The 72,089-nt window shown below is 42.0% G+C and overlaps 1 protein-coding gene across 2 annotated transcripts; it reads right to left on the minus strand.

The window, feature by feature from the left end:
- Positions 1-4,138: 4,138 nt before the first annotated feature.
- On the minus strand, positions 4,139-26,312 carry TNFSF15 (TNF superfamily member 15). Of its 2 annotated transcripts, XM_032478285.1 has the most exons (5): positions 25,785-26,312; positions 13,365-13,407; positions 12,358-12,405; positions 9,777-10,024; positions 4,139-4,600 (listed from the first exon to the last, which is right to left on the minus strand). In XM_032478285.1, the coding sequence occupies exons 1-5, from the start codon at positions 26,064-26,066 to the stop codon at positions 4,547-4,549; spliced, it is 675 nt and encodes a 224-aa protein (XP_032334176.1). In that variant the 5' UTR covers positions 26,067-26,312; the 3' UTR covers positions 4,139-4,546. The 2 variants fall into 2 exon arrangements, with proteins under 2 accessions (XP_032334176.1, XP_006186095.1); XM_006186033.2 differs by lacking the exon at positions 4,139-4,600 and having other exon boundaries at positions 8,236-10,024.
- Between the last annotated feature and the right edge of the window lie 45,777 nt (positions 26,313-72,089).

The following is a 72,089-nucleotide window of genomic DNA, read 5'->3' on the forward strand; positions in this document are numbered from 1 at the left end:
TATTGGTGGCATTATCAAGCTGACAGGGGGTGAGGATTTGCCCCAAGTTAGTTTCTTATTCTGAAACACACTTCATTGGAGGTGAAAGAGGCACAGAGTTGAACCCACCTTTTCCATAGAACGTCTATCAACGGACATGTGACAATATGCCAGGAACAAGTGGCAGCGAAGAGGTTTTCACAGTGCGATACAAAGCTCAGTTGCAAATATGCATCCTAGTATTTGGAAACCTCTCTTAATGAAGGAAGAAACTTTCAGCAAAAAAAGAAAAGTATGATGCTGAACAAGGAAACAAATCAACAAGTCGAAAAATGTATAATACTGTGAATGAAGACAGTGTGGAAGACAAGTGCCTGGGGACAATCCCCAAAATAAAATCAGTTCTTTGTGGAGTGTTGCCACAAATCTACACACATTGCCAGTGTATTCAAATATTTTGTATTCTACAATAAAGTCTTTAATTTTGTTATTCATTTTTCATGTTTCATCATGTCCCTCTTTTTTGTCGTTATTTTATATTTTATGGCAAAATTGCCTTACAACCAATGAGTTACTTGGCAAAGATGACTATGGCAATGATGCTTATTTGGTGAAAATACCAGACAGGGTGCCGGAGACATGAGAAGGTCCTAGTGCAGCGGGTCTTACGCCTCTGTTCCTGCTTGCATCGTATCCACAAGCACTTAGAGGGATTTAATTTTGCTGGGTAGACTCCCAGAGTAGGGCAGTTCTGACCCTTTTGCCCAGGGACTGCACCCTCTAGGGAGGGACTGTGGGGCTGGGAATGCTGTATTGAGGCTGACCAGACATGGCCCCCTTTATTCCTATGAAACCTTGGGTCTGATGGTTTCCTCTCTAGCCTCAGTTTATTTCTCTGTAAAATGGTTATTGTCATCCAGACCCTATTCTCCTCCCTATGGAACTCTTGGGAGAAGGAATGCATGTCAGTAATTTTTCTCATGATGTCAGATTGTGTTTCCTACTGTGAAGGCGATAACCAGAGAGAGTTCCCTAGCACAGGAAGCAAAGCCCAGTTGGATGTCATTCCTAAAAAATAGCAGAGAGTGCCAAGAAATGTTCTGGGTGCAGAAGAAATGTTTCCCATCCAAGAGCGTGGAGTGGAGTTCTAACGGTTGGTGGGGTGGTTGTTATCAGCCATGCCAGAAAAGTCCAAGGTGCAACTCACTTGCTTTTGGCTCAGGGACAGCTGGCAGCTGGCCAGTGCTCAGTCAACTTGTTCTTTGCCCCTGAAGGTCCTAGTAATTAGCAATGGGTGAGTCACACTTGCTATAAGTCAGTAATTGTGTTGTGAAGTCACTAGTCCAAATATTAACTATATCAAGAACACTGAATCATCTATGTGGGTCCCCCTTATTCTCTATTTTTGCACCCTGTTTGTTTCCTTTAGCTGGCTAATCAAAATGTGTTATATTTTTGATTCCTTTATTGTACCCTCCTCCCCCATTCACAATTTCTACTCAATAGCATTGGAATCTTGGTGAGCTCAGTTGCCATGTTGGCTTTGCTTACGCCCCCCAGTAGGAGCTGAACACATTGAGGGTGCTTTTTAAATATCAGTTGAGTGAATGAATAGCCAAATATCCAGTTCATCACTTACCCTACCCATTTCATTGTGATTTTATAATTGTCATGATTTGGTTTTGCTTCCTTAAATGTGGAAGCAAAGAAATACAGAGAACAGAATTTCCAACTCATTTTCTGATGAAGTGACAAGTGCCATCTATTGAGCCCGAAGCAGAGGCCATGCACCTTCATGGGCATTATCTTGTTTTGTCTTCACAAGGGCACCGTGAGGCACACACTGCCGTCATTCTTGTTTTGCTGATGAGGAAAGTCAGGCTCAGCTAGACTAACTCAGGACCTGTCTAAGGTCTCACAGCTGGAGCATGGTGGGGCTGAGAACGTAACAGATCTGTCCTGCTTTAGGGCCTTGCTCTTTGCTTCAAACGCCAGCGCTTCGAAAATTCTGGTTCTCGACGCTGGCTGCACATTGGAATTACCTGGGAGTTAAAAAAATTACGGTTGCCTGTCTTCTATTATTGGAGATTCTGCTTTAATTAGTCTGGGATACGGCCTGGTTTTTTTTTTTAAACTCTAACTATCCCCTACTCCTGCCAATGTATAGTCAAAATTGAGAACCATTGCTCTTGAAAAGCATGAGATAAATGTAGAGCCAGTCAGAACGCTTTGCTCAGGGGCAGCTCATTTTGGCTGTGTGGCTTTGAGAAAGTCACGGTGATTCTCTGAGCCTCAGATTCCTCATCTGCAAACTAGCCATAAAGATAATAGTACCTACTCTTCAGGATTCTGTGATGCTAAAAGAAAACTGTGTTTGCAACATGCTTAGCGGAGTGCTTGGCCCAGGGTAGGTACTAAGATCTTTTGGTGGCTGACAAAACAAAATGGAAAATCAAGACAAAGGCAAAATGGGCCTCCAGAGGTCACCCTAGATGGGTGGTGATATTGGTAAGGATCCTAGGGCCAGCGAAGAAAGAAATCAGGGATCCTGTGCTTGGGAGCTGGAGCTGGTGAGAGGTCTGAGTGTGGCCAGAGTTAGGGCATCCCAGCTGGGATACGGTTCGGCTAACAAGACAGTGGTGGTGCCAGTGTTCTTATTCTAGGTGCCAGGACAAGGGGGACGTGGCATTCAGGAAGGGACAATGTCCTTAGAGCCCTCCTCTGGTTCGAGTGGTTGTTCAATCAATGGTTATTGCATGGAATGGAAGATCTGGTCATCTTTGGAGGATTTGGAGATTCATTCCTGGGGATGCCAATCTCTGTGGAAGCAGATGTGTTTTACGGATCTGAGGCTTGGAACTCAGCCTCTGATTGAGGATTAAATGAGATGATGCAGGTGAAGTGCTCAGCACTCTTAAGTGCCCAGTAAACGTCAGCGATTGTTATTTACTGCTGATGATAAACTTTGAGAGTTGGCTACCTTTATCCTGCCCAGGAGTTCGAATCTTGGCTTAGCTGAATAATTTTGGGTGAGTAAACTTAATCTTTTATGCTGCATTTCCCTCATCTGTAAAATGGGGTAGTAGTGCAATGTCATCACATTGGAAAATAAGACGCACTGTTTGAAGAGTTGAAATCAATGCCTGACACAAGGTAAGAACACAGGAAATGTCTGCTCTGAGCACTGGTGTTGAACTCCAACATCAGCCTGTGAGGGGCCATCCCTGGTTATGTGGAATGGTGAATGGGCTGCCAAGCCCAGGGGGACGTCAGAGGCATAGGGGGAGTGGAGGGGCATGAAGAGTGCTGTCAGGATGGAGCAGCATCCACTGACCCTAGAGTTTGCTTCTCAGTTCCAGCGATCTTTCCATTTCCTGCGCCGAAGGGGTGAAAACTCCCCATGTGTGAGGTGGAGAGCTTCGTAGCATAAGGTACACGGGGAATTCTGCTTTCTCTTGGAGAAACTCTCTTCTCTCCCTATGCACACTGGAAAAAGGGAAGCTCATTTGAAAGTCAAGCAATACAAGCATAAAATTATTAAGACTTGTATCTAAGCTTCAGATGGAAGGGGCTTTGGCTCATTTTATCCACCTCTACTCATGGTCCTCACAGGAGGACTTTGAGATTCATAGAAACGAAGTGGTTGGCCCAAGGCCTCAGAATTTGCCAGCTGGCAGACCTGAGCCTGGAACAAAGGTCTGTTGACTCTGATCCACTGTGTTTTCTACAATCCCACCCTGAAGCATTATCATCATCATCATCATCATCATTATTATTATCATTATTATTTTGTTGTGGATGTGTGGATGAGTGGAAGTGATGTTAACAGGGATGGTAGTCAAAATATCTAATACTTGGTTAGTTTTATCTCCTTGCTCTGAAGTTCCTAGGGATGAAGAGTCCTTTTGAGAATTGATTGAAAAAGTTGTGCTTGGTGAACTGGATTAGGTGAACAGTATTTTTCATCTGAAGAACTGGCATTATGATTTTTGTAGACATTTGGCTGTGAATAAATTCTGGGCAAATAATTTATTTTTCTCCAGAAGTATAAAGCATGTTTCATTTTTACCACTCCTGGGAGTGGGTACAGGCTAAATGTGAGGACTGTATTTCAGAAGGACATCACGACATGCTTAGGTTTCCCACTGGGAGGGAAAGTTTTGAGACTGAGGCTTTGGAGGAGAGCCTTATCTTCTTCTCTCTTAATCCATGACTCATTTTACTTACAACTCTTGGCTGAAAACAAATGAAACTTCAATGTGGCCATTTTTGACCCACAGAAATGGCAATTTATTGTGGTCCCACCCTAATACTGGCTGAGCATCAATGGTGACTCCAGCTACTGCTCTAGAAAGTGGAAAGAGATGGATGAGTTGAACCCTTTTGATTCTTGCCAGTTGCTGTTTTCATGAGAGGCAGCATGTGCAGTGTCCGAGAGACCTGGGTTCAAATCTGGTTCCATCGAGTACTAACATGGCTCTCTCTGGCCTTTCTTTCTCTTTCTTAGGGTTGTTTGGTGTGAGTTCAAGCCATTTAACCACAGAATCTCCAACTTCATAAAAGGAACTCAGTTGACTCCCTCCTTTTCTTCTTTTCCCTTGTGTGACCAGAGTGGCACAACCTGTGGGGTTGCACAGTCAACTTGTTATAAGATTTATTATAACCTGTGAAAATCAGTCACCATTTTGCATTCGAACACATGGAGAACTAGATGCATTTTAAAATCCCAAGAAGTTATCCTTAGACCTTAATCTAGAAAGAAAGATAAATTAACAAAAGAATTGATCTATTTATTAAAATTCTGTGGCTTTCAATGCCAGTTTATTAAGTTACATCTGTTAAATACATTAACACATACAACATTTCATTCACAGTGATTAGAATTCATACAGTAGTGCTGGAAGACAGGGGATGCATATCAGTTAAGTACATATCCAACAACATACAATATGCAGCTTATCTTGAGTTTGTGATGTTTTAACATAAAACATAAAATCAGTAAAAGCACATGGGGCTTATCACTAAAATCACATAAAAGCTTACATTTTTTTAATCTGTTCACCCCTGAAACAAAAGAGGGGAAAGTTACATATTTGAATGACTTTACAAATAAGTCATCTGATTAAGCTCAGCTACTTTATTTACTCAACGTTGTGTGTCTCCTTCCTCCTGAATGCATGTTACGTAAGAGTGGGACTTACATCATATTCTCTCTTGCCTTGGCTCTCCAGCACCAGGTAAGTGCAGTCCTATGACAGGTGCTCAAAAAATCACTGAGTCATGGATGAAATGGAAAGATTTCCAGGCTGGGTGTCAGGAGATGTGAATTCTTGTCTCACACAGCTACTAGCTGCTGTCTGGGATTGGGCCATTTATGTCAGCTTTCTGAGCCGGGGTTCCTTCATCCTTAAAATGATGTAACTTGGAATAGACAAGCTCTGTAGGCCCATCAGCTCTAGAATTCCATGACAATCCCCCTTGGTCAAGGTCTCAGAGTCACTTGTGTTGGACACTCTTAACAAGTGGAAAACAGCAGCCACTTCTAGGCTAGAAGCCCTGAACGCTTGATGAGGCCTACCAGGTTCTTAACAATCAAATAGATCACGTGGAAGTCAGTTAAAAAATGGCCACATAATCATTCAGTCTTTCCTCTTACATCAATCTAGGAACGGCTTCTACAAAAGCCTTGAGATTAGCCCTTTGTCTGACTGTCTCCAGGGCCTGAGAAATCACTATCTGGGGAGTTATATTTTTGGATAGAAAGTTCTTTGGGACATCGAGCCAGAAATGGTGACTCTGTAACCGCAACTCATTAGCCCTAGCTCTTTCTCTAGGGAGACATAGAAGAAATCTCCTCCCCCTTTCTATATCACCCTATAGATAGTTGACATTTCTCACGTCTTCCTCCCATTTTTCCTCCAGTTATTAAAATAAATGCTATTTGCTAAGAGCAGATGGTAACTGAGTGAGCCTAGGACTCTGATTCAGGAAGCTAGTGTCCTAGCTCTAGATCTGCCATTAACTCAATGTGTGGTCCTGAACAAGTAACTTCTGTCTGGGCTGGTATGGTACTTTTTTCTTAAAATAAGGTGATGGGAGGGATGAGGGAGTGGTGCAAATGAGTCACAGAGCTTGGGAAGTTGTAAATATGGTTCTCACAGTGGTGCAGGTCATATATGTGACTACTCTGACCCTCACTCTATCACTGTTGGAGCAAAAAGATTGAGGGGTTCACAGTCTACTGAATTCTTCCCAGGCCCAGTTGCCAGTATGATGCAGTAGCTCTTAACATCCAGGATAGTGGTGCATCCTTTAAAAATTTTCTTCTACAAATGGTTGAACACTTCCAGGACTCTGGGCCTTAGGGGAGCAAGAAATCTTGAGGAAAGTGACTTCTCTATGTGTTTTGTTAGGTGCAGCCTATAAACAGATCTGTCCTGAAGATTTAATCCCCAGTGTCACAATCATGAAAACATGATTGGAAAAGGACTTGGGAAAACACCTTGCAAGAGAATTTTGGCAACAGGCGTGCCTTGTGAACAGTGAGCTAGTTGAACTTTTATAATCCAGAGGGTTGTTGACAAGCACAGAGGTGGAATTTCCTCTGGAGTGACGTAGCTTAGATTGAAATGGAGCCAAGGGCTCTGGCCTGCCTTGCTACTGAACTGAACTGGACACTTTTCAGGGTGTGAAAGTGTACCTTTTCACATCCTACTGTACCTTAGTCAAAAAATTTTAGGAATTTTGTTCTGCCAAATAGATCTAAACCATGCTAGGATCAAAATATTAGTGATTCCCTGCATTTTGATCATGGTTCCTGTATTTGCTGAGAAATAGGCTTTTCAGAGCATCTGGGTTATCCATAAAGTTCTAATATTTTCAAGGGTGTTGATGGCCAAACTTGAGTCCAAGAGATAATAAGCCTTTCTCTATATGTGGCTTAAAAATGTATTCTACCATAGAAAACAGTATCTTTATTTTGTCCCTTTTTATTTATGGAGAACTGTCCTTGAGTAGCTACTTAAAAAAATCACTTAAACACAAGTCATTTTGTTAATGATCATCCTTCATCAGATAGCACCCATTTTCGTAATGAGAAAATACCCATGTGCCTAAAGTCAGCTAATTAATTAGCTAATACAACCAAAATAAATTAAAGAATCTGCAGATAATGGAGGTGCTTAAGCAGTTGGAATGAGCACGTCTGAGACTAAAATAATTGATCTTTGTGTTTCCAGGGTGAGTGGGTACTCAGTAAATGTTTGTGGAATTGATTTGAATTCAGCCTTTTCAGGGATATTGAACCAGTAAAATATTTTCCCCCTAAATTAGCATTGTAAGCATGCTCCTTCTTTCCTTCCAAATCTTTGAATGCACCCCATCTACTCCTTTTAAGGGATCATCACATGCTCTGAAAAAACATTCTCCCACCTCATTTTTACAACTACTGCACTAAACTTTGCCACGGAGATAGATAATGCCTAAGAAACAGAGGTTCTGACTTGGGTCCTACTAGGAATGTTTGGCAGGTCCTATCTGGGCAGTAAAAAGAATATTAGAGAGAGTTTAACACTTTCAGCAATGAAAACTTGAGTATAATATGTTCTTCAATAAACAAGCTTATAACAGGAGCAAAATAAATACGTGGCAGGGGTTTTTCCAAAGCCTCAAGTATTTTAGGATAGTAGGAAACCCCTGTTTCTTGGATAAACTTCCAAATCCACCAGATTCCCTATGGGACAGAGGAAAGGTTTGAAGCCCTTGGTAAAGGGTTCCTTTCCGTGGAAGGGAAGGTGAGCAGACCACTCCAGACTCCTCTGTACAAATCCTTTCCCATATCCCAGGTTGCCTGGGGCTCTTATGCACTTGCACAGAGAGTGTTTTATTTTCTTAAGAGGGTGTTGTCTCTAATCATGGAGCCAGATTGGCAACATTGATAAGACATTCCTGATTTACTAACAAATATTATTCTAAGAGATGGCTGGGGAAACATTCTCTTATCAAGCTGGTTTTGTACTTACTGAGAAACCTTTCCTTTCTCCTTTAAGCAAAGGGTAATTCCTCTGTCCAAGATGCCCTTTCCCAGAGGCCATCTGCTGCCCTCCCACCTTCTTTCAGGACTCATTCAGGCTTCACTTCCCTTGTGAAGACACTTCTGAACCAGGTGGAGGTGACCACACCCTTGTGTGTGCTCACGCTGAGCCCTGTGCCGACTGGTTTGAGAAGCTGAAGGCTTTAGGACCTTAACCTCCCAACTGAGAAATTAGAAATTAGTTTTTATTTAATTATAACTCAACAAACATTGATCAAGTGTTGCTACACCAATCACCATGTTCAGGAACCACAACATGCACCTCTCTGCCCCTGTAGTCTCCTGGCAACAAGAGTAAGAGCGATTTCATTGCCAAATTTGCCTTCAGACCCATCTGTGAAGTCTCTCATAATAGGGAGCATTTATAATAGCGGCCAAGGTGCTGGAAGTCACTCCCCATGTCACACCGACATGCTCTTAGACTTTACAGAAATGCTCGAAGTTAACATGTTCCATACCCATGGGAAACAAATTGATAGATTCCTGCTTTACAGACAAGTCAACAGAGGCTAAGAGAGCAGTAATGCCCCTCCCACCCTTGACATATTAGTGCAGGAAAATCATACAGATTAGAGGATGTGAACTCATTGAAGCGCAGGAGGGTTCTCAATGTCCAGCCTCATCTCAAGCAAAGATGCCTTGGCTGGGCCAATTAGCCAAATCCTTATTTAAATCTCTTTGAATATTTTAGAGAAAAATATCCATTTAGCAATCTGCATGTACTGTTTGATCAGAGTTATCGAGTGGTATTCATATAAATTTGGGTAGAGTGCAGAGTCTGTCTTGTTCTTCATCGTGTCTTCTGGGTTAAGGTAGCAGACATAAAAGGTTCTCAAGAACACCGTGCTGAGTTGATGCTAGTGTTGAATTTTTTATTTGCATGTGGAACTCATACCTGCTTGTTTTGATGCATGTGTACATAATAAAGAGAAAGGTAGTTCTTCTCACTTGACATAGGTGGCGTGAAAACCAATTTCTTTTCTTGAGAATGTTCATAAGAAACATCAGCTCTCTTTTCATTTTTCTAGGCAAAGCACTGAAATATGTGTTCGGGGAAACTGATGAAGGATTTCGCCTCTGAAGGATTTACAGTTTTCTAGGGCTTGGGATTTTGTTTAAGGGTCCTGAACTGAAGCAAATGCTTCATAATACAATTGTACAGTACCTGGGCCCTCTGGTGACAAACGCATACTAGGAAGGCATGGAAAGGTCCCAAGTGGATCATCCATTCATTTGGTGATCAGTGTTTTAATGTTTAGACACTCACCACTCTTTTAAGCAGCCATGATAATATGTCTGCCTTCTTCTGCCTTTTTTTCCAATTAGTATTCTCATCAGTAAGGCACATAAAGTGTGAACGTTGGGGCCCTAAATTTCATAGCTAATCCACTGTCTCTGTGGATGCTCCAAAAAACTTCCTGGTTATAATTACATCTGAATGAGGAAAATTAGGAACTAAGAGGCAGAGGACCTTCATACAATGACATCTGCCTTGCCCCTATAGCAAGAAAGCTCCAAAGAAGGTTTTATCTTCTTTTGTGTAATCCACCAAAGAGATGTCACTGACATTCACTGTCAGCTTGTCCCCTTCATGCAGGGAGAACATGGCCCCTAGATAGATGGGTTGGAACCAGTTGCTGCCTATTTCACACACTGACTTGGTCCCCATTAGGAGCTGGGTTGGCTCGGGGTAGCTGTCTGTTACCTTGGTGATGACCACGATGATGGAGTCTGGCTTGCTGAGTCGTCTCCGTTGACTGATTTCGCCACACTCGGATGTGGTCCCTCGGAATGTGATCTGAGAGTAAACAAAGTAGTCTCCTGACTCTGGGATCACCAGGAACTTGTTGGTATAGTTCATCCGGTTCTTGGTGAAGGCCAAGCCAAGTTCATGTTCCCAGTGCAGAGCTGGGAATTGATTTTTCAAGGGCTGTGTGGGAGTTTGTCTCACAACTGCAAAGACAAGAGGGAAGTTTCATTTGCTTGTGTCAGAACTTGTGGACTTTGCTAAAAAGAGTCTTACATCATTCTCAAAGAGTAAAATGCTTGGATAAAAACCAACAGCTAACAAGATCCTTGAGAAGGAATGAGTAGAGGATACGTGAGTGGACATACACATCTGTTCAGAGATAACATCTTAGGCAGGTGACTTGAAGAAAATCACTTTGCCTCTCTAAGCCTGAGTTTTCTTGTTTGACAAGTTTGAATTTTACCTAAGCCCTGTGATCCTGGAAAACAGTGAAGGTTAAACAAAACAAAACAAAACAAAACAAAACAAAACAAAAACCTCCTTACTCTTTTGTGTTTTGGAAAACAGCTTACTGCAAAGAACCACTCTTCCCTAAAGACTTAGATAAGATTTAGATAAGACTGGTGGGTGCCCCTACCTCCTTGTTTATTTGTGTCAAGACTAGACACTAGACCCTCTAAATTCCCATTCTTTTCTTCATAAATAATTAATTGAACTATCTTATCCCCACTGAGCCATTGAGCAAAATGCTTATTCACCAAACTTTGGTCAAGCTTCTCTCGTTCCTCCAGGCCTCTGAATTTTGGCTCATCCTCAACCTAACCCTCAACCCTGAGCCACCCTCCTGAAAATAGGCTGGCCTCAGGGTAAGACATTCTCTGATCCTATCATGCCAAACTTTTATCCCACTTCCCCACACCTGGTTCTTTTTAGCTTTGTATATGCCTCTCTGTAAAGGCAAGACTCTTTTAGTCTAACTCTTGAGACACTTGCAGACTTTATGGTCAGAAGTTCTCCCAATTGCAATAGTCCCTTCCTCCACTAACTCCTCATGTTGCCATAATCCTATTGTATAAAGCATTTCTTTACTACATGAGAATGTGTTTTTTATTTGATGTATCTTTCCTTGAAAACAAACAAACAAACAAGAACAAGAGCAACAACAAAATGTGAAAGGACATAATAATACCTGTGGAAAGGCTTAAACGAGATGGTGTGTATTAGGAATAGCCTCTAAACTACGTTCACTTTTATTAGCCTTTTTATTTCAGAAATGCTTGCTGCAGAGAAAGGACATTTGGAGACAGAGTCAGATGTTCCCTGTCACTCCCCAATTCCACTCCATTTGGCTGTGGTTCAAAGCCACATGAAACACAGGCAGTAATTAATAAAAAAGGGCATCAAATATCTAGAACATTTTGCAAATGCTTCTCCCACATCAACAGGGCCAAAATATAATCCAAAATATAACTGACTTGTGGAGCGAAAGGGACCAGGGCTCTGGGCCATATAGGTCCATTTCCAATCCTGACTCTACAACATGTAGGTTCCTTCTCTCCGAGTCTCAATTTCCTGCCTGTGACCTGGAGATAAAGCTCCCTCATAGTCTTGTTCCGAAAATCAAATGAATGGAAGAGACATGGACATTTTTACCATGATGGCTGGATACAGTGTTACTCAACACATATTTATTTTCTTTCCCCAAATAAACTAACATCTTTCATATTGACAGACTGAAAAATAAGCCTGTTTCATCTTAGATATATTTAAATGTTCTTACGTTTGCATTATTTGTAAGTATATACTATATAGAACATATGAATGAATGCTCTTACAAGGTATGTCTAGTGTAGAGAAACAATTGATTCAAACCGTTGATTTCAAACAAGATAACCTGTGGGTTGCAAATTTTCTTACAGGTCAGAAGAATATGCTTGCTTTTTAACTCTCTAGTTTTTTCAGTAGGTTTTTAACACATATTTCTGCACTGTCTTGCTCTTTTCTCTGGAGTCTTAGAGGTATAGGCAGCTTCAGATGTGAGGTGCCAGGAATTTTGACACTAGACTTGGGAATCTGGCCAAATGGTGATATTAAGAGATTACTCTTAATCTCTTTACATCAATGCAAAATTTTTAGAAATATCTACCTGAATGTAAATGTCCAATAACTGCATCTTGAATAGGGCACAGATGGACTCAATAAATTGGCAACTTAGGGGAGTTTTCATCTTTGACTATGTTCAGAATTACGTGAATCTTCGAGTCTGAGAAAAGCCATTTCTGAATGACTGAGTGTGCTAATGAAAGGGAGAGAAACAGTAGAGAAAGGAAAAAAGCTAATAGAATCTGAAAGAAAAATGCCTAGGAGACATGGAACTTTGGACCCTTCAGTGGAGGAAGACATCTGAAAGCTCTTGACTGAGAGGAGGATGTTACCAAGAGATGTGGTTTCTAGTTTGAAGCTACAAGAATGAGTTCTGGCAAAAACTCAGGCCCATGGCCCATGGTCTCCTGGAAAACACATGAGGAAGAATTACCTGTCAGATGTGCCCTTGGCTTATCTCCACCAGCTCTAGGAGGTGCATCTGTAAGGAAAGGAGAAAATGCTTTGTATGAGTTAGAAGGTGACTGGAGTAAAGACAACATTTTGAGAGTTACACGGTGCCTGCAACTGGAGAGAAACATTCCTCTCCTCCAGCTTGTCCAGGTCCACTCTTTGCAGGTTCCCCACCCCACCCCCCACCCTGGGGCAGGGCAGCCTCAGGAGAAATAATCTTGAACACAAATGAATCTTTGGGCAGTTATCCAATCTGTCTGAGACTCTTTTCTTATCTCTAAGGTAGACACATCAAATCCTACCATGAACGATAAGTGCTCAGAATAATTCCTGGCATATGATCAGTGTTCAGCAAAGCTTGTCTTGCCTTTCCTTTGCTTCTGTTGCTTCTGTGGGAGCTAATTGGCCTTTTGCCTTCTTCACGGTTCCTTTAACCATATCCACCAAGCCATCTGGATGTCCTAACAGGGCAGTTCTTGAGTGGGAACTACTCTGTAGCTATATGACCTTGGCAAATCTCTTTCCCTCTCTGGGCCTCTGTTTCCCTACCAGTTCTCCAGAAGGCCTCCAAATTTCCTTTTGGTTCTTGGAGATGATTATATAGGACAAGGGTCTTCTAACTGCAGTGATAAAGTTGATGGTATTGATAATAGAAAGGAAACATCATAGCATACTTTTGACCTACTAGGTATTGTTCTAATACCTTTGTAGGAATTAACTTAATCCACACTAACCCTGGGAAGTAGGTACTATTATAGCCATTTTTATAGGTGAGTAAACTGAGAGAGAGAAAGATGAAATTATTTGTACAAAGGCTGTCAACTCCACAGGCCATGCACTTGGCCTTGGCAGCATTTTGCCTTCCTAGTGACTGGGGAGGTGCCTCACTTCTCTGGGTTTACACCACTCTGAACCTCTTATATACCAGAACAGTGAGAAATGTTCTTGTTCCTCATAAGAAAAGGCATAAAATATAAACACACTTACAGACTCGCTGATGTGAAGGTCCAACCTCCTGTCCTTTTGGAGTCTATTGGGAAGGAAAGATATGATTCAGATCATCTTGGTCCTTTTGACCCCACACCCACACTGCTGCCCATAATATAGGCATGATTAAGATGCTGCTACCCAGCCTGGGTGCTCAGAGATAAGGGAAATGGAATGAGAATATTTGGTTGGTGGGAATCTTTCACCCGAGCTCTCTCCTTTCCTCCTCCAGTACCTCCATGATCTTTCTCTATCTTATGCTCGTCTCTGAAGTGTGACTTCAAAGTTCTGTCCTTAGCGCTTTCTTCCCTATTCCATTCTAGGGCACGCCAACATCTTGTCATCGCTTCTATTATTTGAACAAATAATAACATTTGTTTTATTTTCTTTTCTTCACCACAATTTAAAAATTGGAACTATTGTAAAAAATGATACAGAAAAAGAAATGATGACTACGTTATCTTTCTCATCAGCCTCCACAATTCTGCCTTGTTTCCATGCAATAGATGAAGACTTTTTCACCTGTGCAATTCTAGTTTGTGAGCCATTTCGGATGCCATGTGGGTTGTTAGAATAGCTGCTTTGGGGGCAGACAGACCTGAACTTGAATCCTGATTTCACTATTAACAATATGATTTTCAGCAAGACAATTTCTCTCTGGGCTTTGGTGTCTTCATTTGTAAAATGAGAATAATAACATCCCTAGCCATGGATAACTCCCAGATTTGCATGGAACTCAGAAGCAAAACTTAACTCTTAGTTTAGGAATAAAATCACCATTTTGCATTTTTCCAGTGTTTCCCCAAAACCTTCTCTGATATGATTTTGGCTCAACCCAGAGTCTTCTGATTTGGTTATTGTATCTACATGGTCTCCACGAACAGTGACCCTCATGTCATCATGAACACTTGATCAGTTTTACATCTTAAAATTCGTGTGTGTGTGTGTGTGTGTACATGTGAATGACTTGTGTGTCTGTGTGAGTATGAGAGAAGACAGTGTCACCGGTGGGAGAGAGTGTGAGTCACTGTGTTTTTGCATCTGTGTATCTGTGTCTGTTGTGTGGTGTTGTGTGCGTGGATTCTCTACACACGCATGTGTAGCTGTGTCATTGTTGAGTCTGGGTCTGTGAGCAGTGATAACAGAGATCTTGCTAGGGCAAAGACCACCAGGCTCTTTTTACTTCCAAGCCATGTTACCTAACCTCTACTGGAAGCCCTTTGAAGGCAGAGATCTTGTCTTTGAATGACTAACTGACTTTATTGTATCTCCAGCTCCCTTTTCTCCACTTCCTAATTCATTAATGGCACCGCTACTGCTTCTGCTCAGTTACCAGACCTGAAAGTTGTGTCTTTCTTCTTCCAAAAACCCAACCTGTCATTCCTACTTTGTAATTTTTCTCACGCATGCCTCCACTCCAGGCCTTAGCACACTGCTCTTCTGAATTCTTCCAGTGGCCTCTTAACAGGTCTTCCTGCATCTGGTTTCTCCTATTCTTGAATCTGTCTCTTAGTCTGCCTTCAAAGGGCTTTTCCTAAAGCATCACTTTATTGAGACACAACTCTGTTCGTAAACCTTCAGTGGCTCCCCGTGGCCTTTAAGACACAGCCCCAAATACTTATCGTGGCAATTATCACCCCAGGCTTGTGACCCACTATTTGTTCCTCTCCAAATTCTCTGTGTTCCAGCCATAAGAGGCAACCAGTGAATATTTCAGGGGAGCTGAAAAAGGCAGTAAGTGTTGCTACTGTTTATTGGATGAGTAGTGACACTGCTGTCCTAAGCCCGTCACATGCATTATCTCATTTAGCCTCACAGGGACTCCCCAAGTTTATATCCTCATGTTGAAAATGGGGCTTAGATACCTTAAGAAACTTGCCCAATGTCTTACACCTGTAAAGTAGAGGAGTAGGATTTTAACCCAGGCCAATTGACTCCAGAATACTAAGCCCTCAGCCTTAGCTCCTTCCACCTTCTGGGCAAGCTTCTCATCTGCTGAGGTCGATGGATACCTGCCAGCACACAGTTCCATGCACTGTGACAGTGGGGAAAACAGAGAGTCCAGAAAACAGGAACCTGGCCCAGAAGTGGGGGAATCAGGGAGAATTACCCCTGAACTGAGTCTTACAAGTTCCCACAAGTATTAGCCAGCTGATAAGAGATAATGACCATTCCAGACAAGGTCAAAAGCTTGTGCAAGAGTAAGGAGGCCCAACGGAGCATGGGAGCAGTTGGGAAACTGCAAGGATTTCTGCTGCCAAATGAGTACATTATAAACTTTTAGCATAGGCTCGTGAGTAAAATGGCTTTGAAAACCTAAACCCAATCAACCTGACTACTTGTCCAGCATCAGTAACTCTGATGGGTTTGGGAGGTGGGGAGGCGGCCTGGAAATGAGCTTATCCTGTGGCCTGTCTCCTTACTCACTGCTGACAGAGCTGATAAAGGACTTGGTCATTTGGCAAGGCACAGAATGGAAGGGGAGTTCCCAAGGAGAATGGGGAGAGCTTGGCTGCTGCTGCTTGCGTAGGAAATGATGCCTGCCACACTTGGCCATGTTCTACTTCATTTAGTACTCTGCTGAGAAATCTTCTTGACCATCCTGATTCTTTTTGTCTAAGCAGACACTCAGCTAAGAGATTGGAGCATTTCTTTTGGCTCCAAGTTCCATTGTCATTAGCAAGTATTTGGGATGTGAACACACTTCCCTTTGCTCTGCTGGATCTGTATAACTTGGGCACATACTTTATTTTCATATATGGTTGGGCATGTACGGGCTTTAGTGGCCCAGAACATCACTAAATATCTGGAGGCTGTGATAGTGCCGGTTGGCAGGTTTGAAGAACACAACATTCCAAGAGTCCCCAAGAAGAACATCAGCTGGGACTCTCTTTCCAAGAACAACATCTAAAGACTTCCATTGCAGTTTCTCTTAGTAATGACTCTGTCTATCATGGGAGGAAGATTATTGTGACAGGAAGCAGGAATGAATGAAGAGGAGATTTGAGAGGATGAAATAGTGGGTTAATTGGGGAAAGTTTTATGCATGTGAGCTGGCTCGATGGCTGCTTATTAAATAATGTCAGGCCAATAATTGGCTTACTGTCTTCCAACCCTGACTCATCTCCATCACTTCTGGTCTTTCTGGGGCACCAAGGAGATAAAGGCTCCCAAGGAATGCTAGTCACTGCACTATTAGCTTCCAAGTCTTTATAGGCATGGCGTCCAAGAGCACTCCAGAGGAATGTGATTTATTCCCTTTTAAATGCCCGCTCAGTCCACTGTGGAACCGGGACCCAATTTTATTTCTCCTTCTGAGCATTTGTCACTTCCTCAAGTGTCATTATTTATTTGTGGGCTTATGCTTTTCTCTCTCTAGTAGAATTCAAGATGCATGCAAGCAAGAGCCTGGTCTGCCTGTCTTGCTCACCACTGCATTCCTAGTGTCTTGTACAGTGCCTGGCATGCCTGCTGAATTATCCAATCTGCAAAATATGCTGATCCTCAGGCATCAGAAAGGCAGGCAAAAGAGAGCAGAGGATGGAGTAAGACTCAAATTCACGGACCTTAGCCAGAGTTTTGCAATTCAAAAAATTGGGAAGGAGACCTTTTCATTGTAGAATACATGCAAAGTTTTGAGGTTTTGTTTAAATTTAAACCATTTAATTATGTAGAGGTGGGTGGCCATAATCTTTTAGTATTGGGGCCTCTCAAGGTTTTCATTGGGCTTTGCTTGGAGCATAGTCATGGCTCTAGAAATGTTTGTTGAAAGTTGTGAAAGTTGTCCAGGATTAGAGCCAGAAAAATTACCCTGGTACTTATTAGCCCAAGCAAAGTAAGCTGGTGCTTTTCACCCCTTAGTTCTTACAGGTCAGGGAATTTTCACTCTCATTTGATTTTCTTTCTTTTTTCCTTCTTGTTTTTTTTTTTTTTTTTTTTTGGTAGGAGGTGGGCATGTTGAATGGTAATCCCCAGCTCAAACTAACTGTGACCTATTACTATAGGCATCTGGGGAATACTCTAATATTTTGAACAGGGAAGAAGAAGGATGGAAGGGAGGAGGAGACGGCTGTCTAGTTGAGTACACACTGGTGCCAGGTCCTACTGCTGTCTGTGTGCGCTCCTTGCCTAATACTCCAGCCACTCTCAGAAGAGGCGATCACTTTTTATAGTTTTTGTATGCCAAAGGCAAAGAGCATATGGAAGGTCTGGGATCTGAACCTTTAGAGCAAGTACAGACTGGCACATATCAGGAGCCTCATAAACATTAGCTGAATACATAATGGATGAGCCTGAAGCGGTCTGGTCTTTGAGAGTCCCTTATTGGCATTTTCCCCAGAAAAATCCCTTGAGTGTATTTTAACTAATGACCCATTTAGCCTTTCTCCCATGTTCTGTGCTCACTCTCTAGTACATTTATAAACAGGAAGAGTTATCTATTTCTTGCCGTCATGAACGCTGCAATTGCAAAGGCATAAATGCTTTATGGCCCATAACATCCTCCCAGCGCTTCCAGGAGAAACACACAGACGTTTACCTCCTTGTCTTTTCCTCTGGCAGCTCCCTGTTTGTACTTGCACAAGGATAAGTCCAACCTGGAAGCTGTTTGATTTCAAAGCCATTTCACTTCACCCTCCTCCAAGGCGCACTGGACAGGGCTTTACATGCAGCACTCAGAGTGGTGCCAGGGGAAAGAATGTGGTGTTTGCAGCCTGGCAAATACGGAAATCCCAGCTCTATTATTTCCTAGCAGCCACCTAACCTCAGTAAGACTCAAGTTTCCTCATCTATAAAAACAAAAGATCATTCTTCCCTCCCAGGACTGTTGTGATAGCTAAGAAACACCGTATATAAAGTGGACATCCAATTCATTTTCCTTCCTTCTTTGGGCCCAGTCAGTCCTTGTGGTATGCGTTCTTGGTTCCCCTTGGTCTCACCACTCTCATGGTAAATGGAAGCCATCCTTGAGTTGTTTTTTTTTTTTTTTTTTTTTTTACGACGAGCGACAAATTTGGATCCTTGCAGAGCTCTGAATGGCTTCCTCCTTATCCCAACAGGAGAGGCATCCTCATTCCATGGTTCGCTTCTAGACTCCTGCCCTTTCAGAGTGCAGAGGGGTTGAGAGAATGGGATATACCCCACCCATTTCAAACCCCAAGCTTTTTGTTCATGTCAGCTATCGAGCCTCACTAAGGACACCAGGCAGGGGGACGACCTCTGATAGCCATGGTGCTGCTGCAGCTGGGCTGCGTGCGGTCTGCTAGATGAGGGCGCTGGGCACTGTGTTTACTCTAGTGGGAGAATGAGTGGACCCTGGAATCACCAGCTAGGAGCAGCAGTGCAGGTGTGGGAGTCACACCCGCAGCTCGCTTGCCCTCCCTGCCTTTCATTTCTTCAGTGCACCTTCACCCGCTCTGATTTCTCTGCCCTTTCCCCCAAGCCTGACCTTAGAAGTGAGCTAGGCTTGTCCTCCAGGTGTGCCAGGACTTCCTGAGGTTACAGCAGAGGCAGCGCCAAGGAGTGTTTGGCGGTTTACAAAGCACTTTTATCTCAACTATTTGTTTCCTGTAGACAGCGCTGACGGGGGCTTATCATTACTGTCTTCATCCAACAGAGGGAACAGCTTGAGTGAAATAAAAGACTCGATGGCAAAGTGAGTAGAGAAATAATGTCTGTTGAGCATCTGCATTATGGGAATAGCTTTCTGGACATCTCCTTGCAGAATTCTCAGCACAGTGCTCTGAAGAAAGTATGTTAACCTCCCCACTTTATATACGGGGAGTATAAGGCTTAGGGAGGTCTGGTACGTTGTGCATCCTTCCATCCTTCTCTCTACCCAGCAAACACTTAGTGAGCACCTTCTGTGTGCCAGGGACAGCTAGATGTTCCCAGGGGAGGGAGGGAATTAGCATTTATGAGCACTAACTATGTGACAGGCATTTTCTAAGGTGTCATTGTTAAATCTTCCTGACCCCCAGGAAGTGAATAATTTACTGATTTTATACTCAGGCAGACTAGTATACTGGTTGGGAGAAACGGACATCGTAGGCTTGAATCCCAGTGTCACACTCTCACTGTGTGACTTTGGGTACAAGACTTTGCTTTTCTAAGCCTCAGATTCACCATCTCTAAAATGGAGATAAATAGTAGTACTTTCCTCATTGTGTGATTTCAAGGATTAACTGAGATGATTTTGATGTGTGTACGTCAGCAGTAAGTGTGTGTTGCACGTGTTACACGCCAGACCCCATGCCAAGAACTTTATAGGCATGAACTCATGTACTCTTCTCAGAACCCTACATATGGAAAAGCTTAGAATGGAGTTTGGTATATGATAAATTGTTACAAGGTCACAATTGTGACATGGAGGAGCTATGGCTTTCCCTCCAGTCTGTGTACCTCTGAAGCCTGAGCTGGCATCACTATGGGGTCCTGCTGGTCTGAGTGGAGACTAGGGGGGGTCTCAGGGACATGCATAGGGGGAAGGGGGTGCTGCAGGGAACAAGGGCCAGGAGCATTGCAGGGATTTTTCAGGAAGGGGTGGAAGTGAGATTGGAGGGGACTAAGGAGAATGTGGAAAGAGTGAGTGCAGATGATTCTAGAAGCAGGCCTGGAGGGAAGGACAGAGATGGGCAGTGGTGCTATCCTGGGAAGCAGTGGCATCCCTGACTATTCATCGCACAGTACTGAGTGCCCACTCCGCTCCGGGCTTGAGCTGAGCCAGTGTGGTGTGTTCTGTTATGCCTGGAGCACAGACTCTGTGCTGGAGCAGCGTCTGGGAGAGAGGAAGGCCTGGCTTCCGGGTACCTGTGGGCCAGAGTGGAGCCTGTAGACCCATCCTGAAGGCAGTGGATGCCACGGAGGACCAAAAGAAGGCCAAGGCCAAGGCCAAGGCCAATTGCAGCTGGTAAAGGATGGGTTGGAGTGTGGGTTGCGGGTGCAAGACCAGGATGGAGGAGGAGGCTTGGAGATAGCTCACAAACGTCAGAGACTAAGAAAAACCCTCCAGTACCAGAACCTGCTCTCTGGACTGGTGATGTCAGATTCCAGGGCAGGTGCTGAAGTTGCCCTCTGTGATGTAATTTCCACGAGCAGGGAAGTTCCCAGGACAGAATTGCTACAATTGCTAATTCCCCGCCCTCTGCCACATGCTTTAAGGATTTTATTTCTAATTATCCCTATTTCATACACAAAGAAGCTGAGGTCCAGGAAGGTTAGTTAGGTAACATAGCTAAGAAGTGGCTAGGCCAGAATTCAAGCTGGGTTTGAACTTTTGACCCATGGTTTTTCCATGATTCAAATCTATCTGACATCATTCTCTAGGTGTCTAAAGACCTTAAAACATTTTACTGCCTCTATTTTGTTTTGTATAGGTCACATATACATTTTGTATAAAAGAATATAGGTTCAAAAATGTCTCCTCCTTTCCCTTGGCACCAGCCACCCAGCTCCCCAACCTGGATGCTAGCAGGGTTACCAGTCTCTTTGGTCCTCTTCCTGAGAGTCTGTGCATTTATAAACACATTCATACATGTGAACATGTGTTACTTTTTCAGAAAATGAAGTGTTCCACATTCTACATGCTGTCATGCACTTTGCTTTTTTCACTTCATGGTATATCTTCAAGAAATTCTCCATCCCTGCGTACAGAGATGCCTCAATTTTAAAAAGCAGTGGCAGCTGAAGTTTTCCATTGCATGCAAGGACCGTGATATACTTAATTGATGCCATATTTACAGACACTTCACCTAAAGACAGTTGACCCAACCTTCTCAACTCTAATTTTGATTTCTGCTGTGCAACTTACTGATAAATTTGTCACATGAGATCTTTCCTTACACAGTCCCTGAAGGAAGAATCCAGTTTAAAAAATATTTTTGTACTAGTCCTGGTAGCGGTTTTGGTTGCTGTTAATAAGAACCTGGAACACTACTTCACCAGTTCCATTGCCTTTCCAGTCTTTGGTCTAGGGACCCAGCAAGACTGGAGTTGGTCCCACTTTCTGGGAGAATGAGGGCAAGTAAGCATAGAAGTAGGATATCATTCTAGGTCTGCCCCGATATGCCCTGTGACCCTGAACTTTACCTTCCCTCCTCTGATCCTTGGTTTCCTCAACTGTAAAACGAGATTAGACAAGACCAAGGGTCAGCAAACTTTTCCTGTAAAGGGCCACATAGTAAATATTAACTTTGCAGGTTACATGGTGTCTGTTGCAAATACTTAGCTCTGCTGTTCAGTGTGAAAACCCGACAAGGCTGTGCATAAGTGAATGGGTGTGGCTAGATTCCAATAAAACTATTTACAAAACAGGCAGTGTATGAGATTTGGCCCTTGGGTCATAGCTGCTGAGTCGTGGGTTAAGGGCATTTCCGGCTCTTAATTTCTTTAAATATGTGAAGAGCTTTCCTACTTAGAGGAAGGAAAGGGAAAAACAGCCAACCAGCGCCCATGCTGCCTGGCACTTGCCAGTAGCTTTATGGAAGCTACTTGTAATCCTCACAGCACTACAGTCGGTGGCTTTAAGGGGATTACTCAGGGACCTTCTGTATGTTGTTCACTCCCTTCCTTTCAAGCTCCTTGGAGCCTCTTCTTCCCAAGCCTCAACTCCTGTGTTGGATTAGAAAAGGTTCTCAGGGATGCTGGCCTCCTGTGGTTGTTCTGAGAGTGGAATGAGAAAATCCCTTAGTGCAGTCCTAGCAGAGGGAACAGCGAAGTAAGGACTGGGAGCAGGAGAGCGCTGGAGCGCTGGGAGCTGAGGGAAGCAGGGAGCTGAGAGGCCAAAGGCTGGGGTGGGGAGGGGAAGGGGAGAGGAGGGGGAGGGCACAAAATGAAGCCACAGAGGCAGGGCCCTGATGCAATGCAGCGAAAGGTTTCCAAGAATCATTTTGGCTCCTGCGTGGAGAATCCAGTCCAGGCTTGTCTTTACAGAATTTCTTGTTTTACGGAATCCTCCCATTCCCTATCCTCCCCAACACATAAGGATGACCAATTCATCCATCCCTAAAAAGGGCAGATGGAAAGTGTGTTCCTTGATCAAAAGTTCGATTGTAGTGGGGGGGGGGGCAGGCAACGGGGAAGAGAAACCAGAGACATCTGGATTTGCCAACTCTGAGACTTAGCTCCATCCCCTCCCAGGCTGTGACCCTGCTCACTGGGGCAGGCGCTCTTTCTCCAAGTTCCTCATCTGCCAGAAGCCACTGCTCACCCTCTCACCGCATCTCTGGGTTGGCGTGACTACCCAGTGGGATCGTGTTTGTGAGAGCTCTCTACGAGGGAGAGATGGGAGCTAGTATCATGGCATTACTACTGTCAGTATCGTCCTCCGCTGCTGGGCCTGCTTTTCAGACCTGTGAATGTATTTAAAGGTCTGGATGACCCTCTTATCTTAATTCTCCCCGTATTAGAAGTGAATTGCCTTGGGCCTGGGCCACTGTGAGAATGGAAAATTCTTTCCATAAACAATCTCAGATTCCGTGGATTTAACTGAAGTCTTCGGACAGAAGAAGAGGACAGTGGGGCTGGATTGGGGGTGGGAGGGAAGGTGATTTTTTGCCCCTAGGTGAGTCTGGGAAAGTCCACTCAGGTAGATCACAATGGAGCTTTGCATCTGCAGGGCTTCTGGAATGTTCCAGGCTTTGGGGGAGACAGCTCTGGGTTCGAGTTTTGGATTTAGGTCTTACCAACCGTGGGATCTAAATCATAACAACAAATGTAAATAAGAAATAAGAGGCTTAGTTCCTCTGTTGAAAATAAGGGAAGAGATTTCTTTCCCTTCCTTTTTCCTAGAGTGTTTAGGTTAGGAAACTTGTAAGTACTTTCACCTCACTTTGAAATGTACGTAACTCCTTCTGAAGATCAGATAGGTCTTTTCTTCCCCACCTGACATGAGAACTGGTTTGTCTGAAATGTGATCCTCAAGACAGATAATGCCCCCATCTCCCAGTTTCTGTGGGAAGGTAGGTGCCTAATTTAGGTGGGCACCTTGCTCTAAGTTGCAAAACTGCTTTCTATCATAAAGAAATGAGAAATTGATTTTTTCCTCTGTGAAAGCCAACAAAACTAACACAGATGGTCACATCAATTACAAGGTGAAGTTTGTATGAACTCCGTGAGACAAACGGTGTTGTCCAGTCCTCTTACCACAAATGTGTAGCTCCCCCACATCCCCGACATGTAAACTGCCCCTGTACATGCTTTATTAGTGCTGTCAGAGTACTGATACTAGTATCCTTTTTGGGTAGGGGTCAGGCTCAGGAAAATGAAGCCACATGCATATTTTCACATGGCCAGAGGTTACTGAGCTGGGGATCAAACTCAAGTGTCTCAGATGCCCTGGTTTTTCCTCCTTGAATCCCATCTTCTTCTGTCTCCTCTGAGCTGGTTATTCTCTGTGAGCCCCTCCAGATCCACTCTTCACCCTTTTTGACTTTGCCCTGTGCCCTGTGAGGCTGACCTCTGGACACACTTGCTCTCCATTTGCCTCTGGCCAATGCGATGAGAGGCTGGTTGCAGAGAGTGGTCAGAGTTTTCCCTCCCCACTTTCTGTTCCCTCCCTGCTGTTTTGGCAGATGGCCTTCCTCAACTCAGCGCTCAGCTCCTCCAGGCAGGCCCTCTGTTTGCCTCTTCAGGCCAAAGGGTGGTGGCCAGCTTCAAACCTTTGCTTGCCCCAGATGCTTCCAGCCCTGCAGTTCCCATTAATCTGTTTGTATGTTAGCAAGTCAACCTTTCTTTGAATCCCTTTTAAACTCTTTAAACATTCTTCTTTAAATTTCTGCTTTGAATGGGTCAGGTGTCTCTTTTCAGGACTCCCATTTCTGCATGTGCCCCAGCCTTACCCATGTTTTCCTCCTTCTTCTGATACACCAAGAAGTTACACAGCCTGGCCAAACCACAGCTCCAAAAGTCCCCACATGTCCACTCTCCAGGGAGACTGGTTTAACTACGACAGCCCCGCTTTAAAGCCTTTCATCTCTCAAGTGCTCACAGTAGGGCAAGCATGCATCTCCTTCCCTCATGGGGCTTCCTGTCCAGTGCTAGGTCATGCCTCAAACTCTCTTCCTGATTTGGTGAATCACTGACCCCCGCTGGGCTGTGGATTCCAGCTGCTGGGCTTGTAGATCAACACGACATGGGCAATCTCAGACACTGTTTTGGGTAAAAGGAGTTATCTCCCATCAGAACCTAGGAGAGCTCAGGTTACTGGAGCCACTTAATGCCTCATTCAAGAATAACCATCTCTTTCTGGCGAAAGAAGGCTGACTAGACACTGCAGTTTGACTTTGTAGGAGCCAGCCCCATGGTGGTCTAGGGGTCGCAGCCTAAAGCTCCTGCCCTCCCACTCTCCTCTAACATGAAGAGCATTTCTGGTTATCTGAGTATTTCTACATTTTCTGAATGATGGCATGTGGCCATGGATGCTGTTGTCTGAATGAATCTTGGTCTGTTTGCTGACGCTGGTGGTTGGTGAGAGTTACACATTAACCATGGCTTGCTTACGGTGTCTTTGCTTTGAGGTCAGCCAGCATTGCTTAGAAATTTTTCCAGCGAAACCAATTGAGAAGCCCGTTTTCTTCTCTGGAATTTAATACTTTGGACTGAAGTTAAATCAGTTATCATAGATTATGCAAGTGAGTTTTTTCAAAGGGTGTCACTTGAATGCGCATTTCTCAGGGTCTATAGTTTTTTAAGTTCCTAGTCTAGAATTATGTTTTCCCCCTGTTGCCCATAAGCACCTTCCCACCGTTGCACTGTTGTCTTCCCTAGACCCTATATTCTTTTTTGACTAAGCCCCCAGCAAGACCAGAGAGATTGACAATCAGGTAGGAGGTTCTTTCTTGAGCTTGAAAAAAAATTTTCAGAACCCAAGAAAGGAGGTTGATTAAGTAAATTATAGCACATGCATATACAGGAATATAATACAACCGTCTGTATCATCATGCTGCTGTGAATTTACTAACAATAAATAAAATCATAATATTGGACTAAAAATAATCCCATTTTATTGAAAATATGGAATTATATACCTCAAAATGTTAACAGTAGTCACCTCTATGCAGTTATGGGTAATAATAATTCTCTTCTTTTTGTTAATTGTGTTTTTTACCTTTTTTCAATGACCATGTGTTAATTTTGTAATCAAAGAGTTCTCTTTTTAAAGAAAAGGGATGCTCCCAGATTATCAGAACACTATGATTATAATTATCTAAAATATGTGGCTTGAGCTTGTTCCCATATAAACATAAAAAGGCACAATTCATCCCCTGGAAATATTGAGAATAAAAACCAAATCGGACCTCTCCACCCCTCACATTCTACACTTCCTTTGCAGATGAATCAAGGTGCACCGTCCAAAGCTGTAATAGCAGCCAGGTGGCTGCAGAGTTCTGCTGATCTCCCAGGTCACTGCGGAGTCTTGCTTACCTGGAACACACAAGCCTCTCCTTGGGCCCGGAGCTGGCCAACGAGCAGGTAGGTGGTGAGTCCTGCCAGGATGGGGAGTGATACCAGGCAGCAGGTGAGAGCCCAGCGTGCACTGCTGCTCCTGGATGCTGACCCAGCTCTGGCCTTGGGCCTGCAGCCGCTGTCCTCAGGCAGCATTTCCACGCTGGCTGATTCCCCAAAGCCCAGCCCCAGATCCTCTGCCATGCTCCTGCTGGTCCTGGAGTTGCCTGTGACTCCTCCTGGCCAGAGAGACCCCCCCATTAAATAGAAGCCCAGCTCTCACAGTGGGTGAATTAATCACTGCCTGCTCCTCCCCATCTCCCCTTTTCACAGCATGCTGTTCCCCGCCCTACTAGGGAATGCACCGCCTACAACAGAAACCAAGTTTGGTTTAAGGGGGGGAAAAAAAAAGAGAAGAAGAAGAAGAAGAAGAAAGCTTTCCCAAGCATATTTATATACAGTGTGCTCATGTGCTCTTTCCTTCGTTTACAGAAGGAAGTTAGGAAAGTCCCTGGAGGAGGAGAAAAAGAATTCATCAAGTTAGTGGGTGGGGCAAATGGAAATATACCTGCTCCCAGCACTGGAGGCCTGCCAGCTGTGCCAGTCTGGGGACTGTGCTTCCTCTGGAAGTGAAAGTGAGGATGGAGAGGCGTGTGGTGTGGTTTGCAGACTGGGAGGTGGCAATCATGTTTGCATCACCACTTTGCAAAGTGTGCCGTGCCCTCTGTCTTTTTGAATCTCCTAGGAGCTCATTCCTATTGCATAGATGAGAATACTGATGTTCTGGAAGGTGAAGACACTTGCCCTAGGTCAGCCAGGGATTAAGATGGAGGAGCTAGAAAGAAGATCTAGTTCTTTTAAATCATGGTTTGGGGTTCTTGTCTCTACCACTACGTTGCCTGTGAAAGGAAAGTGTATTTCTAGCCTGTGTTGACCAACTATCTGTGAAGGAAAGACATTGACTTCTACTCTCTGATGAGTCCAAAGCTGACTGAGCCCAAGCTGGGTGTGCACGGCAGCCACAACATGTAATAAAGGCTAACAGTGATTAAACGCTGCTTTGTGCCAGTCACTCTTCTGAGTGAGTTAAATGTATCTATGAAATTATTCCATCCTGAGATAACCTTTTGATGTAGTAATGTTGTTATTCCCACTTGACAGATGAGGAAATTGAAGCATAGAGAGTGTGCAGTAAAGCCAGGGTTGGGACTGGGGCACGCTGGTTCCAGAGGCTCCTAACTATTACGCTGCACTGCATGTGATGCTGTACAGTGCACGTACACAGACACCCACACCCACTGCAGATCATCCCTTCCAGTTAGGGGTTGGGGCGGCTTCCTGGAGAAAAAGGTGGTGTTGGAACTAGGCTGTGAAGCTTAGGGAGGTTGATATTGGAGAAGAGTAGAGGACCCTGCAAAAAGATGGACTGCAGAAAGAGGAAAGCTTAAGGATGTCCTGTGGCATGTGGTGGAAACTACTCTGACTAGTGTCTCCATTCAGTTGCTACTTCTGCTTATATCCCAGCCTAAACACTTCAGACTACTTGGAAAAGCCTTTCATGACTTGGTCCCTGGCCACTATCAACCCTCCTCAAGTGTCCAGGTCTTCTCACACCACTTTCCCAAGCTGCAGCTCCCCCAAATGCACGTATGGACTAGTGGCATTGTTGTCCATGCTGTTCCCCCCACTGGTCCTTTCCTTTCATATCACCAAGCTCCCCGATTTCTAACTTCATGTAGATATCTTTTTGCATCTCCCTGCCTCCAGGATTAGGGGTGAGATGCTCATCTATGTTCTGATAGCCTCCCCTTCTTTCCCTTTCATTGAATACTTCATACTATGATGTGACTGACTATTTTTTCCCATCACTCTCATTCAGATCTAAGAGGGCAGGTACTAGGTCATATCTCTTCCCTGTGGCTGTAGCTCCTAACATAGTAACTGTCATGTAATAGACTCTTAACCAACACCTACTGAAATAAGCATCTAACATATTTTGAAAGAATCCAAGCAAAGGATGATTTTTTATGTTCCTGGGTTACCCATTCTTGGTTTAACAAATCTAATAAGAAACTTTCCCTTAAGACTAACCTAAAACTTTGCTGTTGTAAGTTTTAAGCACATAATCATACTTAATATCAAATTATCTTAAAGAGATTTACAAATGTTTTCTTACCCTTGTATTTCTTATTTAGAAAATTAGTGTGCTTGATCAAATCAGTGTCTTAAAAGTAGTAAATGTAGGGGTTGGGAAGGTATAGCTCAGTGGCAGAGTGTGTGCTTAGCATGCACGAGGGCCTGGGTTCAAGCCCCAGTACCTTCTCTAAAAATCAATCAATCAATCAAACTACCCTCTTCTTTCTCCAAAAAAAAAAAAAAAAAAAAACTCTAAAAAAAAAAAGGAGTAAATGTATAGTTTCAAATGAAGAGGTACGAATTATCATCTACAATATAAGAAGGCTTCAAAAGATGGTGATTACTAAAAACACCAGACTGGGGATTGGAGACCTGGGTTTTAGTGCCTCTGTTGTGTGACCTTGAGGACTCTAGCAGACTCTCCTCATTCTAACTTACCTGGCTATCTGCAAAACATAGTAACTAAGCTTGTTATACTGCTGTTTAAAGTATGGGTCAGTGGATTCTGAATTTGTGCCTGGGGAATGTCCTATGGGAAGAGGATTAGAGTTTTTGGGCACAGACCTATAGACATCTATTTGAGATAACTATAGATGTAGATTTACATATAGTTGTAAGAAAAAAATACAGAGAGATTCTACATGCCTCTTACTCAGATTTCCCCCAAGGCAACATCTTGCGTCAGTATGTCATACCACGACCAGGAAATTGACACTGACATTGATATTCAGATCCTACCAGCTTTATATGCACTTATTTGTGTATATGTATTTAGTTCTGTGATATTTCTCACATGAGTACATTCATGTGACCATCGTTACAGTCAAGATGCAGAAAAGCTCCATCACAGAGATCCCTCATGCTACATTTCATAGTCACAGCTGCCAGCCTTCCTGTCCTCCTCCCTTCACCTCTGGCAAACACTAATCTGCTTTCCAGCTCAGTAATTATGTTATTTGATAAATGTTATCTAAATGAATCATGCATCCTGTATATTTTTGCAGTTGGCTTTTTTTTTTCTACTTAGCATCATTTCCTTGAGGTCCATCCAAATTATTGCATCATTAATACTTCATTTCTTTTAATTGCTGTATGGCATTCCATGATATGAATCGACCACAGTTTATTTAACCCACTACCCATTGATAGCCATTTGGGTTATTTCCAGTTTAGAGTTACTGTGAATAAAGCTGCTATGGATACTGGTGTACAGGTTTTTGTGTGAACAGGTTTTCATTTCTTTGGTGTAAATGCCCAAGAGTGAAATTGCTAGGTCATATAGTTGGCATATGTTCAGTTTATAGGTATCTGCCGGCTGCTTTCCAGAGTGGTTTTCTCATTTTACTTCCCTCCAGCTGTATGTGAAAGATCCAACAGTCTCTCTGCATCCTCTCTCTAGAATATGGTGTTATTCCTATTTTTTATTGTAGCCATTTTGTTAAGTATGTAATGGTATCTCATTGTGGTTTTAATTTACATTTCCCTAATGGCTAATGATGTTGAACATCTTTTCATGCACTTATTTGTCATCTGGATAACCTCTCTGGAGATTCAGACATTTTGGTTGCTACAAGGTACTCCTTCCTTCCTTTTTGATTCTCAGTGGATCTAAGGCAGAAGAGTCTAAATAGCTTACAGACAAATGACGAGTTGTTGCACATGGGTACTTACTACTGGGTGCAAGATATTGTTCTAGGTGGTAGGATAAAGCAGTGAAGAGAACAGACAAAAACCCCTGCTTTTATTAAGTTTATATTCTAGTGGGGGGAGATGGCCAGAAGACAAAATAAATAATTTAAATTTATAGTATGGTTGATGGCCTTGGTGCTTTAGGGAAAAATTAAAAACAGAAAGAGCTAGCTTATTTTAGTTGCAATTCAAAATAGGGTGGTCAGGAAAGGCAACTTTTCCTGAGAGTAGATATTTGAATGAAGACCTAGTGTGAGGGGAAGCCTGTGGGTGTCTGGTAGACTGCTCCTGACCTTGAAGCAGGTGTGTTCAAAGAGCATCAGGGTGCCCAGGATGGCTGGAGTGGTGGTGAGGAGAACAGAGGCTATGAGGCCAGAGCAGTGTCAGAGGAGGCTGAGCGCACAGGGCATCTAAGGTGGGACTTGGGCAAGACTTGGCTTCTCCTTCAGTGAGGTGGAGACTCTTTGGAATATGTAGGGCAGAAGGTTGGCTAGTTCTGATTTCACTTCAAAAGGAACATCCTGGCTGCTATGCTGAAGGGAGAAGGGTGGAATCAGGGAGACAAGTTTGGAAACTGCTGCAGTAACCAAGGTGAGGCATGATGGTGGATTGGGTAGGGTGGTGGCAGGGAGGGTCACAAGCAATGGCAGATTCTGGGTATATTTTGAGATAGAATAGACATACTTTCTTATCGAGCCAGATGTGGGGTGAGAGAGAAAGAGAAAAGTCTGGGTCTAAGTTCTTAATTGGAGCATCAGAAGGATGGAGATGCCCTTAAAGGAGACAAGAAAGACTGTGGGAGGAAGCTTGAGATCTTGGATCAAGACATGCACCATTTAAGGTGATTTTAGACACCAAGTGGAGATAGCATAAAGAGGAGGCAGTCAGATGACAAGTCTGGGGTCCTGGGGAGAGGCCTGGATGGAGATACTAATTTGAGAGTCATTCTTGGTGCAGCACTTATGACATAGTTAGTGCCCCAGAGTGGAGGCTCCTCTTTTGATTACAGGTCCTCAAGTCCTTGATGCAAAGTCCTTGGGACCAGGTGTTAGAAAAGCATTACATTGAACTCTATGAAATTGCCAGTATCTGACCATTCTTGATGTACAATAATTTTATATGGTTCATCCTAGTAATACATTCCACATGCCTTACATTATGTAACACTCTCAGTGGGGTCTAGGACAGCGCTCTGTAATCAAACACAGAAATATTTCTGTAAGTGTACTCACACTAAGTAGGAATCATCTACACACCAATACACACACACTCGCCCTTTCCAGTCAGCTTCTGCTGCCAAAATACATCATATGAATCTCACATTTGCTCCTCACATTTTTAGAGCTTTTTCTCACATTTTTGGACTTTGGATTGTGGGCCTGTATTATGATCATTGCTGTTGTGACTGTCATTTTACTATTCTTTGTGGCATCCAGACAGTTGAATGAGTGGATGGTCCTGAAAGGCGTATTCCAGCTCAATGTTAAGCCCATGACAGTGCTATTCATTGGTAAATCATGCAGCTTCCAAAGGTGGGAGCTCTGTCCCATGAGTAAATACAAGACCTGAATAACCAGTTATTGGGGGATATTTTAGGAGAGAGTCAATGATAAGAGAGATGATTGGAGTTGATGTCTTTTACGGCTGTTGATCTCACTGAGACAGGATGACTCTAAATCATTTCTACTCTGCAGGCCTCATTCTCTGCGTCTGTAAAATGGGGACAAGGAACTGAACTTTGTGATTTCTGAGGGTGCTTTTGGCCTTAATGTTTTCAGGGTCTCTCTGCTTCTCTGTGTCTTCTCTTTGCCCACTGGTTGTCCCCTCCCCTCCATCTCTACATCCTTGTTTGCTGAGTAACTCTTTTCCCACACTGTATCATGGCAATTTCTCCATGATATGCAGCCAGAGATTAGCATGGGCAGCTGGGATGGGGAGGCAGAGGTTTTCCTGTTGATTCCCAAATTGGGAAAAACAGTCATTTGCAGCAATTACTTCTTGACGTCTAAGTGTGTTTTGGCTTGTGCAACAGCCACAGGCTTCCTGGGAGATTGCTAATCCAGGGCACAGCTCCTCTTTCCTGGAATGGTGTTGATAGTTGCAGGGCCTCCCTTTTCCAGTTCTCTTGAGAAATGAGTTATATGATGAAACAGTTTTTCTTTCTTAAAAAAATTTATTTATTTTTATTTAAGTATAGTTGACGTGCAATATTATATTTTGCAGGTGTACAATATAGTGATTCACAATTTTTAAAGGTTATACTCCATTTATAGTCATTACAAAATATTTGTTTTATTCCCTGTGCTGTACAATATATTCTTGTAGCTCATTTTACACATAGTAGTTTATACCTCTTAATACATCATTCCTAAATTGCCCCCTTTCCCCTTTCCTCTCCTCACTGGTAACCACTAGTTTGTTCTCTATATTTGTGAGTCTGTTTCTTTTTTTTTATATTTAATTGTTTGTTGTATTTTTTAGATTCCACATATAAGTGAGCTCATACAGTATTTGTCTTTCTCTGCCTGACTTATTTCATTTAGCGTTAATACTCTCCAAGTCCATCCATGTTGTTACAGATGGCAAAATTTCATTCTTTTTAATGGTTGAGTAGTATTCCTTCCTTCTTTCCTTTCTTCCTTCCTTTCTTTCTTTTTTTTTTTTTAACATTTTTTATTGATTTATAATCATTTTACAATGTTGTGTCAAATTCCAGTGTTCAGCACAATTTTTCAGTCATTCATGGACATACACACACTCATTGTCACATTTTTTTCTCTGTGAGTTATCATAACATTTTGTGTATATTTCCCTGTGCTATACAGTGTAATCTTGTTTATCTATTCTACAATTTTGAAATCCCAGTCTATCCCTTTCCACCCTCCACCCCCCTGGTAACCACAAGTCTGTATTCTCTGTCTGTGAGTCTATTTCTGTCCTGTATTTATGCTTTGTTTTTGTTTGTTTGTTTGTTTGTTTTTGTTTTTGTTTTTTAGATTCCACTTATGAGCGATCTCATATGGTATTTTTCTTTCTCTTCCTGGCTTACTTCACTTAGAATGACATTCTCCAGGAGCATCCATGTTGCTGTAAATGGCATTATGTTGTCGGTTTTTATGGCTGAGTAGTATTCCATTGTATAAATATACCACTTCTTCTTTATCCAGTCACCTGTTGATGGACATTTAGGCTGTTTCCATGTTTTGGCTATTGTAAATAGGGCTGCTGTGAACATTGGGGTGCAGGTGTCATCCTGAAGTAGATTTCCTTCTGGATACAAGCCCAGGAGTGGGATTCCTGGGTCATATGGTAAGTCTATTCCTAGTCTTTTGAGGAATCTCCACACTGTTTTCCATAGTGGCTGCACCAAACTGCATTCCTACCAGCAGTGCAGGAGGGTTCTCCTTTCTCCACAGCCTCTCCAGCATTTGTCATTTGTGAATTTTTGAATGATGGACATTCTGACTGGTGTGAGGTGATATTCATCATAGTTTTGATTTGCATTTCTCTGATAATTAGTGATACTGAGCATTTTTTCATGTGCCTGTTGATCATTTGTATTTTTTCCTTGGACAATTGCTTGTTTAGGTCTTCTGCCCATTTTTGGATTGGGTCATTTGTTTTTTTCTTATTAAGTCATATGAGCTGCTTATATATTCTGGAGATCAAGCCTTTGTTGGTTTCATTGTTTGCAAAAATCTTCTCCCATTCCATAGGCTGTCGTTTTGTTTTACTTACGGTTTCCTTTGCTGTTCAGAAGCTTGTAAGTTTAATTGGGTCCCATTTGTTTATTCTTGCTTTTATTTCTATTGCTTGGGTGGACTGCCCTAGGAGAAGATTTTTGAGATGTATGTGAGATAATGTTTTGCCTATATTTTCTTCTAGGGGGTTTATTGTGTCTTGTCTTATGTTTAAGTCTTTGATTCATTTTGAGTTGTTTTTTGTGTATGGTGTAAGGCAGTGTTCTAGCGTCACTGCTTTACATGCTGCTGTCCAGTTTTCCCAACACCATTTGCTGAAGAGACTGTCTTTATTCCACTGTATATTCTTGCCTCCATTGTCGAAGATTAGTTGACCAAAAGTTTGTGGGTTCATTTCTGGGCTCTCTATTCTGTTCCATTGGTCCATATGACTGTTTTTGTATCAATACCATGCTGTCTTGATGGCTGTAGCTCTGTAGTATTGTCTGAAGTCTGGGAGAGTTACTCCTCCAGCCTCTTTCTTTTTCTTCAGTAATGCTTTGGCAATTCTAGGTCTTTTGTGGTTCCATATAAATTTTATTATGATTTATTCTACTTCTGTGAAATATGTCCTGGGTAATTTGATAGGGATTGCATTAAATCTGTAGATTGCCTTGGGCAGTGTGACCATTTTAACAATATGGATTCTTCCAATCAAGGAGCATGGGATGTCTTTCCATTTTTTTAAGTCTTCAAAAGCTTCCCACTAAAATCTGGGACAAGACAAGGTTGCCCATTATCACCACTCCTATTCAACATAGTCTTGGAAGTCCTAGCAACAACAATCAGGCAAGAGAGAAATAAAAGGGATCCAAACTGGAAAAGAAGAGGTAAAAGTGTCACTATATGCTGATGACATGATACTATATATAGAAAACCCTAAAAGGTCCACACAAAAACTACTAGAACTAATTGAAGAATTCAGCAAGGTAGCAGGTTACAAGATTAATATTCAAAAATCATTTGCATTTCTTTACACTAACGATGAATCAACAAAAAAAGAAAGTAAAGAAACAATCCCCTTTAAAATAGCACCCAAAGTAATAAAATAACTAGGAATAAATCTAACCAAGGAGGTGAAAGACTTATACACAGAAAACTATAAACCATTGATGAAGGAAATCATTGTGGTTTTGATTTGCATTTCCCTGATGATTATCTATGCTGAGCATCTTTTCATGTGCCTCTTGGGCATCTGCATGTCCTCTTTGGAGAAATGTTTATTCAGATCTTCCGCCCATTTTTCAATTGGGTTCTTTGTTTTTTTGATGTTGAATTGTATGAGCTGTTTATATATTTTGGATATTAACCCCTTATTGGTTATATCATATGCAAGTGTTTTCTCCCACTCAGTAGGTTGTCTTTTAGTTTTGTCCATGGTTTTTTTTTTGCTGTGCAAAAGCTTTTAGGTTTTATTAGGTCTCATTTGTTTTTTTTTTTATTTTATTTCCGCTTTTATTTCCTTTACTTAGGAGACAGATCTAAAAAATATTGCTACAATTTATGTAAAAGAGGTGTTCTGCTTATGTTTTCCTCTAAGAATTTAATGGTTTCTCGTTACACAGCCTAACATTTAGATGTTTTTGCCCTTTAGATTTATCAAAATTCTGAAGCAGTTTAGAGTCCAAGAGAAAGTCTCGTACATGTTCAACAGGAGGTATATACAGGACCTTTGTCATAGCAGTCATCATGGTAGCAAAAAGGTGGAAGCACACCAGATCCTATCACCAGGAAAGGTGGTGAGAAAAGCATGGTAAAACCACCCAGTGGGGCATTGTACAGTCATCCAAGTGAAACAACAACACACCATGCCTTGATACGGATGAATCTTAGCAAAATGATAGAAAGTGAAAAAGTAAATTCCCAAAGGTTGTATACAGCAAGGTTATATAAAATGAAAAATAATGCATGTGCGTGTGCACACACACAGACACAAATACATACAGATACAACTAATTATAAAGGAGAGTAAAGCAATGATGAACACTGGACTCAGGATGATGGATACCCTGAGCTGGAGCAGTTAATGGGTGGCTGCAAGAGGTTTCATATAGTGTCATATGATATCCCTCAAGGTTCTGGTGGATTTTCATTTTACTTTTACATCATGGGTTAATTGGTATTTACATGTTATAGCTAACTAATTGACTGACTAAATAAAATGCAGTCCAAGCATAGACCATGATGACAGTGTGACATGATCCAGGGATTATGATGATTCCAATTTTGTCTTTCTGCAGTCCACTGTTTGGTGGGGTCCAGGAAAACTCAGAGAGGAGGGAGCGGTTTGGTCTGGCCTTTGGAGTGGCTTTCAAGGAGGGAGATGGAGGGGGGAGAATGGTGAGGGGTGGTGGTAATGGTAGGGTGGGGATATACAAAGTAAATAACAACCAGAACTGCATGCCTGCTGACCCATCAGTGTAGCCTCTGGTAGTAAATAGTATTGCTGTCCAGGTGTCTACCAAGTGTAGATCATCCAGGAAGACAAGGAGGGGCTTGAGGTTCGGGTGGTGAAGAGGTAGAACAAGAATAAATGTTTCAGCATCACCATCTTTATTCCAGCTCGCATCAGGACACTTCTATACATCATCTTCCTTGATTCTCACACAACCTGGGCAGGTAGGCACTATGACTCCAATTTTTAAGAGTAGGAAAAAGACTATGGAGGGATGATGCAACTTGCTCAGAATTACCCAAAAAAGAGAGTAGAGCTGGAGCTGAAGTTGAGCCAGATGCCCAAATTCCTAGCCTGTGCTCTATGCCCTCTACCATCCTGTCAGGCTGACAAGTGTAGAGGGTGTGGCCAGTGGAGGTCAGGGTGAGAGCCAAGGCATAAAGTGGGAGCCTTTAGACATATGTGAGGACTGTGTGGTGGAGGAGCAGGAATGAGGCTGCAGAAGAGCGCTGGGCAGCTCCTTAGGCTGGGTGGGTGTCCGTGGCCAGGGACATTCTATTTAGAGTCTGTAAACCTCCACCCTTCCTCCCCAAGAAAGTCCACAGTGGCCACACCCTTGTCATGGGCTTTCTGGGGAATGTTTCTGGAACTGGACAGAGCTCAGGCAGGGAAGGAGGGCAAGGCACTGCCCTGGAACCAGGGCCAGAGATGACTTTGGAGTTTAGAAGGGAGAGGTTGAGCACAAGGTTTTGGCCTTTGGGGCTGGAGATGAGTAATGTCTGGTTAGGGGAGGAGCTACACTTTAGGAATGAAAAGGAAGTGATTACAAAAAGAATCAGAAACAGAAGATGTGGCTGAACAAGTAAATGGTTTTAGTCCCAGTTCTGGTGAGAGAGAAGTGCAAGGACTGGTTTCATGGGATTCATCAAACACATCTGAGTGGTATATTGATGGAGGCAATGTATGTAGGGGGAGAGATAGAGCGAAGTCTGGGAGAGAGGAGAAAAAGATGTACAGAAACAGAGAGACTGAGGTGGAGGCAGAAATACACAAAGGTAAAACAAAAACACAAAGACACATAGACACAGAGATAACCTGGAGATCCAGATGCACACAGAAACCAGAGCAGTGAGAGAGAGAATCAGAAAGGCAGAGCAATAGGAACAGAGACAAGAGAGAAAGGGGTACAATGACACAAACACCTAATGGATAGCTGTTTAATGGAGAAAAAAATGTATGAACTTCCTGAGAAGGACTATATCTGGCCTTTTGGGCCTCCCTGGGAGGATGGGTTCTTTGGCTTAGCTGAAGTGTTGGACAGCCCTAAATCTGTTCTTTCCTCACTGACAGGTGGAAATTCCGGGGTTAAAAGCCACCTACAATACAGACTTTCCCTGTAATCACAGCATCTCAGCCCCAGAAGAGGCTTTAGTGGCATCTCCCATTCTCCCATCTCAAACCTCTGCTTACACCCCTGTGGTGAACTCCGAAGACCAATCACTTAGTACTAATTCTCAGAACATTCTTCCCAGGTTGGGAGCATCACATCAACAAATCTGGTGCTGTTTTTCCACTTGGCTTTTCAGGTTGTTGATGACAATGACTCTGGTCCCATATAGTCTCTTTTCCCCAGGACCATCATCTGTAGTTCCGTTGCTGGTGTTATCAGTCAGACAGGCTAAGTTATGCTGTAGTAACAAACAATCCCAATATCTCAGGGGCTCTCGGGAACAAAGGTTTCTTTCTTGTATTAAACAATATTCTGTTAAAGAAAAATTATCCATGATGCTTGTTACAAAATGGTAAGATAGACTTTATTTGAGAAGGGGTATTGTGATGAGTGTGGAGACCACCACAATAGGGCCTTGCAGAGATTGGACTCAGCTCCAAATACAGCATGCGCAAGTGGAAATTCATAGCTAAGGAGAAGGATTGGGGATCAGTGGATGGAAAATCGCTAAGAGGAAATACCCAGAGTAAGGGGGATTCCAGCTAACAGGATCTAACAGGATTCTTACTGAAGGTGGTCCAGGGTGATCATACGTCACCTGGCGGGTGCTGGAGGATGAAAACCTGATCAAATATAGAGAGTGATCAGATACGGAGGATGGAGGATCCTGGCTCAACTGATTTGCAAGTGTTCTTGCTAAAACTGGCTAATGCAAAGATGAACAAACACTGACACTCAAAAGTATGAGTCTGCTTGAGAAGAGAGTTCAGAATAGAGTTGGCCAAGGAGAGAATCTCTGTCACCTGCTCACACTGTTTATGTTCACTGTGGGCCAGAACAACTGCTCCAACTCATATTCAATCCAGGAGCCAGGCGGATCAAGTGGGCTCTATCTAAAGGAGGGTGGGGTCATCCTCCAAGGAAGCAGCGCTGGGCGGGGAGAACCAAAAGAACATGCGCTTTGTGGTCTACGCCGTGACGCAGCACGCGGACGCCGTCCAGACCGTCTCCGCCGGTCCCCACACCCTGCGCTGCCACTCTCCGCGCGTTGACCGCCAGCCGGGGGTGTGGTGGAGCCCATCTACCTCGTGGAGACCCGCTGCCCGCAAGTGCTTGGTGGCATCTAGCGGGTCCTGAACAGGAAGGGGCCACATCCCAGGGGACTCCCAGGTGGCCCTTTGGCTTCGCCACTGACTGAGGGCCCCCACCGGCGGCCAGGCCTTCCCCCGTTGCCTCTCTGACCACTGGCCCGCCCTGCCCGCAGACCCCTCTGGACTGAGGAGGGTAGGCCGCCTCCCGCAGCCCCGCCGTCTGGGCCGGACTCGAAGCAGCGCCGCGTCCGCCCGCACCAGCCCTCACCTTCTCCTCACGACACCTCGCCAGACTGTCCAGACTCGCGGGTGCTCTTTCCAGGTATGTTTCCGGGATTTCAGAGGCAACAGAAATGCCCTCGCAGCAGGTACTTACTTGACCCATGGAGGTGGAGGAAGGGATGGGACATCCAATCCTTTTTGTGTTTCATTCTTGCAGAGGGAAACTCAAATCTCCGCCATACCTCTCCCCCACCCCAATTAAAAAAATGCATTAAGGGTTTAAAACAACACCATACAACACAAAAATAAAACCGGTTGTATTGGTTGAAGAAAAAGAGAACATGAGGCTCCCTACCCTGGTCCTCAAAGCTTCTACCGGAAATGACGCAGATCACCTTCCACCGCGCTGCATCAGCCAGAGCCTTCTGTCAGTGCAGCGGGGAGGAAAATTCTGCACTCAGGAAGGGGCAGCGAATATTTGTGAACAGGAATGCCGTTTACCACAGTCGCTTCTCCCACAGTACAGTTTAAAGCTCTCCAAGCTAGTCCCTTGTTTAGGGTGCTCCCGAGTTTATTAATGTTCCTCTTGATATTTGGGAGCCAGTATTGGACAAGGGTCCAGTATTGCAGGGAGGTGATGCCCCTAGGGCACTAGGTGATCTTACCCATGAGTGGTCTTCTTTCATCTTACAGTTACACCATATAGAATATGTGTCCCCCAAGTTTACCGTGACAGGAGAGAGAGAGGAAGAACACCTTTTTTTTTTTTTAGCCATTAAAAGAAAAAAAGTATAGTCAGTTTACAATGTTTTGTCAATTTCTGGTGTACAGCATAATGTTTCAGCCATACATATACATTTTCATTTTCATATTCTTTTTCATTATAGGTTACTACAAGATACTGACCATAGTTCCCTGTGCTATAGAGTATAAAATTGTTGTTTATCTATTTTATATGTAGTAGTTAATAGCTGCAAATTTCGAATTCCCAATTTCTCCCTTCCCAACTGCTTTCCCCCTGGTAGCCATGAGTTTGTTTTCTATGTCTGTGAGTCTGTTTCCATTTTGTAATAAGTTCATTTGTGTCTTTTTTTTTTTAAGATTACATGTATAAGTGATATCATCTGGTATTTTTCTTTCTCCTCCTGGCTTACTTCACTTAGAATGCCAATCTCCAGGTCCATCTATGTTGCTGTAAATGGCATTATTTTATTCTTTTTTATGGATGAGTAGTATTTCATTGTGTGTGTGTGTGTGTGGGGGTCTTCTCTGTTCATCTGTCAATGTACAATTAGGTTGCTTCCATGTCTTGGCTGTTGTAAATACTGCTGCTGTGAACATTGGGGTGCATGTATCTTTTCAAATTAGAGTTTCCTCCAGATATATGCTCAGCAGTGGGATTGCTGATCCATATGGTAAGTCTATTTTTAGTTTTTTAAGGAACCTCCATACTGTTTTCCATAATGGCTGCACCAAACTACATTCCCACCAACAGCGTAGGAGGGTTCCCTTTTCTCCACACCCTCTCCAGCATTTATCATTTGTGGACTTTTTAATGATGGCCATTTCTGACTGGTGTGAAGTGATATCTCATTGTAGTTTTGATTTGCATTTCTCTGATAATTAGTGATATTGAGCATTTTTTCATATGCCTATTGCCCATTTGTATGTCTTCATTGGAGAATTGATTGTTTGGGTCTTCTGCCTATTTTTGGATTCGGTTGTTTGTTTGTTTGTTTGTTATTAAGTTGTATGAGCTATTTGTATATTCTGGAGATTAAGCCCTTGTCAGTCGCATTGTTTGCAAATGTTTTCTCCCAGTTCACAGGTTGTCTTTTTGTTTTGTTTATAGTTTCCCTTGCTGTGCAAAAGCTTATATGTTTAATTAGGTCCCATTTGTTTATTTTTGCTTTTGTTTCTATTACCTGGGTAGACTGCCCTAGAAGAGCATTGCTAAGATTTATGTCAGAGAATGTTTTGCCTATGGTTTCTTTTAGGAAGTTTATAGTGTCTTGTGTTATGTTTAAGTCTTTAAGCCATTTTGAGTTTATTTTTGTGTACGGTGTGAGAGAGTGTTCTAAATTCACTGATTTACATGGGGCTGTCTAGCTTTCCCAACACCACTTGCTGAAAAGACTGTCTTTTCTTCATTGTATATTCTCATCTTCTTTGTCGAAGACTAATTGACCGTAAGTGTGTAGGTTTATTTCTGGGCTCTTTGTTCTGTTCTATTGATCCTTATGTCTGTTTTTGTGCTGATACCATGCTGTTTTGATTACTGTAGCTCTGTAGTGTTGTCTAAAGTCTGGTAGGTTTATCCTTCCCACTTTATTCTTTTTCTTCAGTATTGCTTTGGCAAGTCTGGGTTTTTTGTGATTCTATATAAATTTTAGGATTGTTTATTTTTGTTCTGTGAAAAATGTCCTGGGTAATTTAATGGGATCACATTAAATCTGTAGATTGCTTTGGTTAGTATGGTCACTTTAACAATATTAATTCTTTCAATCCAAGAGCATGGAATATCTTTCCATTTCTTTAAATCACCTTTAATTTCCTTAATCAATGTTTTATAATTCTCTTTGTATAAGTCTCTCACCTTCTTGGCCAGGTTTATTCCTAAATATTTTATTTTTTTGGATGTGATTTTAAAAGGGGTTGTTTCTTTACTTTCCTTTTCTGATATTTCATTATTAGTGTAAAGAAATGCAACTGATTTCTGTATATTAATCTTGTATCCTGCTACCTTCCTGAATTAGTTTATCAGATCTAGTAGTTTTTGTGTGGCACCTTTGGGATTTTCTATATATAGTATCATGTCATTCACATATAGTGATAGTTTTACCTCTTCTCTTTCAATTTGGATCCCTTTTATTTCTTTTTATTGTCCAATTTCTATGGCTAGGATTTCCAATACTATGTTGAATAGAGGTGGTGAGAGTGGGCATCTTTGTCTTGTTCCATATTTTAGTGGGAAGGCTTTAAACTTTTCACCATTGAGTTTTATGTTGGCTGTGGTTTGTCATAAATAGCTTTTATTATGTTGAGATATGTTCCCTCCATACCCACTTTGGTAAGAGTTTTTATCATAAATGGATGTTGAATTTTATCAAATGCTTTTTCTGCATCTATTGAGATGATCATGTGATTTTTGTCCTTTTTTTGTTGTTTTTGATGTGGTGTATCCCATTTATTTGCATACGTTGAACCACCCTTGTGTCCCTGGGATGAATCCAACTTGATTGTAGTGTACAATCTTTTTTATGTATTGTTGAATTCTGTTTGCTAATATTTTGTTGATAATTTTTGCATCTATATTCATTAGTGAAATTGGCCTGTAATTTTGGAAGCACAGCTTTAATTTGATCTCTCTACCTAGGTTTTACTAGGCTTTATTATTCAACGCTTTTAAAAAATCTCATCTGTTATTGCTTGGGGTCTAGAAGCAATTGACTCTTCTGTAGCTCCAAGATGGAAAAGGGCATCCTATCTTCATTGGACTTTGAATGAATGAAAAATAAACCTTTATTGTTTTAATCCACTGAAATTTTAGTTTTTACCTGTTTTGACAGCTACTGTTAATTATTTTAATGCACAAATTGATGTAAGAAGTGGAGTGCTGCATTACAAAAACATAAAAGATATGATGTTATCTTAGTGATTGGGGACAGGTAATGGGAAACTGAACTGGGGACTGGAAATACGGAGGTAAGAGCATTTAGTGGCAAGGTGTTTGTAAATTGTTGCCAGTGATGACTTGAAAATGCAGATCCTGTGCTTACTGAACTTGTCGTTCTAGGGAAGAGGGAGAAAAATAGAATGATGGTAGCTTGGCTGCGTTTGGCAAGGTATTACAAGCATGAGATGAGCCCAGGAAATTATTAGGTTTATTGCAAACAGAAATTAAGAAGAATAGAGAGTCCAGAAATTTGAGGCCTTGAAGTTGGAATAGTATACTGCTTTAGAAACCACACAATAAAGAGATGAGGTTCAGTAAGAATTTAAGTGGCAAAGGCCCAGCAAAACCTCTCAGTTGGAAAAATGACTCAGGGCATAGATCAAATACAAAGGGCAGACTTCCCATTGATTTTTCCATATAGTCTTAAGGTAGCTGCCATTAATTTAAGAAAGAGAGAAGCAAGGGAATAAGAAAGCAAGGAAAAGGACAGATTTGAGAACTGTATCTTAAAAGGAACTTTGGCTGTGGTCAGTGGAAATAGGTCAGAAATCTATTGTATTACTGAGTGAAATGCAATGCCAAAGAAACCATGATTCTGGTCTAGAAAATCTTTGAAGCTTGAAACAACCCTTGGGATGCCAACCTTCCATGAACAGCAAGTAGACTAAGAAAAATACACAGCATCCAAGGAGGGCATAATCCCTAATACTCACTTCCTAAGTGTCCAAGGAAGGTCATGGATCCCCAAAAGTGGACCCTGGTGTCTTGGGAATGATGGACAGGCATTTGCTGCTCTGTGAGGACACTTATTACTCCTCACCCAGAGCAGGATCCTTCTTGAAGTCAGCCCAGCAGGGTGGTAGAACTGCTCCAGATCTATGACTCTTGTATGTTTCCCATTCTTCCCAAGCAGGCCTGTTGATTGTGGTTATCCTGCTCCTCTTCCTTCATTTTATTTTGGATGTGTGGTATGTGTGTTGGGGGATAGGGATAGCTGGAATAGAGGGATATATAATTTGTCTTTTTATCATATGTGTAGTTATGTAAGGTAGTGTTTCTCAACTGGGCAACATTTGGCAATACCTGGAGGCAGTTTTGATTGTCTCAGCTGGGGGAAGGGAGCTATTGACATTTAGTGAATGGAGGCCAGGGATGCTGCTAAACATCCTACAGTGCACAGGACAGCCCCCTCCCCCAACAAGGAATTGTCCAGTCTAAATGTTAGTATTAGGTCTAGGGAATAAACCCTGGTCTAGGGAATAAAAGTTGTAGAATTCTGACCTAATAGCAAGATTGTGGGACATCACCTGCAAATCAGAAAGCCTGAAGTGGAGTTGGTGCTCATTCTTTCATTCAACACTTAACTGAGTGCCTGCAGAGTGGAGGGGTTGGAGGGGGTGGTTGAGGGGTGGGTTGGTTGTCAGGCATTAATGCTAGTTGCCGAAATAGACAACCTCCCAAAATCTCAATATCTTAAACAATAAAAGTTTTTTTTTTTACTTCATGTTAAGGAAAATCTGTTTTCCTCCTGAATAACTTTATGGGCATTGTGAGCCTGGTAATGGATTGATTTTCCTCATTGGCTTAGCTACTAAGAAGCTCATTATAACAACTGTTCCTTGCTGTTTACTGATGTTTCCTGGCTTATCTTCCTATTTGACTCTTATTTCCCCATGACTTTGATTTTTTTCTACCTTACCTACCCCTACCCCCAATATTGCATGTATTTTTGTTTGTTGTCTCAGAGTACCAAAATACCCTTGAGATTGAAGTGAGCTATAGAGTAAATGAATGAATCAAAAACATTCTTGCTGGAAGATGGCTGCTATTAAAGGGAAATTGGGGAAATAGTAAGTATCCCTTTCCTTCTTTAAAAAAGAAAGTAGAGCTTTGAGTCCTGGCTTGAAAATTTACAGAATTGAAACTGTTGCTTAGGCTTGGGATCTGCAAATAGTTTTTCTTTTTCATTCTGCAGTTTTACGTACCCCTTTTAAGTTGCTATTTTAACAATCCAGAGTCTCATTTGCTTTAGCTGGCAGAGGAAGGAGATAAGAAAACCTTTTCTCCAAGGTCTTTTGGGGAATCACTTCATGCAAATATCTTTGTCTCAGAAGGAAACTGTCCCGAGGTTAAGTCTCTGCCCACTCCTGAGAAAGCAGCATTCAGAGTTGGTGTTTTTCCTTTTGCTTTTCTGTTTCCAAATATGAAAAAGTCAGGGAGTCAGGAGACCAGTCACAACCTTGCTGTTTCTGATCTCGGGAAAAACGAGTGGGCTGAGAACCCACCCACATCCATGGGTCTCGTCTGTGTACCAAAAGAGTGGGGCAACCCAGTGAAATGTGCTTTCTGATAATTTTGGTTGAGTGGAATTTTTGTGACACCCAAACCATGTATTCAAAAGAAGCTAGCTCTGCTCTTATAAACATAAGAAATGTTGGGTTTGGAGGCTCAGGGAGGGATATCTCACTGATGACGGTTTTGAGAGGGTCAGTGTGAACCTGGGAGCCCCACTGCCTGGCTTCCAGTCCCTGCTGCATCCCTAACTTGGGCAAATTGTGTTGCCTTCTTAGGCTTCAGTGTTTTCATCAGCCACAATAGGATGACAGCAACAGAACCACGTGTAATGAAGCGTACATGCCATATTGCTCATAAAATGCTGGGCGCATTATGCAACCCACATTCCTGATTGCATCACTTAATTGGACAGGGCACTGCTGGATTGGGGTGTGAACACCAGAAGGACTCACTGAGCTAGGATGCCCTTATCCAGGGCCCCCTGGACTATCCTTTCTCCTCTTCAAAGACGTCAGAAAAGAATTGCTCCAGCCGCTCTCCCCAAATGAGGTGAGAAGAAAGGTATAGAAACGTCATCATGCAAAGCTTCCAGATGTCCAGCTCTTAAAATCTGTAGTGTCCTGTTCCTCTTTATCCAATCCTTCCTTGGGACATGAGTCCCTTTCCCTTTCTGATTTCCATTTTCTCTTCCGTGAAATGAATGGATTAGGTTAGATCATCTCTAACCTAATGTACTTCATCTCATCCCAGTTTAGATATTTTGTGTTAAATTAAAGCAGGATTTCCCAACCTTGGGATCATTGACATCATAGGGCAGATAGTTCTTTGTTGTTCTGTGTATTTTAGGATGTTTAGCAGCAGCCCTGGTCTCCACCCACAAGTGCCAGTAGCACCTCTCTCCCAAGTTGTGACAACCCAAAGTGCTACCAGACATTGTAAAATGTCATGGGGTTGGGGGAACAAAATTGCCCTGGTTTTGAACCATTGACTTAAGAGTACTTAAACGTAATAATGCTTATCACCTCTATTGAGTACTTCTTTATGCCAACCACAATGCTGAGATTTCCATGCCGGAATCTTACTTAGTCCTCACAATACCCTTGTGAAGTAGGTATTAATAGCTTCTGCTTTGCAAATGAGGGTGTTGAGCTAATAAATGATGAAGCTGGGATTTGAACCCACGTTTTCCCAACATCAGAGCCAGTAATGCTTGACCACTTTAAAAGTTTAGAAATAGAAGTGTAGTCTTTTGAAAAGTAAGGCAATACGGTTTATGTAGTAAGAACACGGAATTTGGAAACAGACAGACCTTATTTAGAATATTAATTCCAAGCTCATGAGCTGATAACCATTTCCTCACTGAGCTGCTTTTCTTCCATTGTTAAATTAAGAGTAATATCAGCCTTGTAGTTTGTTGAAGGATAAAATATGGCAGAGACATCTGGCATGCCAGGCCCTTCTCCAGCTAAATGATATACTCACCAACAATGAGCAGTTGCTTTCATTCCTTCCCCGCAGCCCTGGTGTGGTGTCAGAGGTGGATGAAAACCTCATGCCGTGGTGTATCACCTCATTCCTGGTCCCACCCTCTCTTGCGTGTCTAGACTTTTCTTCTGAGCTCCAAACCAGCATAGACAGTGATCTTCATATTCAGTACAACCAGAACTGAAATAGTCATGCTACCCCTAATTTACTTCTCCATGTGTCCCATTTCTCAGTGACCCTAGTCACCTAAGCCAGGACTCTGGGAGCTGTTCTTGACCTTTCCCAACTCCTTACTCCCCATAGCCAAGCAGTAAGTGGGCACTGTTCACTGTCCTTGCTGAGACCTGCCTGCATTTATCTGCATCTCGTCCTCTCTGCCTTTCTCCCAGCCAGGTCACCGCACCTCACACCTGGGTGCTGAAAGTGCCTTCAAGGCAGTCTCACTCCCTCTACACTTGCCCTCACAATCCACCCCGAAAGTGCCGCTGGATTAATCTTTCTCTGCTGTGCGTCTGACCAAGTGACCAGCCTCCTTATTCTCAGGATAAAGCCCAGTTCCTTATCTGGCACTGGAGCTCATCTCATTCCGCCTCCATCTTCTCTTCATCTTCATCTCTGGCCTCTCTCCCTTTCTTTTTCTGTTTCAGCCTTACGGAAGCACTCACAATTTATTGAAGGTGCCATGCCCTCCCTTCTCTTCAGCCATCCGAGTATGTTCATGTCTAGAAGAGAACACTTCTCTGCTACCTCTGCTCTGGCCTGGACAACTCCATCCAGCCTCAGCTTAGAGCTCATGTTCCCTTGGGAGCCTTCTCTAATCCTGAACTCTGCTCAAGCATCTCCTTGGGCTTCCCCACTAAGGCAGCAACTATGCTGTGCTGTCGCCCTCTGTAGACAGGTTTGTCTCCCCTACTAGACTGTGATTTTTCTGGGTGGCCAGTGTGCCTTTTTCAGTAATCCCCAGTGTCCAGCTCAGGCTTTGTTATAGTAAGTGTTTGTAGCATAAATGAATGATAACTCAGTGTTGCAAAAGTTAAAGAGTGTCTGTCAGAAGGAGGGAGGAAACTGAGGTAGTGAGTTAATTGAAACTGGAAAATAGAAACTGGTCCTGAAACTAGCTCAGAGACCCCTCTTTTCATCTTGATGTCTCCGGGAATTCAACAGGAAGATTATCCTATTCCAGAAAAATGTGACTCAAGGTTAACTGTATCTTTGACATTAAGATAGATAAGAAACCATCTGCATACCTGACAAGGAGCTTATTTTCTTTTTTGTGGAATAAATGTCAGATGGAGAGGAACAAAGAACCAGGAGCTGTATGACCAAGGATTCACCTTTAGCTTAGCTGTTGGGGAATTTATGAATGAGTCTTTCTGATGATGTAACTTGAAAAACTAGGTGAGTTTTGGTATGCTTTAGGGCAGGATTTCTCAATATTATTGTCATTTTGTGCCAGATAATTCTTTGTTGTGGGGGCTACCCTGTGCATTGTAGGATATTTTGCAGCATCCCTGGCTTCTACTCACTAGAAGGCAGTAGTCCTTTGTGGCATTGTAACAACCAAAAATGTCTCCAGACATTGCCAGATGTCCCTTGTGGAGACAAAATTGGCCCTGGTTGAGAACCCCAGCCCCAGAGGAATTAGAATTGGAATCCATCTGATGGAGCCAAGGGAGCAGTGGATGAGAGATGGGTTTAAAGTTCATGCCAACTTTGCCATTTATAGAAGTTGTTTTTTGTAAGTTCCATGTGAATTCAGGATTAGGATGTTTGACTTGGGGAATCAGCTTCACTTCTGTGGATTACAGCCTCCTCGTCTGAAGTAATAGAATAATGCAAGTCCAGAATGTTTTGGATCCTTCCAAGTTCAGTTTTGGTCTTAGGAGTGATTAGGGAGATGGAGTGAGCTCAGAACTGGGGACAAGGATCAGTGGCCTGGCAGCTACAGTCAGCCGATGAGGTTCAGGTCTCTGCTTGCTTAGGATGGCCTGTCTCCACAGGCCAACTCAGCTCTCTCCCGGGAGCTTCCCCAGATGCCACAGGAAGGACTGTCTCATTCAGTCACTTCCTGCCTCAGTCACTTCCTGCCTGTGCTCCCTCTCCAGCAGCTAAGACTGTCAGAGCTGGAAAGTGCTTAGAAACATGTGGTCTGAGCCCTTTATTAGAGAGAGGGAAACAGACTCAGAAGAGGGAAGAGACTTAGCTGAGGTCACACAGTGGGTTAGAGTAAGACCTCTTATTGATCAAGTTTGTTTGTTTGTTTGTTTGTTTGTTTGTTTCTTTCTTTCTTTCTTAAACTACTTTGTTGAGTTATGATTGACATGTAAAAAGGTGTACATATTTAATGTATATAGCTCAGTGGGTTTGGGGATAAAGTATACACCTGTGAAACCATCACCACCATCAAGGCTGTAGGCACATCTATCACCTCCCAAGGTTTCCTCCTGCCCCTTTTCTTTTTATTATTAATGTTTTTTTTTTTGTGGTGGAAGTCTTTATTTCATTGAAACGTACATGCCTTTGGTTTCACACTTCCTATATCCTGATTTCTGCTTGGTGATAGCCGTCTAATGTAAACATAGGTCCATAACACTTCAGCAAGAAATAATGTATTTTCTTTACCTCCAAGAGAAACATTTGGCTTTTAATTGAGCTTTAGCCCAATGAAATGAAACTAATAGTAGGAGTTTGAGGCACTGGGCTGGATTTAGAAAGACTTTTGGAACAGTTAGAGCCTTTTGGGAAATTCCCCTTCTTTGGAGGTCATTCTAGTCTACTGTTGTATATAGAGTTGCACACTGGGGTTGTTTCCCATCATGTGATTTAGAGGAAAGAACCTGGGCTTTGGACATAGGTGCAAATTCCAGCTCCACCTCTTCATAGCTGTGTGAATTTACCATGAGGATAACACCATTTTTGAATGGTACATGTGGGCTGCTTATGTTACGTATATTATCTTATTAATTCTTACGACAGCTGTGAGAAGAATGTTTCACAGTTTGTGGGTGACAGAACTGAGTCTTGGAGATTTTAAGATACAAAGTTACATTGACTAACAAAGTTAGAAGTCGTGGAGTGAGGAATTTAACCTAAGGCAATCAGGTTCCAGATTATAAATGACCAAACAGATTAAAAAAAATGATTAGCAATAACCACTTCCTGGAACTTCAGTTTCTTAATATGCTAAATTGGGATGATAATACCTCCTCAGAAGTATTGCTGGGAGGATTGAATGAAATAATGCCTTGGTAGCGCCTGATGCCCATGAATGTTTGACAGATGAGTAGTCTTCTCTTTAGCTCATGTCACTTTTTTTTTTAAAATAGACTTTATTCTTTTAGAGCAGTTTCAGGTTCACAACAGAACTGAGTAGAAAACACAGAGTTCACACATAGCCCTCCCTACCCGCACGTATATACTCCCCTACCCTCAACATCCCTCATCAGTGTGGCATATTTGGTACAATCGATGAACCAACATGGGCACATTATTATCAACCAAAGTCCATAGTTTACATTAGGGTTCACTCTAGATGTTGTACATTCTGTGAGTTTTGACAAATGCATAATGACATGTAGCCCCCACTATAGTATCATACAGAATAATTTCATTGCCCTAAAAATCCCTTGTGCTCCATCTATTCATTCCTCCCTCCCTCTCCCCAAACCCCTGGAAACCATGATCTTTTTATTGTTTTTGTAGCTGTGCCTTTTCCAGAATGTCATTTGGTTGGAATCATACAGTTTGTAGCCTTTTCAGATTGGTTTCTTTCATTTACTAATATGTCCTTTAAGTTTCTTCCATGTCTTTCATGGCTTAATAGATCTTTTTTTTTTTTACTGCACATACATTTTTTAATTTACAGTATGTGTACTGTTCATTGTTTCTAAGAATTTTTAGAGCTTTAGCTTTTTAAACTTACATAGTTATCAAAGGAATAAAGCCAACCACAAAATAAGAATTAATTCAAAAAGATACATACGCCTTGCTATTAACAGCAACATTATAATTGCCAAGATACAGAAGCATCCTAAGTGCATATCAATAGTTGAATAGATAATGAGGATGCAGCATATATGTGTGTGTGTGTGTGTGTGTGTGTGTATAATGGTATATATATATATAAATGGAATACAACTCACCCATAAAAAAGGAGGATATTTTGCTATTTGCGGCCCTTTGTTCACTTTTTTTTTTACTTCAAAACCCAGAATTTTATAACTGGCAGAGACATTTCCATTACATCAAAAACAACAAAATACCTAGAAATAAACTTAACTAAGGAGGTTACCTATACTCCAAAAACTGAAATGACACAAAGAAATGGAAAAATTTCTTGTGCTCTTGGATTGGAATAATCAAGACTATCAAAATGGCCACACTACCCAAAGCAATCCACAGATCCAATGCAACCCCCATCAAAATACTCAAGACATTTCTCACAGAACTAGAACAAACAATTCTAAAATTTATAAGGAACAACGAAAGACCCCAAACAGCCAAAGCAATCTTTTGTAGGTGTCTCTTTTTTTTTCTCTTTCTTCTTTTTGTTCTTTTTTCTTATGATTTGATGACTAGAAAGGTTCCTTTAACATTTGTTGTAAAGCTGGTTTGGTGGTGCTGAAATCTTTTAGCTTTTGTTTATCTATGAAGCTTTTGATTTTTCCATCAAGTCTGAAGGAGAGCCTTGCCTTGCTAGATATTCTTGGTTGTAAGTTTTCCCCTTTCTTCACTTTAAATATATCATGCCACTCCCTTCTGGCCTGTAGACTTTCTGCTGAAAAATCAGCTGATAACCTTTTGGGAGTTCCCTTGTATGTTATTTGTTGCTTTTCTCTTGCTAATTTTAATGTTTTCTCCCTATCCTTAATTGTTGTCAATTTGATGACTGTGTGCCTTAGTGTGTTCCTATTTGGTACTCTCTGCACTTCCTGGATTTGGTTGACTGTTTCCTTTCCCAAGTTGGGGAAGTTTTCAGTGATTATCTCCCCCCAGATTTTCTCAGGTCCTTTCTCTCTCTCTTCTCTTTCTGGGACCCCTATAATGTGAATATTAGTACGCGTCATATAGTCTCAGAATTCTCTTAAACTATCCTCATTTCTTTTCATTCTTTTTTCTGTTCTGAAGTAGTGATTCCCACTCATCTGTCTTCAGGTTTACTGATCCATTCTTCTGCCTCATTTAATCTGTTCTTGGTTCCTTCTAGTGTATTGTTCATTTCAGTGATTTTATTCTTCAACTCTGGGTGTTCTTTATATTTTCCAACTCTTTGCTAAAAACTTTGCTCTGTGCATCTATACTCCTCTTGAGATCTCTGAATATCTTGGCCATCATTACTTTAAACTCTTTCTCAGAAAAATTGCCTATTTCCTCATCTCTTATTTCTTCTGGGATTTTATCTTGTGCCTTGGCCTGGGAGATATTCCTTTGCTGCCTCATATCATCTATCTTTTTGTGTTTGTGGATTCCTTCCACAGGCTTTGGGATTATTGTTTTCTTATTTCTAGTATCTGCCCCTGGTGGATGAGGCTGGATTAGAGGCTTATGCAGGTTTCCTGGCAGGAGGAGCCCGTGCCTGCCCACTGCTGGGTGAAGCGTGGTCCTGAACCTCTTGTGGGTAGGGCTGTGTCTAGAGACTTTGTGGCTTAGGAAGTCTGATTGATGGGTGTGGCTGTGTTCCCACCCTGTATGTTGTTTGCCCTGAGGCTTCCCTACAGGCTGTTGGATGGGGCTAGGTCTTGGTTCTAATGATCCAGTCAAGATTTCAGCCTCCAGGAAAGCTCATATAGATTAACACTCCCCGGAATGTCTGCCACTAGCTTTTATGTCCCCTGGGTGAGCTGCAGCCATTCCCCAGGTCCCCAGGAGACCCTCCAAGTCCAGCAGGCAGGTCTGGCCCAGGGTCCTATGAAGTCACTGCCTCTGTCCTTGGACCTGCTGCATGTGAGTTTCTATGTACGCTTCCCAAATGAATGGAGTCTCCGTTTCCCCTAGTCCCTTGAGGCTTCCAGAGCCAAGCCCCCCTGGCCTTCAAAACCAAATGTCCTGGGGTCTCCTTCTCTTCCCAGTGCTAAGACCCGAGCTGGGGAGCCTGATGTGGGGCTTAGAACTCTGACTCCAGTGAAAGGGCCTCTGGGACTTAACAAATCTTCAGCTTGTGGGTCACCCACGTGAGGGGTATGGGGCCCAATTATATCGCGAGCATGCCCGTCCTGCCATCCTGCTGTGGTTCCCTCTTTATGTTTCCAGTTGCAAAAGATATTTTTTGCTAGATTCCAGTGTTTTTTTGATGGATGTTTAGCATTGAGTTGTGACTTCATTGTAGTTGTGAGGAGAGGCAAGCTCGTGATCCTACCACTCTGCCATTTTGACCCTCAGTCCCTTGAGAATGGAAAAGAACCTTAAAAACTGGTGCTGAGAGACCCTAAAGGCATCTGTACTTTTTTTTATAACCAACTGTGCAACCTGGGGCAAGTGCCCTACCCTCTCTGGATTGTTGATTGGTCTGTAAAATGAAGTGGATGAAATGAGTGGATGTGAAGAGGATTAATTCAATAATGGATATGAAAGTATTTGGGGAAAGGTACTTTACTTTCATCATTTTCCTTTCTTTAAAATCTCTCTATGATAAAATCTCCAGATACGTTTGTTTTTGGACTGCAGTAGACAATCAACTTTACACCAGGATGGATTGTGAAGACATTGCCAGATGGTTTATTATGGTGGGTTATAACGAGATCAAATATGTGTAAGTGGCAAAGACTGAGGTGTCTTTTAGTGGTTTGTGCTGGGGGTAGTATTGTGTGCCTCCCCGATGGATTATGCTCTGAGTAGCATCCAGGAACCACTGAGGTAGGTGAAGAGGCAGAGAGAGCAGCACCGATGCTTGGCGCACTGCTTGGGAAGAGCACATCAGTAAAACTTAAGTTGGAAACTTAGTGTTGTTCACATCAGATTCATGTCCACAAATAGTGGAAAGAAAAATGAGGAAAGGTGAAAAATACTAAGGCTGAGAGATTGAGAGAAACAAGTGAAGAAATTAGTTTATCAAGAGCTGATTCACCATTGACCTCTTCTAGTTGTGTGACCTTGGACAAGCCATTTCTAGAAGAACAAAGCGTTGTTTCAGGCCCTCTGGGAGATGGAGATGAGTATAGCTCAGTCTTATCCCTCAAAGCTCTGGGAGATGCAGACAGCTAAGACAAAGATGCCGTTGAGAGGGATGATTGCTGAGCAGGAGGATGTACAAGATTCTGTGGGAATGCAAAAGGGAGAGGGGATTGAACTGCCTGAGTGGTTCTGGGAAGATACTAGACAGGAAGTGTTTTTTGAAATAGGCATTAAGGGAAGAAGCTACTTTTACCAAGTGGAGTAGGAGTGATGGTGGGCCAGGTGGCCCTATTCTCACAGGAGAGAATAACTTGCATGAAAGATGAAGGCAAGAGGTGGCATGGTGTCTTTGGGCAATCAGTTAAGATTGGGCACGGCTCCAGCATAGGCCACATGGGAGAAGAAAGCAGGGAAGAAGGGAGGGCACAGATCAAAAAAATCCAGTAAACCAGGCTCATTGGGACTTTTGTTCCTGTGGACAGTGATAAGCTATGGAAAAATTGTAGGCAGAGGAGGAATGTGGTCACATTTGCACTTCAAAACAGTCATTCCAGTACTGGGCAGAGGATGAGTTGGAGTGAGAGAGGCTGGCAGGGGGGCCACCAGTAGAAGCCTGAGGCACTTGTCCAGGTGAGAGATAATTAAGGCAGGGGCCAGGAAGATGGGACAGGGGCCTCAGATTCCCCATCTACAAAGTGAAATAAAATTAAATATTTCTGAACCCAAGTTTCAATGATGGCCTCAAAGACTAAAAGTGTAACCATGGCTGGGATTGGAGATACCTTCGGAAATGAATGTCCTCTGGAGGAATGCCATTTTGTAGACTCCCTATAATTCTCTTGGCTGGGTGTATTTGAGGGAGGGAGTGTTCCAGTTTTCATAACAGCCCTGCTAAAGGGTGAAGAAACTATGCTGAGAAACTTGAAGGATGGGATCTGAGGCTGGGTATATTTAAATGATTATAAGAGAGTCTAAGGTTTGGGAGAACCTTGAGAAGCCAACCTGTTGGATGCTCTCAGCACCTCTTGAGCATACTCACTGAAGACATTGCCCAGTCTCTTCTTGGTCCTTCCTGTAATAAGAAGGCATTCACCTCCTGAATTGCCTGTTCCATCGCTGAAAAGTCTTAGCACTGAACATCAACCCATCTGTCCCATTTTTACCTCACCTTGGCCAGAGAATGGAGTGTTTTTGAAAGAGACTGTCTTAAGAATCCTTGCACAAAAATGCCTGATTAATGAAGGCATTACAAAAGCAAGCCATTGCCTTGATTGAAATTAATTTTCATTTTTTCTCATTTGAGGCCCTGCAGTATTTCAAGCTTTATGTCAGACAGAGACAGAAACATCATTGAACTCAAGAAGGATTTTGTCAAAATAGAACTCTGGGTATCAGATTTTAATGCCAACTGTAGTTAAGATGGTTCTGTCCATGCTGACAAGTACTTGTGGGGCAGGAAGGCCATATGGTACAGGCTAAGAAAGCCAGAATCCCTTCTTGGTGTTAGGGATCGCCTAGTCCTAGGATGAACATGGGAACTGTTAAGAAATAAGGAAGAAGCTGCTGCAGTGAGTGTGAATAGAGGGTTGGAGAAACATTGAGGCAGTGACTCCAAATGCAGTGGGCTGCTCTCTGCCCTCTCTCACCCCTGCTTCCCTTATCTGCCTCCTACTCCAAACCTCTTCTTCCTGGTTTCTTCTACTGTCCTCTTTCTAAATTGGCTACCTTCTTCCTCCTTCCTTTCCCACCCAGCTCTTTCTCACTCCAGGTTTCTGTCTCATTCCCCACATAGAAGCAATGAGTTACATTTTTATGATGCTTTGCAGTTCAGAGTTAGTTGGAATACATCATCGCATCAACCTCACAACCACACTTACAGGTAGGTGCTGTCCCCATTCTGCAGATGATGAAAATGAGGCTAAGAGAGATGAAGTCACTTGCCTAAAGACACATAGCCACATGGCAGCAGAGGCAGGTGATGACTCATGCTCTTTTTTCTGAACATCACTCCATCACTCCAACTATGCAGATTAAGTTTCTGGTATTCCAGTGTGCTGACTTATGCTGGATTTTCCCTGAACATAGGGAACCGAATAATCGCCTTGTGTAAGGACCCCAAAAGATGACCACTTTCTTCTGGAGGGATTTTTAGAGGAGGTCAAAGGAGAATTTGTCTCCCTAAAAGTTGTCTTGAATTCTGGGAAAGTCTTGTTGGTCATTGGAATCTTTTAATGCCCATGCCCACTTCATTTGCCCAAATTCCATTCTGCTGATACTGACACTGTTAGCAGAAGTAGGCTAGAATCAGCTTTGTGCTGGAACCAATTCATACTGGCCTGTTTGTTATATTTTGGGGAATTTTGCAAGCTGGTTGTGAAACACAGCCATTATTGAAAATTTATAATATAAAGTTTTAATCAAATCAATTATAATGAAAATGAGGGTAAGGAATATTCAAGACATCGCTTCTTAGTTATTTCACTGTATTTTGCTATTATTATAATTATTCTTGAGGTTACTTACATCTGTTGTATCTGAATGATGAAAATATGATACAACATTAAGTATTACTCATCTCTTACCAACCCTATGTTCCATGACATCACATTGGCATCTTGAAATTGGCTGTAGGGGAATATTTACACTATGGAAACTGGCAAAAGCTACATATCAAGGCCCTTTTTCTTCCTTAGAAAACCAGTTATTAAACATTTATCAGCCCAGCACCGGCTAAGATAGGTAAAGGTTTGTAGTGATTGGGCCTGTAGAATCCTGATTGCCCACCTTGGTCTTCCTCTCTGCCAGCAGAGACCTAGGCAGAAGGGATAATGGTGTCTAGAGAGGAATGGAGATAATAGACATTGGGAGGTTACTCACTGTTTGCCCTCCCTTCCTCCCCCTTGGCGGTGATAACACCAGCAGTGGTATATGACAGCTAATGCTTGCTATGGGACAGGTACTGTGTTAGCCTCATGACATGCCCTTTTCTGTTTAATTCCCATGAAGGTCATATGAGGTAAATATTACTGTTCCATTTTACAGATGGAAACCTGAAAGCTCAGGGAGGTGGAATGACTTGCCCAAATTTACCTAGAGAAGTGGTAGATCCAGGCTTTGAGGCCAGTTCTTTCTGATCCCAAATTAGTGGTTGTTCTGAAAGGCTGATGGGGAGGAGAAGTCATTGAAATTCTATGGTCCACCCTGTACTTCTGTTCTCACCTTGAGAAGCTCTTTGGTTGCTCTGGATCAATGACATGTCAGGTGTCTTCAATTAAAATTAATCACAAATTTCAAATAGAAGTCAAATTTGAGGCATCTCTTCATTTATCCAAACAATTTTTGAGTGCATGTTGTGTGCCAGGCACTATCTTAGGCTCTTGGGATCCAGCAGTGCACAAGACAGACAAGATCCCTGCTTTTGAGGAGCTTATGGATGAGCAAGGAATTGACTTTAGGCCTGGTGACACACAGATTTGGCACCTTCCCAGGATATCCCCAGAGCTTACTCTGAGGTTATGTTCAGAAAACTGGGTGACAATCATGTGCTCTCTGGCAGTCACCAGCCTTGCCCTGGTCTGGCAATATCCGCCTTTGAGGTTAGCAAAACTCCCTTTCTCTCCCCTCTTTCAAAACAAGCTTGGTCTCCAATTGTCAAATTCACTACTGCTGCAGAGAAGGAAAAGTGGCCCTGGATACTGTCCACAGATTCTTTCCCCTTCCGGGGTGAGGGGACTGAAGAGAGGTGTGTACATGGTTTCCTCAAATTGTGGTTTCCTGTTTGGGTTTGTGGTTTTAATCCCTATTTTTGGCAGTCACTTCAACTATAGGCCAGCCAATCATGTGAGTTCCTTACCCTCATGGGATAGATTCTGATGTTAGAGGGGAGGTGTCTGATTTATCATTATTTCATCCTTCTTTTGGGAGAGTGGAGGCAAAGCTAGTTGTTGGGAGGCTTGCTTGCTTGCTTGCTTGCTTGCTTTCTGTCTTTCTTTCTTTTCTTTTTCTTTCCTTCTTTAAGGGCAAGGTCAAGCCATTCTAGAATGCTTGACTGCAGCCACATTCAGGTTGCTAATAGGGATATTTCCTGGAGCCTATATTTTGGCTGAGAAATAAACAGTAGAACTCTTTTGGCAACTCTTGATCTATGTGATGTTGATTTCCTTAGGCTAGCTGGAGTTATTTTCCCTGTCGTAATGGTGGTAGAAACATCTTGAAAAGCCTAGAAACCTGCGGAGGAAAGTCCCTCAGGAAGCTCGATTGTCGAACGTGTCAGACCACAGCCTCATTCAGCTGTAATTGGTTTCTCAGTTATTAGAAGATTCGGGTTTTCCATGGCTGCCTTCTCTTCCCCTCTTGGCATTTGTAGAGAGAGGTGAATATTGATTCTTCTTGAAAAGTGTACCCAGAAGATGGCATTCATCCCAGTGGAATGATGAGAGTGGCACGCTGGCACTAGGAAATGTCAGTCTGGAGTCTAAAAATGAAAGAGAGGAAAGCACCCTGCAGAGTTGGTGAGGTGTGAGCCTGGGGAGTCCCGACCTAGCAGGGAGGGGCTGTAGAAGCAGGTGTGGTCTGAGCCAAACTGGTCTTCCTCCTCAGGCTACCTTCCTCTCCCTTCCATCTAGGACACAGCTGAATTCTTTTTGATAGACACCCCCACCCCCACCCCAACAGGGTGTCCTGTATTTGTAATCCAGGCATTGGGGTTGTTCCCCAAGCTGGAATCTCACCACACGGAGAGGGGCAGTGTTTCAGTCCTCCAAAGTTCTTCATCATTTCATTGCTTTTGACTGTATCCACCCCTTCTCCTTTGAAATCCCTGCCCATACAGCTTCCAACTCTTCCCCATCAGGGACCGTTTTATTATTCTACAACTCTGCTGTACAAAAAAACTTTATGTTTTAAAAGATGTTTTCTACTAGTAATTTATTTCCCTAGTTGGTGTGAATCAAAGACCTAAGAAGGGATGATTAGGGCTTCCGAACTGCTTGAGATAATCAAATCACAGTAAGTTCATTTGCTTAATAACTGCAAGACCTTGGATATCTCATTTTGCATAAGCTGCTCTTGTTTAGGCGGATATAGTGAAAACATAATGATATATACCTCAGAGAGTTAAGTTGTTGAGTTAAAAGACAGTGGATATAAAATGCTCAGCATTGAACCTGAACTTGCTGTGGTCTCTCTGATTTTCTTATGCGTGATGGATCAGAAGAGCAGTATTCAAGAAAAACCTACTCTGTGCCCAACCCTGAGCTTGGCTTTGGAGATGCAATGATAAGCGTCCTGTTCACAGTCTCTCTGTTCTCTTGAAGCTTTGAGTTGAGCAGGAAAGAAAATCAAACCAGAACAAAGCGAGTGGGTAGGAGAGCCTGCCTCATTGACTTCACGGGTTCAGGTGTCCCACCTTGAACAGAGAATTCTGTTTCTATCATCTTAACTCTTGCTTCAGTGGAAGCCTTTCCAAAGTCTCTTTTTCTTTCTTTTTTTTTTTAACTTTTTTTTTTATTGAGTTATAGTCATTTTACAATGTTGTGTCAAATTCCAGTGTAGAGCACAATTTTTCAGTTATACATGAACATATGTACATTCATTGTCACATGTTTTTTTTCACTGTGAGCTACCACAGGATCTAGTATATATTTCCCTGTGCTATACAGTATAATCTTGTTTATCTATTCTGCATATGCCTGTCACTATTTACAAATTTTGAAATCCCAGTCTGTCCCTTCCCACCCCCTGCCCCCTTGGCAACCACAAGTTTGTATTCTATGTCTGTGAGTCTGTTTCTGTTTTGTATTTATGTTCATTTTTTTTTTTTTTTTTTAGATTCCACATAAGAGCGATCTCATATGGTATTTTTCTTTCTCTTCCTGGCTTACTTCACTTAGAATGACATTTCTCCAGGGACATCCATGTTGCTGCAAATGGTGTTATGTTGTCATTGTTTATGGCTGAATAGTATTCGGTTGTATAAATATACCACATCTTCTTTATCCAGTCATCTATTGATGGACATTTAGGCTGTTTCCATGTCTTGGCTATTGTCAATAGGGCTGCTATGAACATTGGGGTGCAGGTGTCTTTTTGAAGTAGGGTTCCTTCTGGATATATGCCAGGGGCACGATTACTGGGTCATGTGGTAAGTCTATCCCTAGTCTTTTGAGGAATCTCCATACTGTTTTCCACAGTGGCTGCACCAAACTGCATTCCCACCAACCATGTAGGAGGGTTCCCTTTTCTCCACAGCCTCTCTAGCATTTGTTATTCATGGACTTTTGAATGATGGCCATTCTGACTGGTGTGAGGTGATACTCATTGTAGTTTTGATTTGCATTTCTCTGATAATTAGTGATACTGAGCATTTTTTTTTTTACGTGCCTATTGATCATTTGTATTTCTTTCTTGGAGAATTGCTTGTTTAGGTCTTCTGCCCATTTTTGGATTGGGTCGTTTGTTTTTTTCTTACTAAGTCGTATGAGCTGCTTATATATTCTGGAGATCAAGCCTTTGTTGGTTTCATCATTTGCAAAAATTTTCTCCCATCCGTAGGCTGTCGTTTTGTTTTACTTATGGTTTCCTTTGCTGTTCAGAAGCTTGTAAGTTCATTAGGTCCCATTTGTTTATTCTTGCTTTTATTTCTATTGCTTGGATAGACTGCCCTAGGAGAACATTTTTGAGATGTATGTCAGATGTTTTGCCTATATTTTCTTCTAGGAGATTTATTGTATCTTGTCTCTTTTTCTCACTGTGAGTTACCTCCTGAGAGTTTCATGTTTTCAAAACTTTCTAGTGAACACTTCCTTGGTTATACCACCATAATTTTAAACTCACTGTGTCTAGAAGCAGTCCTTTTCTTCTCTCTGTGCTAACATTCCTTCTGAATAGCTCTGAAGTTTCCTTGATCAGCTAGGCCACCTGGGTCATCTTAATGCTTTTATCCTTTTTTTCCCTCTGTCCTGACATTCCTGCTGATTAGCTGGGCTGAGTATCTAAGTCATCCTTAGTCTTGCCCCTGCCTTGTCTCATCTGTCCTTTTTATCCCCAAATCTTGCAGGATTCAAAGCCATTATCCCAACATCCGTGTATATTACAATTATCTCTCTGCCTCTAATCCTTCATGCATACTCACCTCTAATAGATTAATTTTCCCCAAACATAGCTTCATAATTTGACATGACAGCCACCATTTATTGAGCACCTATTTTATGCCAGGTTCCATTCTAAGTATTTTATATTCATTGTGTTTTAAAATCTACTCAGCAACTCTTTGAGGTATATATTGTTGTATTCACCTACATAACAGAAGCTTATGGGAAGTGAGGTGTCCAAGATCTTACAGTTATTGAGTGACTAGATTTGAATGTAGTGTTTTCTCTGATTCCAAAAGCCATGTTATGTTAAATAACCTGTGAATTTAAAACGAAACTGTCTGTTGTCAGCTAAAAAATATTCAGTGGCTCCCCATTGCCTAAAAAGTAATGTCCAAATACTTGGTCAAGTTCTCTTGTTGCACATTCTCTTTCACCATTTTCCTGGTGTAAACTTGCTGCTTGGGCCAGTCCAGGATCCTGAAATCCCCTTCAGTACTTGGTTCATTCCAGCCTTTCCATTTTTGGTCATGCTGATAGCTATCTGAAAAGTCAAGAGACTAATAAAGGAACCTGATTTAAGCACTTTTTAGAGAGCAAGAGAAATTACTCAACTCTACTTGAATTAGAACAAGAAAAAACTAAATTTAGTGAAAATGACAAATGTTATGAAATTAATTTGCGTCCCATGCCACTGACTTGTGGCAACATGAGATCAGTCTTACTTTTGATGTTCATAAGCTAGTAAGACACTTGATGAGTTCTGTGAATGAGTGAGTGAATGAATTTCAGAGTGGTGAATGAGAAAGCAAAAGGGCAAGAAAAGAAAGATGGAGATCTTTGTATTTGGGGAGAGGGAATCATGTAGGTGGGTTTTATTTACAACGGTGAGGGCTTTACAGTTTAAGCAAAAATACAGAATTCATATGTTATATTCATTGTAAAAGTTTACGTTAGAACTTGTGATACCAAAAATACATTGAAATACATTTGTGCATAGGATGAAACAGACTTTATAAAAAGTATTACTCTGTATGCCCAAATATAAGGCAAGGTCTTTACCTACCCCATTTCCTGATCACCCCTGAGAAAAGGGAGTTTCATCATATTCCAGACTTGTGGATTGTCTCAGCTTATGGGATGCTTTCACAGTGTATTTTTTTTCCCATCATCAGTATAATGGAAGGAGACAATTAGCCTGAAGTGATCTCAAACAATGTAAGTTTTAGGTGTTTACACAATATGACCTAATGTAGTCATTTAGAATGATAGGCAAAGGAGTCTAACCCAGACTCAATAATTTTTCTTATGGCTCTACCTTCCCAAATGTAAGTGGCGGGTGAAGGTAAATAGATGGCTTCATAAAACAATGAATTAAAGTAGTTATGCTTTGAATAGCAAAAATATACACCAGAAGACAGATAAAAACAAAATCTTCCAGTATTCTGAAAGTGGGTACTTGCTGCTTGGGATTACATTTGATGTGTTAATATGATTGTGGATAGTCCTGAAGCAGAAGTATAACTGATATACTCTGAAAAACTGAGTTAAATGACTGAAAAAGTGGCTTCAGTGATGACAAAGACAATGATATTGAAGATACATAAAGACTTTGCATCAAGTTATTGCAACATACATGAGAGTGGGAGAAAGCAGTGTATTTCCACATTAATATAATTTTATATACTAGGTTATCTTAGTTGTATTTGTATAACAATATTAAATATTATAAGTAGAAATAAGACTATTTCTTGTGTATCCCTAAAAGCTTATATATTTGGGTTGGTCAAAAGTCTTTTTTTATTGATACTTTGTCAGTGAAAGTGAGGCCCCTTCCTAAATACGGGGTTGCTTTATATTTTGGCATATATGACACTCATGGAGCTCCCCAGGAAGCATGGTTTTTGGTTATTGGCACAAGTTAAATGTGGTATAATCAGCGCCTTCTTAAATCTTGACTGCACTCATCTGTGATGTATAACTATAGTTGGAATTAAGGCCAAAAATTCTGCATGAATCTGAGGCCTTCCATGAATCTGAGGTCCTTCATGTTGGGACCTTTGATGTGATATTCTGAGAGAAAAGAAACCATAGGAGAGGCTTAAGTGAGGCGATCACAGTTGGTCTTCAACTATTTAAAGTTCTGGATCATTCATTTCCTCCCAGGCTTCAAATATCCAAGAAACCCTCCTTCTCATACCATGTATCTAGGAATCCAGCTTCTTAGTCCTGCCTCCCTCTGTCCCAGCCTTTCTCAGCCAGGAGCGGCATCTGTGCCATGAACACAGAAACTATTTGAGCAATAATTTTCCCATTTCTTTCAAAGGTGGTTCATAATTAGTACCATTCTGGGTGCATAGAAGAGAAGTTAATCGATTATGTATAACGGATACCTTAGCGCCGCTATTCTATCTCTCAGGGTTTCTTTCTTTCCCAAGATTTCTATGTATGAAGACCCATCTCCTCAGTAGATGAGAGAAACTATTGATGCAGCACTTACTATGGGCTAGGATCGTGTGAGACATTTTGCATACATCTCATTTACTCTTTCCAACAAGGCTATGACCTGGGTACTGTTGTTTACATTTTGTGGCTAAGGAGACTGGAGCTCAGAGAAGTGAATTGCTTGGTGATGGTGACAGTTAGAGAGCCAGAATTTGATCCCAGGTCATCTGGACTCCAAAGACCTTGTTTTTAACTATTGCCCTTGCCTATAGCCCAGTATGAATTAGATTTCTTCCCTTTAGATGATGAAAAATTTAGTAAGGCTAAGGTGTATATAAATCATAAGCAAACTCGCAGTCTATTGCGTGCCTTTCTCATATCTCTTACCTGAGTTCATTCTTACCTGAGTCTGTCTAGATGTCTCCTGAAAATTTGACTTAAATTGATACTTATGGGTACCTACCATAAGCAGGGTGCTGTGCTGGGTAATAGTGTAAAAGGAGAATTAGAAATTAGCCCCAGAATTCCTCCTAGGGAAAGTACTTTATTTAATAAGTATCACCTGGGGTTGTGAGTGAGCTTTCCCCAAGCAGCCTGGTTAGAAATAGGGAAAAAGAAGGGGCCAAAGGAGTTAGTGCAAGAAATCAGCAGAAATTTGGGCATGGGGGGTGAGGAGAGAAGAGAGGCTGATGCTGACAGAGAAGCAGCTGAGGAAGTTTCTGAAGACTGGGATTGTCTACCATAGAATTTTAACATGCTTGGGCTGTTGTAATGTAACACCATCTTCACTCCTGTGATCTCTGTAAACCTCTTATAGGGTCTTCCTGTACGTATCAAGGTCCTGTGAGTTCATGGACTGCAAATAAGGAAATGAATCAAACTCAGGTCTGCATCAACCTTTCAGGAAGAGAGTGCATATTAGCAAGCAGGACAAGGTACAAATGAACTGGTTCAGTTGGTAGAATCTGGAACTCAGAGGGTTCACGAAAATGTCAGTTCCCTAGGAATTGTCAGAAAACTTGAGGAGGTCCCTGAGCTTTCCTCAAGATGAGTGGCAGGGATTCAATACAATCTCATCTAGATCTTAAGAGGCCTAGCACCTGTAGCTCTGAGTCTGATATATGAATTACTCGGAGAACAACAAGGTACAGACCCTGTCCTCAGGGAACTTACAGTCTAGAGGGAAAGGCAGTTACGTACAGGTCCTTTGAAAATCCTGTCCCAAGCTCTAGAGGAAGAGAACAGTACTGAGTCTGTGAGTTCAAAGGAGGGTGCAAGGATGGGCTGTGCTAGGGCCAGCAAGGTTTCTTAGAGGAGATGGCAGAGCCCTAAAGGAGCATTAGAAATCATTCTAGGTGAGGAAGAGTGGAAAGAGCCTTCTGGATAGACAGACAAGTGTGAGAATACGACCACTGCTGCTCCTCCCACAGCTGCTACCTGACCCTTACTGAGTATACACTGTAGATACCAGATGCTGTTCTTTGCAGTTTAGACCTACAAACTTATTTGAACCACACAACCTTACGAGATACATACTATATTGTCACTGCTTTGCACATGAAAGAGCTGATCAGGTGACTTTCCCAGGGTCACACAGCCAAGCAAGTAGTGGTGAATTGCACCGAGTCTGACACCAGAGCCTGATAAGCTTAATTACTATTTAAGAGTGGCTCCTCATACTGTAGGGAAATTTAGGGAGCTTAGTATTACTGAGTATAAGGATAAATGCTAGAAGTGGTCAGAGATGAAGCTAGAGTTGGTAATCAAAGGCTTGGTCATGGGGTCCTTTTGTTCTTTTCTTCCAGGGGAAGGGGCTCCTGGAATTTTCTCTCTCATCTCTCTTTTCTACCAAGAAATCTCTTTCCAGTTGAGATGGACCAACTTGGTGTTACATCAGTTGTGTATTGTCTCAAAAATGCTATGTAACAGTACAGACAGAATATTTAGTTCAGGAGTCAGTTGGGTTCAGATGCTCTGGATAAGACTTGATCTTGGCTGGGTTTGCTCATGCATTTGTGGACAGCTATGAGTCAGTTAGGTAGCTCTGCTGATCTTGGATGAGCTTGCTCATAGGTCTAGGAGTAGGCTCACTATTGGCTGATCTAGGCTGGAGTGCCTCTGCTCAGCTCCACATGACTTTCATCCTCTAGCAGTCCAGCTCAGGCCAGGTCACATGGCAGTGGCAGAAGTGAATGAAGCAAGCTGAAATGCTCAAGCCCCTTTTCAAGTCTCTGATTACATCCTATTAGTCAAAGCATGTCACTAGGCCAGCCAAGACCTGAGGAGTGGAGAAATAAACTGAGATGCACATGACAAAGGGCATGATATATGAACACGAGAAGAATTGGATCATTAATCCAGTCAGTCTACCATATACACTCACCTGTTTTGAGCCTATTGCTACAAGCCACTTACATGATCACTTGGAGGAGCTGTTTGGCTGCTGTGCTTATTAAAGCAAGGAAAGGAAAAGAATAGTGGAGAGAAGAAAAACAGGACAGTGTTCGTTTTGGAGTGGGGAGAAAGAAAGACCTATTATTAAAAAAGTTACGATTCTGCATTGAGTTCTTTTTAAAAAAACTTTTATTTTAGAAATTTTAGAATGGTTTTAGATTTGCAGAAAAATTACAAAGATGGTACAGAAGGTGCCCAGATAACCTGTGATCAATTCCTCCCTATTCTTAACATCTTATATTAGTATGGTACACTTGCCATAATTAATGAACCCATATTGGTGCGGTATGATTAACTAAAGTTCGTATTTTATACGGATTTCCTCAGTTGTTACCTAATATTCTTTTTCTGTTTCTGGATCCTATCCAGGGTGTCACATTATATTTAGTCATCATGTCTCCTTGGGCTCCTCTAGGCTGTGACAGTTTTTCAGACTTTTCTTGTTTTTAATGACCTTGGCAATTTTGAGGTGAATTGGTCAGGTGTTTTGTAGAATACCCCTTATTCAGAGTTTGATGTTTTTCTCATGATTAGTCTAGAGTTATGGGTTTTGGGGAGGAATACCACAGAAGGAAAGTGTTATTTTCACCCATCATATCAAGGGTCCATGCTATCAACATGACTTACTACTGTTGATATTAATCTGCATTTAATTTTAAAAATGAATGTTATATATAACAATTTATTTTTAATCACATAAACTATATGAAGAACAAACTTAAAATTTTTTAATTCCAAGAGAATTTATGCCATTTTAACTAACATTTGGATTAAGTATGACAAGATGAGTGAGATCTTAACTCAATGGTTTAACTATTACAAGTGTGATAAATAAGTTTAATTTCTCATAACAAACATAAGGTGAGTAAATAGAATTTCCCAAAGCAAATGAAGGAAGCATTTTAATGTCAGAGTAAAGAGTATATCACTATGAACCACTGCAGTTCAAGGAGTATCTCATATGAGAGTTTCCTGGAAATAAACAACTCCTTTCCATTCATAACTGGATATAGGATCAGAGCTTTAATTTTCAGAAAGATCTTTCTTTCTTTTCCTTGATGAATACTTTTTGCCTCCACCCACTCAGATTTCTTCTAGTCTTCGGAAAGATGATGTTGTCTACCCTAGAGGGTTTTATTCTCAAAAAAACTCCTAGCAAAAATTTATTTTTATTCCTTTAGGATTCTTCATTTACTGCCATAAAGGCATGAGACCTTTGGTTTCAATAACAATATCAACCAAAGTGGAAACAAGCTATTGGAACACATAATTCTCTATTTCCAAAGTCTAGGGGGCACAAACAGGAAGAAATTAGGCAGAGTGAGCATTCACTGATTCAGCTAGTATTTATTGACACCCGTATGGGCCTGGCTCTCACCCAGAGGGCAATGAGACAGTCACTGCCCTGAAGGAGTTCAGCTGTGATGTGGAAACAATGACAAACCAGTGTGAAAAGTGTGATATGAAAGGAGTTCCATGTGTGGGGCTTCAAAGCAGAGGTACTGCCTTCTGGGAAGCGGGGCTGAGGGCACAGTTCAGGGAGGGTTTCTCGGAGTCCTTGACTTCCAGAATACCTGAAGGAGAAGTAGGATTAGGGGAAAGAGGCATTTATGTGCGTGCATGTGAGCGTGTATGTATGTATATTTGTGTATGTGTGTGTCTGCACTCGTGTGTGTATGTGAATAAAGACTTTTTACTTGGAGGGAAAATCATGTCTATAAAATCTAGAGATAAGCATGGTTATGGCATGATCAGAGAAGGGCAGGAATACCTCTATGTTTAATCTGAAGAGTTTGATTTAGGAGGGTTCCTTGAATGTCTTAAATGAAGGATGGGAGGCAGCAAGCCAAAGCAGGGGGTGGGAGGGCAGGACTCTGAGTTGGGACCATGGCCTCAACAAAGTGACAAAATGCCTGGTACCCTCAGGAAACTACAGAGAGCTCAGCCAGACCAGACCAAGATTGCAGGGAGGAGGGCACAGAGACAGGGGAGGTGGGGAGGTGATGAGAATCTCAGGTCTGCCACTCAGTAGCCTTGAGAGCTTGAATGAGTCAGTTGACATCTCTAGCCTCAGTTTTTTCATCTTAAGGTGGGGTTAACGACAAAAACAACTACAACCACCACCGCCACCACAACAGACCCTGCTCTATAGCATTGTTGTGATGATTAAATGAGATAAGCCTGCAGACATGTAGCACAGTGCTTGGCATGTAGCAAGAGCCCAGAAAGGGGCCGATTTGATTATCATGCACTGACTTTGAATTGTCAATGCACTGATTAGTAACCACTGTTTGCAGCTGGAGGTTTCTGAAGTTCTTCAACTTTCGCCAGAGTGCTCGTTGGAGAAAGCCTTGGCTGGGCAGAGGGCCTGGCACATTACTGGCAGTCAGAGGCGAGGCATAGAGGTGAAGGGAGATTATTCTTCGGGTTTCAACCACAAGGATGGACCCCAGCCCTGCCCAGGCTCAAGTGAAATAGAGTGGAAGGCTACACAGGAGTCTGACTCCCACTGGGAGGTGTTCCTCACACTGGACTGAAAGATTTCAGACAGACATGTGTCCTTGAAGGCTACTCTCGGTTTTTGTTCCAATTTTAATCCCCTCTCCTCCATTTTTTCCCCTGAAATAAAAGTGGGCATGTTGAGGGTGAGGGTGGTAGGAAGGAGTATCATGCAGTATTTTTTCGTTGAGTGAAGTACTGTTCTGCCAAAAATTCTACTGTGATTTTCATCTTTCCAGTTGACTGGCAGACTCTGGGTGTGTAGAATATTTAACAAGATGGAAATCTTTATGCCTTAAATCTTTACAAGAGAGAAGGAAACTGGAGAGGGAACCTGCCTGTAATGGACTGAATGTTTGTTTGTGTCCCTCCAAAATTCATGTGCTGAATCCTAACCCCAGAGGTGGTAGTATTAGGAGGTGAGGCATTTGGGAGGTGATTAGGTCATGAGGGTAGAGGAACCCTTATAAAACGGACCCTAGAGAGCTCGTGCCCTCTTTCTGCTGTGGGAGGATACAGTAATTCTACAACCCAAAAGATGATTCTCACCAGAAGCTGGCACCCTGATCTTGGATGTCCAGTGGCTGCAGGTGTGTGAAATAGGTGGCTGCTGCTTATAAGCCACCCAGGCTGCGGTCCTTTGTTACAGCAGCCCAGGCCGCCTTGCGCATAGCCAGTACCTGCTTAGCTTCAGACCACCGAGGCCCTCTTCTCTGAAGGTGTTTGGGGCCATTGGCTCAGGGCATTAGGGTTAGACCACTAGGTCCAGAGCTGATAATACCATCCTGTTCACAAACATGAACAGAAAAGCAGGGACTCTGTAAAGCTTCATTACTTCTAATTATAAATTAGGAAAAATGCCAAACCAGCTCTTGATCAAACCAGCTTTTCTAGCTGTTCCTCTACAGCCATCTTGCTTCTGGATATTTATCGAAAAAAATGAAAACACTAGTCTGAAAAGATCTATGTGCCCTCCTTGCTCATTGTGGCATTATTTATAATAGTCAAGATATGGAAACAGTGGATGACTGGATAAAGAAAACGTGATATATATATCCCATTCACAATGCGGTGTTATTCAGCCATACAAAAGAATGAAATCTTGCCATTTATGACATGAGTAGACCTCAAGGACATTGTACCAAATGAAGTAAGTCAGACAGAAAGACAAATACTGTATGATCTCTTATATGTATATATAAAACCAGTCTTATAAATATGGAGAACAGGTAGGTGGTTGTCAGAAGTAGAGGGGGTTGGAGGGTGAGAGAAATGGGTAAATTGTCTTTATTTAAATAAATTAAATAACAAATAAAAATAAAGGGAAAAAGAAAAAAAGAAAAATGCGAAGTCAGCTCCTGACCAGCTTTCTCTAGCTTTTCCTTTATAGCCGTCCCTCTCTCTGGCCATGTCAGTTTACATGTGCCTGCATTTTCATGCTTCGTTGTTTTTGCCCGAGCTGTGCCCTCCATCTGCACTGCCCTTTGCCACGTGCTCTTCTCTGTCAGGTTAGCTCCTACGCTGATTGTATGTCATAATTAAGCTCAGGCAAGGCTCTTCTCTGCAAAAGTCTTCCAGTGTGTTCACCTTCCCCCGCCTGGTGGATGACTTTCTCTGACTCAGCCTCCCTCTATTGTCTTGAGTTCCCAAATTAGCATTAAATTGGAAGCTCAATGAGGACAGAGATCTTATTGGACTGATGTCTGTAATTCAAATCATTACCATGAGAGTATAAAGTTTGAAAGAAAAAAAATAAATGAATTAGTAAAAAAGAAAATAAGTAGGCTGAGAAGACCCACCAGAATAATTTTTTCTTAGTTTTTAAGATTACTTTAAAGACAGTGTTTCTGATAGATTTTCATTCTTTATAATAGCTTAGTAAAAGTTGCATTAAAAAGTTTACTGTCTAAAAAATGATTTCAAAAGTAATTTTTATTGTAAATAAAGTACATCCTCCTATAATTTTGCCACTTAGAATATTTTGATACATACCTTTACATTTGATCAAACAAGTGTGTATATAATTTTAAATACTACATAAACCTCCCTTTAATCACTTTCTATATCATGAAAATCTTTCTTGCTGTTCAATATTTTGTTGTAATAGCTGCATGATATTCTACTAAGGATGAATCAAATTTTATTTAGTGATTTACCTGGAAGTAGGCGTTTTAGATGGTTTCTTTTTCTTTGTTTGCTACCATGACTACTGCCATATGAACATTTTTGCAACTAAGTATCTGTGCATATTTATGTTTTTCTTTCCTGCTTTAGAATACATTCTCAGGAATATAAAATAATGGAGTCAAAAAGTATGAGTATAATTTTTAAGACTTTTGACACATATTGTCTTTTTGCAGTTGAGGAAGTTAATACCATTTATACTACCATTGAAGCGACCCCTTGCCAGCACTGGGCACTGCCATTACTTTTAATATTTGGCGATTACATGAGTAGAAAATGGTATCTTACTTGAAGATGCATTTCTTTGATGATTGATGAGGTTCAGCATCTTATTTGTTGATTGATCATTTGTTTTTCTTCTTTCCTGAATTACCTCTTAATGATCTTCATCCATTTTCCAACTACTGGATTCATCTTCTTTTGTTTCTTCTAGTACCAGTGATAATACTGGTATTAAATTGAGGCCCACCATTTGATAAATGTCTTGCATTAACTATCTCATTTAATTCTCACAGTAATTCTGTGAGGAGGTAAGAGATTTTTTTTTCCCGTGACGCCAAATGTGTGATTTTTTTCCAGTACTACTTTTCTAACTCTGACACCAACTGTATGTCAATTATGATACTAACTACCCAGAGTTAGCATCAGACTCATAGGTTTAAGGGCTCCGTCCCACAAGACTGCCTTTAGTTCAGACACTAGCTACAAGTATCAGGTCAGTGATAGACTTGGCTATAAATTGAGGGTTCCCACAACCCTCTTCTCAGGTTTGATGGTTTACTAGAATGGCTCACAGAACTCAGGAGAGCACTTTACTAATTGTTACTAGCTTGTTATAAAGGATATAAGTGAACAGCCAGATGAAAAGGTGCATAGAGTGAGGTCCAGAGTGCAGGAGCACTCCTGTGGAGTTGGGATGTTTACCATCCCAACACTTTGATGTGTTTATCAACTGAGAATCTCTGTTGTTTAGGACTTTTCATTGGCTTGATTGATTAAATCATTGGCCACTGATGATTAGCTCAATCTCCATTCCCTCTCCTCTTTGAATATTGGGGGATGGGGCTGAAAGTTCCTAACTCTAATCAAGTGTTGATCTTTCTAATGACCATCTTCCATCCTGAAACATCTAGGAGCCCAGCAAGAGTCATCTCATTAGGACAAAAGATGCTTCTGTTACCCTTATCACTCAGGAAATTCTAAGGTTGTTAGAAGCTCTATACCAGGAATTGGGGACAAAGATCAAATGTTTTATTTATTATAGTACAAGAGGGTATTATCCTCATTTTGCAGAGAAGGAAACTGAGGCAAAGAGAGACCATGGCCCAAGTCATACATTTGGCAACAGGGAGCCCTGGAGTTGACTCTGTCTCCAAAGCCCATTTCTGAACAAAAGGCTATGTGGCATTATTAATACTTATTAGTTCATTTATTAAGTATAGCAGTCTATGTCTGTGGTAGTTGTTGAAAATACATTTTCTCTTTTTAGTATATTATTTGTCTTTAATTTTTTGACTATGGAAATTTAATTTTTTTCATTATTATTTTATTTTTTGAAAAACTAATCTACAGACATAAAAGCAGCACAATGACAAGTTAGTCACTTCCCCACTCTTGGCCCCCAGCCTTCAGTTTTCTACTCCAGAATTAAAAAAAGGAATTTACAGCTGAATCTGTTCATTTTTACTTTAGTGGCTTGTACCTTGAGTACTGCATTTAAAAAGCAGATCACTACTACAAGATGTTATGAGTATTCATTTATATTTTTCTTACAGCTTTTATAGTTTTTTAAGATCTAATTTTTAAACCCCATGGACTTTATTTTGACTTAAGGCATAAAATAAAGTTCTATCTTTTTTTCTCTGTTGTTAACTTACATTTGAATTTTAAAGTTGGAGGGAAGACAGTATATTTCATGTCTAACTGCAGACTCCAAGGGAATTAATTATGCAATAATAAAAAGAAAAGATGCCTCATCTGGAGGGAATGCTGAAGATGTCATAAGAAAGGGCTGCTTCTGTGAGAGAAAGTGAATGCACTCATGATCTCACCAGTGGAATCCACAACTTTTAACAGAACTGGTTTAAATGAACTTATGTGATAAAAGAGGAACCCACAGGACCACTCCCAGAAAACTCTCCCGTTTGGATTTCTGCCACCGTGTTCTGCTGCAAACCCCCAGGGAAGAATGAAGGCAGGCTTCTGTGCATCTCAAGTTTGGGGACTTTCTCAGTTTTCCTGGGTGGAGATCTATCCCCTCTCAGGGTTATTGTAATTGAGGCCTTTGGCAGATAACCAATCCTGGGACCCATGATGGAGATC

The sequence above is a fragment of the Camelus ferus genome, chromosome 4 (assembly GCF_009834535.1).
Source record: "Camelus ferus isolate YT-003-E chromosome 4, BCGSAC_Cfer_1.0, whole genome shotgun sequence".
Classification (NCBI taxonomy): Eukaryota; Metazoa; Chordata; class Mammalia; order Artiodactyla; family Camelidae; genus Camelus; species Camelus ferus.

What these genes read in the sequence shown, in the direction of transcription:
- TNFSF15 (XM_006186033.2), bottom strand. Translation starts at nt 26,066, where the DNA reads ATGGGGGGGTCTCTCTGGCCAGGAGGAGTCACAGGCAACTCCAGGACC. An exon ending in GAGAGGCTTGTGTGTTCCAG is followed by an intron (nt 13,408 to 25,784) that starts GTAAGCAAGACT and finishes CCTTCCCAATAG; the next exon opens with ACTCCAAAAGGACAGGAGGT. An exon ending in ACCTTCACATCAGCGAGTCT is followed by an intron (nt 12,406 to 13,364) that starts GTAAGTGTGTTT and finishes CTTTCCTTACAG; the next exon opens with ATGCACCTCCTAGAGCTGGT.